General features: G+C 50.9%; 2 protein-coding genes across 2 annotated transcripts; one reads left to right on the forward strand and one right to left on the reverse strand.

Annotated features, from left to right (window-relative positions):
- Positions 1–2,516: 2,516 nt before the first annotated feature.
- On the reverse strand, positions 2,517–40,705 carry LOC309407801 (pinopsin-like; the record flags this gene model as incomplete). Its single annotated transcript, XM_082003445.1, is given in 6 exon segments — positions 2,517–2,611; positions 20,474–20,551; positions 20,554–20,758; positions 23,095–23,328; positions 36,817–37,145; positions 40,079–40,705. Coding segments are annotated over 6 exon segments (1,269 nt in total). The 5' UTR covers positions 40,407–40,705.
- A 24,422-nt stretch (positions 40,706–65,127) lies between these two features.
- Positions 65,128–66,060, forward strand: LOC309407956 (G-protein coupled receptor 35-like; the record flags this gene model as incomplete). Its single annotated transcript, XM_082003642.1, is given in 2 exon segments — positions 65,128–65,754; positions 65,758–66,060. Coding segments are annotated over 2 exon segments (930 nt in total).
- Positions 66,061–70,535: the final 4,475 nt, after the last annotated feature.

Raw genomic sequence — 70,535 nt, forward strand, 5'->3', positions numbered from 1 at the left:
AAGTTCCAGAAATTCAAATCATATGCACCTGAGTCAATACATCTTTCGTCACCATTCCTGGAAGAATAGAGTGGTGGAGCAGTAACTAGATCTGATGAGACACTAGTATATCAACAGTAATGGTGAAAAAAATACAGGCTGGCATTCCTGGGAGAGAAACACAAGCCACCTCAGCCAAATACTCCTTTTTGTTGTCTGCGCATGCACCCAACTAAAGGTGTGGGTACAAGCAAGAGGGCTTCTTACTCTCTGTTGGGGACCATGAAGCCCGACTCTCTTGCCCAGCACTTTGGATGTTTGTTTTCGCTTGTGAATTGTACCAGTCTGGCAGGAAAACGCGTTCACTTGCTCCAGGCGATGATACAAGGCACAGCATAGAAGAATCGGGCTTCATTTTGAGTAGATAATTCATGTGCGCGGCCGTGTATGTATCCTAGCAAACACTCCAGAACTGATAAGGCGCAGGGATGGAAATGCCCTGGTGCATTAGGACGAGAGGAAATGGCCTCAAGTTGTGCCAGGGGAGGTTTAGATTGGATATTAGGAAAAATTTCTTCACCGAGAGGGTGGTCAGGCATTGGAACAGGCTGCCCAGGGAGGTGGTGGAATCACATCTCTGGAAGTGTTTAAAAAACGTGTGGATGTGGCGCTTCAGGACATGGTTTAGGGAACATGGTGGCGCTGGATTAATGGTTGGACTTGATGATCTTGAAGGTCCTTTCCAACCATAGTGGTTCTGTGATTCAGAAGGGAGACGAAGGTGGGAAAGAGCTTGTGGGGGTGTGGACATATTAACTGGTGTCCTGAGAAGCATGGCATCACCTGGAGCTAACGAGCTCACTGGGAAATGCTGGGAGCAATCTGTGACCCAGCTGGCTTCGTGCCTCGCTCCAGATGAGAAGGAGCCACAGACCAGGACTCCTTTTTGAAGACAGAACTTGAGAGGAGGAAGATGTGCCTGTTTCTAGCTTGTTTTTAAAATGCAGATGAAGGAAAACTGGTGAGTGGCCCTTTTTGCTCTGTTCTTGTAAGCGAGTAATAGCGTCTTGTCTTCTTGAGCTTAGTGAGCTGCTTAGTAGCCGTGTCTTGTGAAAGGTGTGGAAGACGAGTGCAATGCGCAAGGCTGACTGGTGACCCCAGGAGCACAAGGGAGGGAGATCTGGTGTCTCCGGGAGTGGGTCATGTACAGCTCATGTCACGCAGAAGTCGTCTGCTGTTCTAGCCTCGGGTGTGGAGGGCTTCTTTCAGGGGGTTGTGCGAGAGGATTGCAAACACAGCACCCTCACGCTATCTCCACTGAAAAAGGGACCTCCGCGTCCGGAGGGTGAGGTGACCCAATAGGGTGTTTGTCTCCACATTTTGTATGAGTTTGGATCCGTGTGTTCGCTTGCCTGAACTTCCCTTGCACCTTCATGGATGATAAAGGGAGAATTTCGTATCGATTGCGTCTTTTGACAGACAAGTCAGACTTGAAGCTTAGCACTGCCATTAACTTGTGTTCCATGTACAATAAACAAAACTAATTTGGAGAGAAAATTTAAGCAGTGGGTGTTTGAAAAAAAACCAAAAAGTCCTCAGTTCCAGGTACGTTCTGGGAGGTTACATGGGTATTGCAAAGGCAGAATGGAAGGTGAACAGGGAAAAACTGACCTCAGAAATGGTTTGGAAAAGTGTGTCTAGTGCAATTTGTTCCAAATAGCTCTCTGAGAGCCAGAGAAGGGAGGAGCGGGGGGAGTCGACTGAAAGTGGTTTGGTTTGGTGTGAGGAACTTCTGGCAGAAACTAGATCTCTTTAAACAGAAACAGATAGTTCCCAAAATGCAGCGAACTTGGCTTGCTTAGCCAGCTCTGAGCATGCTGCTGGTTTTGAAAGTCAGCGTGCATTGAAAGCTCTGCTTCTGGGAACAAAACCGACTTGAAATGTCTTTAGTTCCATCCATGCAAATACCTTGCAGTGCTTTTCCTGCCCGGCCCTGGTGTCCTTTACAAAACCAATAGCAAGGCACTTGCGTGAGCCAACGCCGTTTCAAACCTGGGACAAACCCCTTTTCAAGTAGATGCCGGTGGCTGTTCTGCATGTCAGAAAAAGTTACTATTTTAGCATGAGGATGTGTAGTTCACAGTTTCAAGGAATTCTCAAACCTCCTGTGGGTTTGTGAAGCCCCTGGGGTGGGAAGCAGTTTGCTCTAACAGACCAACAGGAGCTTTCAACATCTCCGTCTGTGCCGGTCGCTCAATAAACGTCGCAGAAGTTATCTCCGCGTCCTCTCGAAGAAGCTGCATTCGGGGGGATTCACAGGGTCCTCTGACGCTTCTCAGCGGCGCGAATAGGCACGCCGAAGGAGGACGGAGGGCACGCCGGCTCCGCTGTGCCAGCGGTCCTCCTCGCCCTGCGTGTGCCCGCCGGCTGCTGCGGACGTGCCTGTCACGTGGCATCGGGCCGATGGAACCAGCCAAGCTTTTGCTCATCCTGCTCCGGAAAAGCTCTCCGGCGTGCATTACCACCCGTGGAGAGCCTCAGTAGCGCTCAGAGGGCCCTTGACGGGCGCTTGCCGCGTACCCCTCTGGTGATGCCGACGTGCCCTCGGCCACTTCAGGTCTATAAACCCAACCTGGCAAAACGGGGAGTATCAGAGTCCCCCTCTGATACCGGAAGACTAAGACGAAATGCAGGGCCCTGGATGGTGAAAATGGCGCTAGCATTTGTAGCACTTATTTCCATTCCCAAAAGAAAATAAAGTCACTAATATGTGTGAAACTAGGCTGTATTTCATTAAAAGCCGGATTCAGGTACATCGAGCAGCATAAAAAGAGGAAAGCCTGAATTGCGTGCTCACCGTGTGGTTTCTATATTACAAAATCAGCGTTATTTATGGTGTCTGAGTGTTACATAAACACTAGTCCTAACAAGTACATGGAGGAGGAACTTACTTAGCTTTCTTCTGCTTGGCTGAGCGTTCCACACCTAGTCAGAAATGTTGAATAACTGCATTACCGCTTAAAATATTTCTCAAAAACGGAGCCAGATCTTTAACTGAGATAAATCGATGAAGTATCCTGCCTTCAAGGAAGCTATAAATGATTTTCATGAACTGAGAATCTGTTTCCCCACTCAGTTGCCTGGTTTTCGCTCGGGCACCTTTGCAGACGTTATCCTATTTGATTCTCTCTTGGTTTACCAAAGATACGTTAAAGGCACACATTTATTAAGAAAATATATGTGAGGGGGCATTTGCACTTGAATTGAGGAAGAAGGCTGGGCAAGAGGTTAAAGCTGGACCTCCTGTGTCTAGGAGAAACTGCAAAGCAATTTGTTGCCAGGGGAATGGAGTTTTCTAGGTAATTTAGAAGGTGCTGTCTTGTCCCAGCTGCCAGTTCAAGGCTATTTGTATGGGCTCCGTGAAGTGGACTCAAGCTGAAGAAATTAAGGGAAATGATGAAGAAAACATCTTTATTTGTTAGGACTGAGATGCTCAAAGCAGTTTTAACAAGAAGGAACTTAATCTTGTTGAAGTAGGACTGTGGTGGCAGATAATTTGAGCCTGACAAGGCTAATTGTGACCGATAGTTCAGAGAAACTCTTTCTTTTAATGATTAAGAGGTCTGATTTGCATAAATAAGATACACAGTCTCTTATCTGTCTTTTTCCTACTTCAAATTCTAGGCACTGTTTGCATAGGAAGATCGGTGAGTAACTTGGACAATGTGATAGCGCTTTGGCGTTCTTGGTTTTGAACAGCGTGAGGTAGTGCTGTGGGTAAGTTGTGTACCCTGGCAGCAGGTCTGGGCTCTGTGTGCTCAGCTGGTCTCCAGCTCTGCAGGTCTACAGTGGCTCCAGAGATGCCAAGCATGCGGAGTGCTTTTTCTGCCTCATGGTTTCAAGATTTTCATAGTCTTGCTTAATAAGCTTTGAAGGTGGAGCTCTCTTTGAGAGAGCTTGAACTGTCTTCGAGCTCACCTCACACATGAGGTGAGCTGTTGCCTCTTGAGCTTCCGTATTGAGCTTGTGTCCAGGTCTGAGCTGTCCCTGTGGCTAGATATAGTGCCTCTTGGTCTGAACCGTTTTGGTTCTGCCACCAAGTGGAGGTGACACAGCTGGGAGTGGCTGTTTCGCATGTCACAGAATCACAGAATCACTAGGTTGGAAAGGACCTTTAAGATCATCAAGTCCAACCATCAATCCAGCACCACCATGTCCCCTAAACCATGTCCTGAAGCACCACATCCACCAGTTTTTTGAACACTTCCAGAGATGGCGACTCCACCACTTTCCTGGGCAGCCTGTTCCAATGCCTGACCACCCTCTCAGTGAAGAAATTTTTCCTAATATCCAATCTAAACCTCCTCCGGCACAACTTGAGGCCATTTCCTCTTGTCCTATCACTAGTTACTTGGGAGAAGAGACCAACACCCTCATCGCCACAACCCCCTTTCAGGTAGTTGTAGAGAGCGATAAGGTCTCCTCTCAGCCTCCTCTTCTCCAGACTGAACAACCCCAGTTCCCTCAGCCGCTCCTCATCAGACTTGTGCTCCAGACCCCTCACCAGCTTCGTTGCCCTTCTCTGGACACACTCCAGCACCTCAACATCCTTCTTATAGTGAGGGGCCCAAAACTGAACACAGGATTCAAGGTGCGGCCTCACCAGTGCCGAGTACAGGGGCACAATCACTTCCCTACTCCTGCTGGCCACACTATTCCTGATACAGGCCAGGATGCTGTTGGCCTTCTAGGCCACCTGGGCACACTGCCGGCTCATGTTCAGCCAGCTGTCAACCAGCACCCCCAGGTCCCTTTCCGCCGGGCTGCTCTCTAGCAACTCCTCCCCAAGCCTGTAGCGTTGCATGGGGTTGTTGTGGCCGAAGTGCAGGACCCTGCACTTGGCCTTATTAAACCTCATACAGTTGGCCTCTGCCCATCGATGCAGCCTGTCCAGATCCCTCTGCAGAGCCCTCCTACCCTCCAGCAGATCAACACTCCCACTCAACTTGGTGTCATCTGCAAACTTACTGAGGGAGCACTCAATTCCCTCATCCAGATCATCAATAAAGATACTGAACAAGACTGGTCCCAGAACCGAGCCCTGGGGAACACCGCTTGTGACCGGCCGCCAGCCGGATTTAACGCCATTCACCACAACTCTCTGGGCTCGGCCATCCAGCCAGTTCCTCACCCAGCGAAGAGTAAACCCGTCTAAGCCACGAGCCGCCAGTTTCTCCAGGAGAATGCTGTGGGAGACGCTGTCAAAGGCTTTACTAAAGTCCAGGTAGACAACATCCACAGCCTTTCCCTCATCCACTAGGCGGGTCACCTGGTCATAGAAGGAGATCAGGTTGGTCAAGCAGGACCTGCCTTTCATGAACCCATGCTGGCTGGGCCTGATCCCTTGGTTGTCCTGCAGGTGCCCTGTGAGCACTCTCAAGACCAACCGCTCCATAATCTTCCCTGGTACAGAGGTCAGGCTGACAGGCCTGTAGTTCCCAGGATCCTCCTTCCGGCCTTTCTTGTAGACGGGCGTCACATTGGCAAGCCTAAATGTCATGATCTGACTGCAGATACTGGTGAGGGATGCCAACAAAAAGCTACAAAATGGGTATGTATTCATAAACAAAGCCTAGGCAGTCATCGTTGGATTGACTTCTCATTGACCCCACCCAGGTTCTGTTGGGACACCGGTTTTGGCTGAGTTTGGCTGGGTGGGTGCTCCGTGCAACCCAGATTACAATGCCAACCTCTGGGTCTCTTTTCTCGTGAATATGAAACTCAAAAACATTCCCTCTGTGCCAGACCAATAAAACTATGTCCTCCCTAGCTGTGTCCTAAAAGGAAGGAAGGGGTTCTCTCCAGATCTCAGTTCTCAAGGTGTGTAAAGCAAACAAGGGCAGAATGAGTGAATGTGGGTGGGTCTGGGGGATGTTAAGGACACCTGCAGCTGGAAGCTGGGCTTTGGTGAGGGTGTGGGCCTCCAGGTTTCATGGCAAAGGCTTCATCCAGCTCTGCATACCAGTCCCTTGCCTCCTGACGTCCTCCTGCCTGTTATGCACCCAAACCAGTGCCCTGAAGGGATTCTCGTTTACTCTGTGTTAATTTTATGGTTTTTATGTAATAATGAAATATAATGAAGGTACTATAATACAGTATTGTCATGTGTGGCAGCGAATGGAAAAAAAATAGCAAATGAGTAACCTTGGTGGTATGTGTGAACAAGGAAGTAGTATGTCAAGAAATGGGCTATTTTCATCGCTCTTTGCCATAAAATGGACAACACAGGAAACAGCTTTAAGTTGAATTCACTTTCAGTTCTTTTATATAGCTATTAATATTATAACAAAGCTTGTGTTGCCGTCTGCTCCCCCCGCCGCTGCTGACCAACCCCTACCACCCAAAGCGTGTGAGCGGCCGTGGGGCGTTTCACGGTCCCGGCGAGCGCCCGGGGACTCGCGCACCGCGGAGGGGCTGCGTTTCGCCCTGCCGCACCTTTCCCTGCTCTGGAAGGTCTCTGGGCGAGTTGGGAAGGGATGGTGAAGGTTGTGAACGTGTTTCTCCTTTATGAAACCTGCGTGTATGCAGCGGTCTAATCCTGTCGCCGTTCGCTATCTGTCCTACCTTATGAGCAGATGGTTTGGCATTTCCGCAGCCTCAGCATTAGGTGGATGCTTTAGCCAGTCATCTTCCAGCGTAAGCAATAAAGCATCTTTGGAAAAGCTGATACACAAATTAATAGCAGCTGAGCTGATACCATCACCTGAAGCCACGCTTTGTTTTCGCAAAGTGTAATTTGCCAGCTGAGGTCTTAAATTCCCCGCTGTGCCCAGCCGTAACTGTGAGTGGGTGGTCACAAGGGAGTTGCTCAGAGGGAAAACAATAAATAAATACAGAAAAGTTCTAAAAGTGGGTCGAGGAAAGTTCAGCCTCATGGTTTGCTGAAGCAGATGAAGCTGAGCTTGTAATGCAGCAAGAAGATCATTAAAGGGCGGGGAGACGGATACGGCTGTAAGTGGTTTTTAAAGTACTGAGAAAGAGGTACGAGCGCCGTACGACAAACACGTTTGGGAGCACGCGCACCGCGCTGCTTGCAGCACAGGGAAACTATGCGCAGGCGGATTTTTTGCATCTCTGGTACAAACAATACGGAGGTGACCAGAGCTGTTCATGCCACGCGCTTTGTTACAAAAGCCCCTTTCTGCCGAACCATCATGAGCGTGATCACACCAAACTCCCCAAAGCTGGTTGGGAACACCTGAGTATCTCGCATGAGGTTCTCGGTTGTGACGAAGTTGTATTTCAGAGCTCTTCTATGGATCGGCAAATATCAGAAATGCTTTATATTCTTCCTCCAAGGAGGGCTGAGACTGCAGGGACGTCTCAATACAAGGTTGAGAACTGCAGTCCTTGTGGAAGTATGAAGAGGCGGTGAAATCGGTCTGACTCAAGAGACACCCATCAGGAGTCATTTATGAGTTTGCTTGCTCAAAGTGTGCTCTGGAGGGTGTGTCCCCCCGCTTGCATGACTTCCTTCAGGTTAAAAATTTGCTCTCTTATTTATTTTCTAATGTACCTTTTGCTTTGATGCATGAAGATACTGATCTGGCAGAACTGACTAAGCAGTTTCCAAGAGCACAGCCCTTAAAAACAGATCTTCCTTTGAAGTCGGGTGTTTGCTCCACCGAGGGCAGTGCTTGGCGCTTGTTCATTTGTCAAACAGTAACAAAAAAATTAACTATTGTCAGGGAAAGTAACAGGGAAATAGCGTATTCCGTGAGAGCGGGAAGAGCTGTGAAATAAGTTTCAGGAAATTTTATAGATGTTCCAAGGAAAACCCAAATCGGAAAACCCCCCATCTTATCAGCCATACATCTAATGGGCAAAGTACTTGACACACAACTTCAGCCCTTGGAGTGCCAGCTGGCAGTCCTGCGTGTCCTCAGGCAGTGAGATTTTGCTGCAGTATCAATATTTTAAGGCCCTTTACCGAAGGGAATGCGCGGGTGCTCACCGCAGGTCCTGTAGCGCTGCAGCAACTGTCTCCACTTGCAAACCGGAATCAGCCCTTGCCTGGCGCAGAAACTGGAGCGGTTCCCCTCGTGTAAGCGATGTGGGGACCACGGGGCACCGGTGGTCCACGAAGAGGCTGCAAGAAGTGATTTTTTTTTTTTTTTTTGTGCCAGTGTGCCGGGTTGCTTCTCCCTTACCCAGGTTTAAGCCATTTAGTGTGATTTAACACTAAATGTGTGATTTTACGTGCGTGTGTATATATATTTATACACACACACACAAACTTGCACAAAGGGAAGAAGCAAAACGCTGCGGAGCAAAGCAGCAGTGTTTTCAGCACGAATGGTGGCGAGGCGCGTTCCTGGCTGCGGGGGAAACGTGAGGGGTCCGAAGCGCCTGGCTATCGTATGCGCTTCCCGCGGCGCACGTTCTCCCGTAATCGTGCAACGCATGGCCAGATCGCGCTTCTGTATCATGCTTGCGATACTCGTTAGTCTGGTGTATATGTTAATTCTGAAGTCTGGGAAAGGTCGTTAATCTGTCCTGGTAGCGGGTCACTGCCTACGTGCTGTCTTCAGACCCACGAGCTGGAGGGCTGTCATGGGCTGAGAGTCTCCGTCCTTTATGGCAGCCTGTTGTCGGCGAATAAGAATTTCTGGTTGTGCCACGTGTAGCCTCCGTTTCTTTTAGGAGAGCATGGAAGTCTCCAGGTACTTTTCTCATGCACGATTGCAGACTCGGTACTTCTAAGAGTATGGCAATATCCGTTAGAGGACAGAGTCCAGGTTGGAATTTGGGTAGTAGAGACATTTGCATGTCCTTCAGACTGTGAGCAGGTGTAATCAGTGGGGATCTTCACACTTAAACTAAAGGACATGTGCAAATGAAAATTAGTTGCTGTCATACGGTTACTTTTTAATGAATTTTGCCTGCCTTAATTGAGATCCCAAGGTCAGTGCTTCCAATCCATTCAGGTTGCCGTAGGTTGGCTGGTGCTTTCACTGCCACTTCGAAGACTGTTTAGTTTTGTAGTATTTGAAGTAATTAAAGTCTCTAGCGTAGTCTAAAACTACCTGTCTAACGTCTGTTATCACAGCTGTTCCTCAGTTTCTCTCTCAAGATTGGTAATTTGATGCTTTTGGATGTCTGGATGGATGGAAGGAACTCCAAAAAGATGCCTAAATATATCAAATGGGATAAAACCACAGCCTCCCCCTCCCCAGCTGCAAGTAGACACTTCCCACAGTGAAAAATAGTATTGAAAAAAATATTTTTAAATTAAAACAGCCTTTGGTATGTGTTAGAAAAACTCGCACAATTGCAACTTTCTCTTTACAAAGCTAAGGAATCAAGTATTTAAAATGAAGAGTCACTTGAACTGTGTGAGAGCCTTGAAAAACTTGGAGCCTGACGGTTTTCTCTTCTGAAGTAATTTAGCATCTCCTCAGAACAGCAGCTGTACTAGTTTGGGGGATTTGCCCATTTGATTGATTTTAGTTCAAATACCAAAGTGATTGCATCCCCGAATACCTCGACGTACGTGGAATCAGCCAAGGGGTGGTGTCGCGCCGGCGGATGCGCTGGACCATGGGCGGTGGGAGGAAGTAACACGCGATGGATTCTTCCACGTTCTCTTGTGGGCGTCCACGTGAGAAGGGGCTGCAGCTGGGAAGGTGCTGCCCCCAGCCCCAGGGAGGTGGGGTGGCTGCTGGGTTAGCTGGGGCAGTGGTCCCGGCTGTGAGGGGGCTCTCAGGGCGGGGAGTTCCCCTCTTCCTTGCTACAAGTGGGAGATACACTGTTGTAGAGGGTCAGGAGTCTCGTGTTCCTGTCTATTTTTAATAAATTAGGAGAAAATTTTCACCACATTAGTATTCATCTCAGCCATTTATATATGTGCACGTGGCTCTCCCCCTCTTGCACTTTTTTTTTTTCCCCCCTAATTATAATTTTCTGACATACTTTCCTCCTGGAAGCCGAAGTTATTAACGTTTATCCTCCCAGGACTGAATGCCTCTGTTCATCTCTGAGTCACTCTTCCAATTACAAATTAATTTATCCAGTATCGCTCTTTGCTGCTATGAGCAGTAATGAGCAACACCCGTCTCAGAGTGAAATTTGCTGAAGGGAAGGAGTAGCGTGTCCGTGGCGTATCTTTGGGGTACGACTTCGTGTGAGAGGTGTGTTGAAACATGCTGGATGTTTGGGAGAGCAGTCAGGGGAAGGGCAATGACTGATGTACCCCCGAGGAGCTTTTCAGTGTGCGCGTGGGACAGACCCTCGCGGGGCGGGGGAACTCCCCAGGGGTTTGGTGCCTGCGTGTCTTCTCCCCCTCGCCTTCCCTCCTGACTCTTGGGATGCCAGCTTTCAAATTGGCCACAGCTTGCTCCCTGCTGACCTCTTCGGGAGGAGATACGGCTTGCCGAAGGCATCTAGTGCTCTAGGTCAGCCACAGACTTGCAGAAGAAATGGCTTGGTACGTGTGTAGCTTGAGATAGCTCTTCCCTGGTTATGGGAAAAATGCATACTTCTCTATTTGTGTTATTCAAAATAGAAAATGCTGTTAAAAGTATTCTGAAAAGGTGGAAAAAATGAAGGCTAAAAAGCTTTAGCTGTTTTTACCACAATGAAATCTGCAGCATCTGTAGCCCGAACCGTGGACTGACTGCCGTGAATACCTGTTGGAGCAAAGGAGCCAGCTGTCCCGAAAAATCCTGCGGGGAAATCATGTGCCTGAAGCATGGGGAAATGGCATTTGCTTTGGGATGGTCTGCCAAGACGGAGAAATCTCATGAGTCAGTAAGTCCGTATCCGAAGGGCATTAGCACAGGGACCGCTGGGCGGTCGGGGTTATCGGTGAAGGGGCGTAAGCTAAAATCCCTTTGGGGTCACCTGAACTGCAGCAAAGATCCTGCTAGAGAGGGATACTGTGGTGGCACGTCAGCCAAAGAGAGAACTGATGTCTGGCCTCGGGGGCTGCTCATTAAAAGCTAATTGTTCAGGAAGCCACAGTGCTGTTTGCCTGGACCCCGGTTACTCTGTAAATAAACCTCTGCCCTGACAGATGGGTCAAACCTGAGCTCCTAATCGATGGGTTTGGGTCCTTTCACCGGGCTGCAGCCGCTCAAGAGAAGCACAGCCTTGCAGAGCGTGTTAGTTTCTGTAACCGCTTCACTCTTCTGATCTATTCCAGCAGGTCTAGATGGATTTCCCCTCTCCCCCATGTCTTCATCATTTCATTCTTATCTGGAACCAAATTCGGAGAAGTACAACGAATGTAAACATCCCCTCCCCTCTCTTTTCTTGGAAATGCAGATCCCTGTTTATCAGACATGTCTACGACCTTCCAGATTAATGAGCAACTTTCTGATGCAGCGTGGGAGTAAACCTCTCCTCCGGTTTGATATCAGATGGAAAGTTCAGTAGATGGAAGCATTTCCCACTGAGAAGGGCTCAGAAATTTGTACAGTGATGAACAGCCTTGACACAGATGTCCACTGTGTGCGGCACAGTACCACGGTGCGGGGTCTTGGCCAGCAATGGGAGTGAAGGGCAAGTGCCATTTAGGCAAATGATATTAAAAAACCAATTTGTAGAAATAAGATTGACTGGAGCTCTTACTGTTGCTTTGATTAATCCATCTTCCTTTGTTCCATCATCTATGAGTATCATCTATGCTTTTTTGCAAAATGGAATTATTTTATGATAAACTACTGTGCTATGTTAGATAATTCTGAAAATAAAGAAGTCTTAGACTGTTAGTCCTCCTAACTGCGTGCTGTCAAACATGCTTATATTTTCCCTAGACCTTATACCTCTCAAAAGAGTATCATAAGATATACCTTACATACGTTCAATAGAATTAACCAGCTAATTGTAGAAGATGTGGGTTTTGTGCTGCATTTGTACAGCTCCAGCTATCAAACGCCATGACGAGAAGACTAATGTGGGCATGATTGCCCTCCTTTCTCAGGCTTTGCCGTAAAAGAAGCACGACTTCCATTTAGTACAGTGAGAGGTGACAGACTTCGACTTGATCAGACAGGAAGACTCTTCCACGAAAAACTAGCTGCACTGAAAGAAGGAGTGGAAAATTATGTGGATAACAAGAATATATTAAGACTTGAATAATTTTATTCCAAACCTTTTTATTCCATTTTGCTTTAGGAAGAAGAGCAACGCTGGGTAAACAGTAATTAAGAAGAAACTTCGTATAGGGATATCTTATGAGGTGATGGCTCGCTATAGGGTTTCTCCTGCCTTTTTCTGCAGTTTAATTAGAGAAGTTCGTTTCCAGATGGAAGCAGCGTTACTGAATGCCTTGCTGCTCTTGAGGAACGTGGCAAGTCAAGCGCAGGGCTCTTAATGCTGTACCTGAGACCGAATCTGTGCACGTTTGGTGGAGAAGTGCAACTGCACGCAGAAAGAGTGGGGTCTCTCTGGAAACTAGGCAAGTGTGGGGCAATCTGGTAGGCATCTTCCGTTCAATTTCAAAGTTTAAATCCAATAGTAATTTTTAGAATAAGCCTTAATAAACAAATCCTTCCTATTTTCTGCTTCATTAAGTGTCAATCAGATGAGGCTATATTTGCCATTAAGATGTAATGTAGTAGATTAACCTTCTGGGTTTATTCCGGTATTTATAACTGAATGTGTTCCCATGTTTGGATTAAACAGCTTTTATCTGCATTTACCACAGTGGACTCTGGCAAGTAGAGCAGCTTTGGCTTGTAATTGTTTTAGCACCACAGTTGCACTTATTTTTAAAGAGAGTGGTTCTTAATGGATTGAGGCAAAGCAACAGCTTTTGTTATATTGGTTAGTCAAATGCTTCTTAAAATCCAGGGAGCCTCTCTAGTAGGAATAGAGCTCCAGTTATATTTCAGTTATTCCTGAGATTGTTAACAAGGGCAGAGAAAATGGAGTCTTTCAGCAGACATCTCTATATTGTCACCAAGCTCCGTATAAGCATTAACGAGATTTAACCTGCCTGACACTTGTTTTTGCAGTGCTTTTGTTGGTCCGTAGACAGTCGCCTACAGCCACCGTTAATTTTCCCCCAAGTGCAGCTCATTTGGAGGTGTTGCAAACGACTAAGCCCTTGTTCTCAACGATCGCATAAGGAGAAATGCTTTAAGACTTTATTTGTTTTTCCCTTCCTATTTTGAGCCTGGGATAGGTTTTCATGGGTGTCTGAAATCCTTCTGTAAGAGTTTGCAGCAGTTTAAAGTCTAATAAGACTGCTTCCTAACTGCCTCCTGGGGTGTTTGGACACAGCTTTAAGAGCAGCCCAAAAGAGTTAAATAGTGCTGGGGATGATTTTACCAGCTCAGGAACAAATGGGCTTATATGGTAAGTCATAAAAGCCTCTTAAAAGACATGATCACCCTTTTGGGAGGAATAACTCAAACCTCAATTTCAAAAAACCCTAAAACTCTCATCTTTATTTGTACTAAAAATAAACCTGTTGTTACAAGACATTTTCTACTTTGGGATTGAAAGGAACATTTTTATTATTTACCAAATTTACAAGTGACTTATCTTGGCTTCTTCTCTTCTGTTTTCCTCTCCCTCATTTGTATTGCAGTCGTAAGATGGCCCCTTCCAGATGAAAACCATGGGTGATGTTGGGCGTTTTTGCAATGGAAGAGACTGGTGTGACCAGGGAGTACCCGCCGTTCCCTGGATCGTGCACGAAGGGGTCACGTGGACCTCGGCACATCATGTCCGCAACTGAGTTGGGCATCTTGTTTTAGCCCAAGCGCGGTGCTGCTGGCGTCTGTGCTACGGCAGGGCGCTGCCAGGCGTGGAGACCCTCGGCTGATGGAAGGGCTCTGTGGGGAGCGGCTGTGGAGAGCTTATTATAGGTCTTACCACGGAAAAAGATTGTGAAACTTTCTGCTGAGGTATTTGAGATCTCAGCGTCTTCCATGCTAATTTTAAACTTTAAGATGATTCTCATAGACTATTTATAGACTGGTTGGCTCTTCAAAGGCCCAGAGGGACTTCTGTAGAGCAGGCCTGAGAACTTCACCCAGGGGAGGTTGGCCAGGAACCCAAGTCTTTCATTTTTTTGCACTCAAATGTACAGCTCACTAAACAGGCTGGATCCTGCGCAGACTTAACGCAGCTTCTTAACTCAGACTGATCATACTGGTGCTGGGGGGACTACTCAAAAGCCTTCAAGTGAAGCTATATATGTGTGTGGGACTGGGGTCAGAGGTACTGAGAAACTCCAGTACCCCAAAATCCTTACCTTTTGAAAACTAGGCTACTGGGTTATTTCCTCAGTGAAGATCTTCTCCAGTGGCGTGCTCCCAAAAAGTTAGGAGGAGGCCACGTGCCTCCTCACAGACCAAGAGCAACTTACTTTGGAGAAGTCATTTTTCGTACCTGACTGACTTACACAATTGTTTCTTCCCTGGTTTCTGCCATGCTGGAAAACTTGCCGCTTGACTGTAGCTGAGGTATTGGAGCGTAAGGGGGAAGAGTTAAGTCCCTCTTCCGCTTGGTAGCGCACACACAGAGGTTTCGTACTGGAAGCGAATGCCTTGGCGTGGCAAGGACGAACATCGATGGGCGGAAATAAATATGAAGAAACAGGCAGTTCTCTCCCTAAGTGCCTTATAGGAAGCCTTATGCAGGAACACCTCAAGTTACCGACTGTACTTGGGTTACGTAGATGTGCAAGATAGGATCTTTTTCCTCTGCGCAGGGGTCACTCCCATTTGATGTGAATGAGTTACCAAACCCAGGCAGCTCCCCAAAGCAAAGGCAGGCAATTGGTCATATAGTGCTTGTATAAATCTATTTCCCGGTCTTACGATGAAACGGGACTGTGTGCACCTCGACTTCAGTCCTCTTCTATCTTTTATTTTACATCTTTCTTTTAATAGGTACTGGAATTCTTGCTCGTTGCTCATCCGGTTTGGGCTGTGTAACTGTGTCAGCTGGTAATTTAGAGCGAATGAAATAGGATCCTCTGTGTTCATCCCTCCCGTGTCTCCTTTGAAAGGGTGTTTTTCTCCTTGGGTCACAGCGACTGCTGCTAGAACTGTTTGTGGCTGGCACTTACTGCATTTTTACCACATTTAGATCGTAGGTGTGAGACTCGAATGAACCCTCATCAGTGGAGCTTTTTTCAACGTCTTTGCCTTCAAAAGCACTCCAGGCTTTTAAATCTCATACCTGGGAGGTATTTTGCCAGGGTTCTTTAGGCGTGAGCAGTTGGCTTTGATTTATTTGATGAAAACATGGTTATCGTGTGCAGCGTTGGCTGCAGGAGGACTGAAAGCCAAGAGAAGTTTCACCTTTCAGCAGCGTCCGATGTGACATGGCAAATGTGCTGCCATTGGGACATAGCAACAGGCGTCCTTTAGGCTGGTTAACATCTTTGGCTTCGTTTCCATTGTTAATTATAGCTGTGGCTTAGGGTATTGCAGGCATGCAGCTGGGTCAAGCTGTCTCCTACAGAAGCCATCAACAAATTCGAGGTGGTGCCTCGCTAAGGCTTTTGAGGTCTGGCACTTCTGCTCAGCCCAGTCCTCTCCGCTCACAGCAGTCCCCCTCCCAGGCACCTTGTTGGTGCTGCTCTGCAGCCTCTCTGGAATAACGAAGCCAAATAAATACGACGGTGCTCACCTCGTGGGAGGCGCAGGAAGGAGCCGGCGAGAGCCGAGGGCTGTGATGCATTTTGCAGATTAAAGAGTGGATGCTCGGGGCCGCATCGAGGCATTGGCGGGGCAGGGACCGACTCCGTTGACAAACCAGTGCTTGCTCTTTGGAGGACTTTTGGCTACGTGAGGGTGTTCAGGAAAGTTGATCAGAATTAACTCTTTGAATTGTTTAACTTGCATTAAACCTTCATGTGGACGTGGATTTCAAATAGTCTCACTTTACTGTAATTTACTTCAGCTCAATTGTATCGTAAAGCGGAGTAAAGACCACTTACTTGGACTTAATGCAGCTTAATGCAGCTTAACCAATTCACTTTAAATCCATACCACTTCATTAACTCCGACTGCTTTCCCTCCTCTGTCTTGGAGCAGGCGGGTCCAGAGCTCCTGTGTCCTGTTGCTTGGCACTTCTCTCCCAAGCCAAAGCAGCTTTTAAGTGAAGGATTTTGATGGCCTAAAATGGCCTCATCTTCACTTTTTCCCCTTCTGGAAATAGCCTTCCTCCCCGCTGAGGAACATACATTGTACGTTGCCACTGAAATCACCATTGTAATTAAGAACTATCTACAAGCCAGCCTCTGCTCCACTTATAATTGGAAAATCCTCTGGGAAGAACTGGAGAAGCTCTCGGTCTCGATCATCGCAGTGACAGATTTCACCGGCGGTCTCACTGCTGCCGCTAACGCGTTCCTCGTACGTGTAAATCACAGCTGGTAATTTACACTTTACGCGAGACACGTTCACACTTATCTGTGCGTTGCCTTCTGGCAAAGTGCATAAAGCTAGTAACGTATTTTAAAGTAAAATTACACGCAAACACTGTGGGTAGAGCAAGAGAGTTTGATGCTGCGTCCGCTCCCCTTCCACGAAAGGGTGATAAAGCTCCTTCCGCAAGGAAACCTGGGGGTGAAAAATAAAAATGCTGTGCAAAAGTCGGCCCCGGGCTGCCAGTAACAGCAGCACTTGCTGATGTTCAGCAGTCGTGAAGACAAGGCTCTGTTTTTCCTGTGGTGAAAAGAAAAGGGGCCACCTCGTATGTTCTCTCTGCTCCGGCTGCCGAAACAGCACCGAAATGCTGCCGAGCCCTTTCCAGGTTGGTTAAGGGGCTGGTTAAGGGGTCGTCCTGCGGCCGTTCGGCTGTCTGCTGCCGAATTTGCTTATCGTTTAGAGAGGCAGAGCCCCGCCAACTTGGGAGCTTTTTCTGGGGGCTGGGTGTTATTTCAGTTGGCAGCTGTGTGACCCGAGAGCGCTGCGGGTTTTTTGGGGGTGACGTTCTCTAGGGCCTGTAGGAGAAAATAGCCGTGTGGCCCATGCAGAAGACAAATAAAATCAGTCACTATAGCAACTGAAGTAAATGTTAATCGTGCTAAGTATGGCTCTCCCCTGGCACTGCGCTATGTGGAAATAACTTGTACGTCAGCTCCTCGCCTTTCTGGGTGCTGTGCTGCCCGTCCTCCCTCGCACGCGACCAGTCGACCCGAATTTCCTTGGGAGTCGCCTCTCCGCACCTCCTGCAGGGCCTCATACCTCTCCCAAGGGGCTTCTGCTTGTTCTGCGTCTGACACGGGACCCGGGTCTTTTACAGCGCAGCTGGTGTTTATGTTTAATTCCAGGCGAGGGAGAGGGCGACTGAGAATAGCTTTGCTTAAAACTGACTTTCAGACGACGGGCCCGAAGCGAGCCCCGGTAGAGCTGGTGAGAAGATCCCCATCTCGGGCACTGTGTTTCTCCCTGACATGGGCCCGGCGCTCAGTCCAGGTATTAAAGGAGAGAACGTTAGAAAACTCTTTCTCCGACACGTCCAGTGTTAAATCCGGCTGGCAGCCGGTCACAAGCGGTGTTCCCCAGGGCTCGGTTCTGGGGCCGGTCTTGTTCAGTATCTCTATTGATGATCTGGATGAGGGGATCGAGTGCTCCCTCAGTAAGTTTGCAGATGACACCAAGTTGGGTGGGAGTGTTGATGTGCTGGAGGGTAGGAGGGCTCTGCAGAGGGATCTGGACAGGCTGGATCGATGGGCAGAGGTCAACTGTATGAGGTTTAATAAGGCCAAGTGCCAGGTCCTGCACTTTGGCCACAACAACCCCATGCAACGCTACAGGCTTGGGGAGGAGTGGCTGGAGAGCCCTAAACCTGATTCTTCGATTTGCATCCAAATACTATGCAAAGTCTCTCTTGGGACGTGGTTTTTTTTTTTTTCAAGGAATCTTGAAGGATTCCTGGTGTGCTTTGTAATCTGAAAAATAACAAAGCACCCTTTTAAAAGCGTGCGCTTGGGAAGAAATAGTTGATGTGGTGTATTCGTTAGCAATAAGTGTGTCCGTCGCTTTGATTTCATCCACTAATATAATCTCAGCAAAAGCCTCACTTCATGGGTTCAGCTTCTGTATTTGAAAATACTTGGTGTTATTCAGGTTATTACTACAACTGTGGCTTAGGAATAAAAAAAAAAAAAGAACGAGCAGGTTGTGCAGTAATGTGTGAATATGTAGAAGGTTTTGGTAATGCCACAAGGAAAAAAATATAACCCACATCACCAGAAGGAAAAGCCAGCTTAGAGTAAAAACTGTAAAAAAATAAAAAATAACTATTTGAAACTATTTTGCATCGTCCTTGGGGGCTGCCTGGGGAATCTGCTGCGCCTGCAGAGGTCTTGCGGCAGTCATTTCTCAGTGCTGCTCTCACTCAAACGCAATGCTTGGTTTTAAGATGTTGGATGGTCTAGTCCAGGGCGAGATGTTTTTACTTCCAGGGGAGAATTACAGGCAAGTACAGCATCCTCGCTCCCGGGCAGCTGCAAGGGGTGACGGCGCTGAACTCCTTAGCGTTTCGCTTATTCCTGAAGGTGATGCATGTACATAAGTGTAAGGAAAGATCCAGCTTGGGCAGTCTGAAACGGATCCAACTCAAGCAGTGATCGGGGAAAGAAAATGGGCATTAACTTTTTCTCCCACATTACTCATTCCCCTCTGCGTTTCCCGGTTCCGGCTGGGCTAATGCCGGGTAGTTAAAGCACTGGGATACCCGTTTGTGACAGCTGCCCTGCTGGTGGTGCGGCCGTACGCCAGCGTGAAGCTCATCTGAAAGATGGCATGTCCCTGCAGTTTGATGGGATTTGAAAAGTAATTCTGCACAGAATGTTGCTATTTCATGTTTTCCTTCCCATTCGAGATGAAGAATGTTGTCAGAATATTGGGACTGTGCTCAGAGTTAAGGAGGGAGAAGGTTGTTTCCCGTTTGTTTGTTTTTAATTCTTCCTCCAGCTGTACTTCTGCAGCTTTCCAGCACTTTATTGTTTGCAGAAGACACCATCTGTCACTTCAGTTCCCAAGGATGGTCCAGGAGGAAGATCCTGTAAAAGGTCCCCGAGCAGCTTCCCTGATGGGGCCACTGAGACTATTCCGGGTAAAAATACGCCGTCCCCTGCTCAGTGCCGCAGGGCTTCAGCTGGGACAAACGAACGCGGCTGCATTGCTCACAGCCTACACCGACCGGCCCTTTCGGCTCCGCAAATACTCGGATAACCCTTTATCTAAAAAGAGCTGGAGTCACTCTAGCTTTTGTCTTAATGCGTGCGCACTGGCGTGTTTCCAGAGGCGAGGGCTTTGCCCTGCTGAGCGCTGCTTATTTGCAGAGTGTGTTTTTCACTGAGTGTTATGAGGAAAATATTCTTTGGTGCAATAACTTTGTAAAGTAATTAATTTAAAACGCTTGGTTTCTCAAGCTTGAGCTGCGATTTCTATACTTTGAAACGTAGCCAATGTATGCGCTTTAAATTTTAGGAGAGCTTGAAGTCTTAGCTGCGGTTCTTCGTAATCTGCTCAGGTTTGTACTGAAAAGTGAAGTGAGACTTTTCAGGTGCCGTACAATCCAAAACAGAGACAATCTGCAAGCTGATAGTTTTTCTAATGGAGAATGACCTGTTTGCTTCTCCCCTTCGCATGTAGATGGTTTCTTGCAGCTATTCTGCAGCAAGGTGCTCTGGATCTCTGTTTTCTTCTTGTTGGGTTTGGGTTTTTTTGTTCGGTTGTTTTTTGGCAGAAAGTCTTTAGAACATGGGGTTGGTTGGTTGTTTTTTTAAAAACCTTTTTCTAGAGGCATCTGTGTGTTTCACTTTTTCTTCCAAAACTCCCATAGAACTCCCAGCATTTGGTTAGGGAAGAGTCTTTGAGAAACAGGGAAATGGCTTATTGGTGAAATGAACTCTGAGGAAGCAGACAGGCAAGTTTTCATTAGAAACAAAGCTGCAAACTGAGGTTATTTGGCAAAACTCTCCCATCTGGACTCACTACAAGAAGGACATTGAGGTGCTGGAGCATGTCCAGAGAAGGGCAACGAAGCTGGTGAGGGGTCTGGAGCACAAGTCTTACGGGGAGCGGCTGAGGGAACTGGGGTTGTTCAGTCTGGAGAAGAGGAGGCTGAGGGGAGACCTTATCGCTCTCTACAACTACCTGAAAGGGGGTTGTGGTGAGGTGGGTGTTGGTCTCTTCTCCCAAGTAACCAGCGATAGGACGAGAGGAAATGGCCTCAAGTTGTGCCGGGGGAGGTTTAGATTGGATATTAGGAAAAATTTCTTCACCGAGAGGCTGGTCAAACATTGGAACAGGCTGCCCAGGGAGGTGGTGGAGTCACCATCTCTGGAAGTGTTCAAAAAACGTGTGGATGTGGCGCTTCAGGACATGGTTTAGGGGACATGGTGGCGTTGGGTTGACGATTGTACTTGATGATCTTGAAGGTCCTTTCCAACCTTAGTGATTCTGTGATTCTGTGAAAATCCCCAAACATGGCAGCAGGCCACGTGCTTGCCTACGGGGGCTCCCCCAAGCCAGTGGCGTTAGCCCGGCAGCCTGGGCCAGGCACTGTAGTGAGCCACCAGCACAGCTCTTTTAGCTTTTGGGGTGTCTTCTGGAGGCGGGTGTGGGTTGCCGGCGGGGTCGGGGCTCTCGGCCGAGGGCTGCCCGGCTGAGGCAGCCGCCGCGGGGCCGGCGTCGCCCTGCACCCGCTGCAGCGCGCGGCAGGACCTGGACGAGAACTTGTTGCTGGAGTTCGCGGCTGCCTTCTTGCACCTCAGGAGCGCCAAAAAGCACCTGTAAAACTATCGCAGACATGTAGAGAACAGCAAGTTAGCAGGAATTTTATTCATACCACTTTTTAATAAGTCAGGCTTCATCTTATGGTTTTTACGTTCTTTTAGGTTCCTGGAATGGTCCCGAAAAAAACATGGATGTAATAATATTTTATATTGGAAGTTGAATTGTTTTCTAGAAGAAGTAAGCCCTGGCGCCAAGCGGGAGCTCTGGCCGAGGGCAGGGCCTCTGCAAGCTAAGGCAGGACCTGGGGAGCAGGAGCTGGGGGAAAGGGGTACCTGCCCTTTTCCTTCACCGGGGAACGTCAAAGAGAGACGAGCAAAACCAAGGAAAATAAAAGCAGTTACTCCGGCCAGTGTTTCATGAACGAGGCAACGTCAGCACCACTGCAGTATTTCAGCACGACAGGGGACAGGTGACGTGCCAAAATCCGGACGGTGGTGTGTATATTTTGGGTCAGTTGCAAGTTTTTATTAATTTTTTTTTTTTGACCAGTTTACATGTTCATTGTCCCTTGACTAAAAAGCAGTAGGGAGGGGAGAGACCCAGAAATGAAATTGTTTCAGACAGGCCTGTAGCAGTCATCCTGTGCTTTCATTTAATACAAATATTAGTGACTATATGGTAATACAGAGAATAGAAAGGACCCTGCTGCATCATGAGTCTCGCCCCGTCCCGGGTGTGGGACTACGGCTGGGACCAGCACACGGTCCTCCCCTCCCCGAGGAGGCGGGGAAGGGCTGGGGCGAAACCAGCCCTGCGCGGGCAGGACGTGAGCTGCCTCCAGCCCGGCGGTGCAGCGGCACGCAGCAGCCTCCCTCTCCCGGGGTCGCGGGCTGCAGTTGACTCTATTTGCCGAAATCCCACGTGTGCTGATGAAGGGAGAGTTTATTTTCTGGTTTGGCCGTTTCTGGGAACCTTTCAAAGTACAGCTAAGTGTACCAAGAAAGTAACCTGCTCCTTGAGCCCTAGGGACTAATTAGCAGCAGCAGGAGGAAAGAAAAACAGATAAAATACCACTGTAAGAGGCACGAAGCGTGAAGGACTTATAGGGCCCATTTTTACTGGATTGGGAAAAAGAAAGGAGAGAAACCTTTGCACAGAGTGGATGACAGAAGAGCGGACAGTTGTCCTCATAAAGCTTCTTCTACTCCTCTGTTTTATCTAATGAGCAATTTTTTTCTACAGAGATTTAGGTCCTGACAGCCTCCCGACTGTACAAGCCAGAATCTAGTATTAGCTCAACAAACATGAGCTAATGCCACGTGTTTCAGGGGATGCAAACTCGGGTCAGCACGGGGGTTTCAGAGCAGTGGAACAGACACAAACTGCCACGGGAGGGTCTGTCTTTGCCCCCGTGCTAGCGTCCGAAGGCTGTGGCATCCTCCTGAGCGGGCAGCGGCATGAGTGAAAACGTGACCCTGAATCTGCACAACGTCTGTAGTCTTCACCTCACCTCACTGAACAGTTTCGGTGTCTTTTTCCCTTTGGAAAAATCAATACATGGTACGTATTTAGGGATGGAGCTGGGCAGGGCCAGAAATTCATGTCTTGCTGGAAGGATATGGAGAATCACCGTTATTCACTTACTGTGCACAATGTTCAAGCCTCTGTCTTGTGTTTTGCCATCTGATGGGGCTAGTCCTGAGTCCAGCCCTCTAGCTGGAAGTACAGCCCCAGCTAGGTCTGCAGCCCCTTGCCTGGTACCCTCCTGCCATCTGGTTTTTGGCCCTTTGCATGGCAGGAGGAGGGAAACACAAGGTGTGAAGCAAGTTGGGCTGTCCCCTGCTCCAGGGTCAGCTCCTCCAGCAGTGTTCTTAGACACATCCTTGGTGGCCATGGGTCCCACCAGCTGTTAGGAGGGGCAGAGTAGGACAGAAGAGTGACTGAAGAGTTGAGTTAAAAGAGTAAATCGGGGAAGAGAGCATTGATGTTGCAAAGAAGAGGCGTTGGGCAATGGGCTGTGCCGGGGCATGGCGTAGGGGAAGCAAAGGCTCATGTCCTTACAAGACTTTGTGTATCTGAATTGACTTCAGACAGTATCTGATGCCTTCACGCTTGCCAGAACGTTGATTTCTTCTCCTCCATGTTTGCTGTTCATCAAATTGTGTAGTGGAAAGGAAGGACCCATCAGTTGCTAGTTGGACACCTGGGAAGTTGGTTATCTAACTTCCGAAAGTCCATACCTGTCAATTAAATTTACTGCTCATAGCCCTTCTTCTGTGCTCCCTTCTCGTATGCTTTTTCAGTGACGTCACAGGTACACTCTTTATTTCCCCTCATTATTTCTTTACTTCTTGCATACACTGAATCTGAATAAGCATAAAGATAACATTTTACTTACCTGTTTGTTCAGAAATATGTAGATGATGGGGTTGTAGACTGTGCTGCTTTTGGCAAGGAGGGATGGGATGATGCTGGCCGCAGGGGTGATGAGACCAGGTTTCCCAAATGTAGCTATAAGCGCCACAGTCGCATACGGCAGCCAGCAAAGGAGAAAGCAAATTACCATCACCACCACCATGATCAGGATGCGCTGCTCCCGCGTCCGACCCATCCCTTTATTGATGCCGCTCACCTGGGTGGGAGAGAGGCACAAATACGCAATGAGCGGTGCTCATACTGGCCGCGGGTGATGACGCGTGGGGGTTCCTGGCGTTGGCCGCACTAGGCGCAGGCTTGGCTGTGTCATCTGAAATGTTGGTGGCTAGAGAAGAGCTGGCCAACGTGGGCAGGGTTTGTATGTCGTGAACCCAAAGCGTGAATGTAACAGTTGGAATCGGATTGGCGGTAGTGCTGTTCGTCTAGAACAGCCTTCTCCAGCCTTCTCTAAATCACAGCGTTTCACATGAGTGTCCTGGGCAGGAGGGAGGAAGGGGGAACCTGCCCCGGTCTGACCGGCCCTGGAGAACAGCTGGGCCCAGCGCTCTGCTTGTCTGAGCCCCACCAGCGGTGATGCACCCAGCCAAGAATGAAAGGCTCCGTACCCAGAGGCCGCTGGGGTGGGACAGGAGACAGGCAAGAACAAGACTTTGAGAGAACTTCTTCCCCTGAATCTATTGGAAAAGTCAGCAGCTGAATTCAGGCTCCTCCTCTGGACTTGGGGCTCACACGTCCTTGTTAAGTAAATCATGCTGTATATAAATACTGATGTTTTAAGCCTCACCCTCGTTTCTTAGTTTTCAGTATGTTTTGAAAATTGGACCTTTTACAGATTGTTTTTACAACGTTTTTGCTGCAGTGAGCATGAGAAACGAACTACTAACTACAAGCAGTTTTATGGGGAATCCAGCGGGATGTGTTTGTATGCTGAAAGTCACCTTGAGACTAATTAAAAAACCAAACCAAAACGGTTCAAAAAGTAGAACATATCTCTAATTGCTTGCTGAGGGAACTCTAATACCGAGTACTTTATAAATATCCTGCTAATGTGCAAATGAAATCTTTTATGACACTTGTCTGTGATTTAAAAGAAAAAGAGTGGTATTTGCCACTAGGCAAATAAAGTTGATAATCAAAATATTTCCATTAGTGAGAGGTGAATATTTCACTTGGAGACACCCACAGGCATCAGGAGCTCAGATTTATTCACAGACGGCTCCGACAGAAAGCTCGCATGCGTCTTCTTATATTTCATGGAGTTGATATGAATTCTGTATGACGTTTTCCCTGTGTTCAGATTTTTTGAAAGCTTGCCCCAACTTCACAAGGTGCTTAGGCTGCGTGATGATGTAGGAGCAGCTGGATTGGGGCAGGGGTGTATGGGGCTAAAAGTGGAAGAGGAGTTGCTTTCGGTGTTACGTGCGCTTGATTTTTAGACTCCTGAGGAGAGGCACTGAAAGGCAGCCGGTTGCCTTTATCCCCACACAAAATCCCAATTTCTTTGTGCTTTGCTGAGAACCTTCTGCCCACCTTCCTATGCCAGGAGACGGCCCGGGCAGGTGGTGGGCGATGGCTTGTGAGCCGCGCACCTTAAGGAAAACCAAAGATCCTTTTTTTTTCTTTCTTTTTTTTTTTTTTTTAATTTCTATTGATTTTAGAGAAGGCTACCCAACAACCCTTTCCTCTTGCTTCAGGTAAGGTCAGAGAAGAGAAATGTTTTCTGGATGTTTTCCCCATCAAAATCAGACTGGTGTGAGGCTAGACGTGAGAGGAGGACGCTGGAGAGATTTTCTATTAACAACCTTTAGCAGAGCTCAGGTCCCAGGGCAGCTGGAGTGGTGCTTGGTCTCTACATCTCTTTCCGAATACCCTGACGCTGTGTGGCACAGCTAAACGGGGAGGAAAAGCTGCTTTTTGTCACTGGGTTGAACACTGACGTGAAGCTAGCGGGGTATTTCTGATGGTACGTGTTCCACCAGCGCAACGCACCCTTCTCAGGCAAACCTACGTCATGTATTACTCTCTTTACTTTTCAAGTATTTTCTCCTTTCCTTAAAAAAAGAAAAGCGCGCAGCTTTCAAACTGGTGCTGCCAGGGAATGGCTTCGCAGGCAAGCAAGGAAAGGTTTTAATTTCCTTGCCAGCAGTAGGAAATTATTATTTTCATCCTACGAGGCCAGAAAGTTTGAATATCCTCCCCCTTCTGTAATTCGCCTTGAAGCATTTTTGCTTTTAATTGCGAGGGTCCCCCAGTCAGTCAAGGAAACCCGAGACCTCAATATTAATATTCAGGGCACATGCGGAAAAACTTTTGCAGAACTGAACAACTCAGCAAACCCTGAAACGTGGCTGGCACACCAGCAGCAGGTGGGGACACAGGTATTCCACACGGCTCCAGGGCTGTGCCGAGGCTTTCACTGTCGGATCCACTTCTGTAGACGGACAGAAGCAAAGAGCTGCGCGAGGCTGACACAGGATGCGGTGGGCTTTTACTTTAATTTTGTCTTAATAACTTCCAGGGAAAGTAAAAGCACAAGGCTGGCCCAGGTAGCTTGCCCGGGTTGTCTCTGGCTTAGGGCTAACAGCAGTGATGCTGCCGCAGGGATCTCGCGCAGGGTTACCCCGGCCGTGCACCGAGCTGGGGTGAAGCGTCCATCACTTCTGGTTTAGTCAAAAATCTAAACCTCAGTCTGCTGCGCAAGAAGTTAAAAAAAAAAAAAAAATTAAAAAATCACTGTTTTAGTGATTAGTACCGAGTTAGCAGGACTGGGGGGTTCATCTCCAGCGCAGCTGGAGGCCCCAGTCTCATCTTGCTCTTACCGTGGTGTTTTCACACGCTGCCCATAGGTGTTAATGTTTCCCACGGCAAACCAAGAAAAAGGTCAGGAGTGGTTGGGAACCTCTGCAGACATCTGCCATGCCCAGTTAAGGTCCTGACCACGTTTCTCCTGGGCTTTGTGCTGCTCTCAGTCCCTGCCGTGGGACGTTGGGGACCGCTGCCGAGCAGCGAAAAGATGGTTCCGCGCCGGGCTGGAGTCGGATCCCACGACAGCTTCCGTGAGCAGAAAGGAAGTTAATGTACTGGCAACGTCCCCGGGCGTTCGTGCTGCACGTAAGCCGTCCTTTTCGCCCCGAGCTTGCCGGAGCCGACGTCGCTGTGCCCTTTCCAGCCATCGGCCGGAGCTTGATCGCAAAGATGCCAAACGCTGAAGGTGCCAATGGAGTATTTAATCCCGTACTTTATATAGGCATTTCTATACGAGCTGCTGGAATATGCGCTCTCTGAAAGCCACCCACGACTCGGGGAGGGGGGGGTTGCTGGATGCAGGAGTTCGTTGCGCTGCCTGTTTGCCTGGGACGTTCTAAACCATGACGTGCCCGTGCTGCGTGTTAACTTCTGCTCTTAGACAGGATCCATGGAGGAGAAGGCCATGAACACAGGAGAAGGACGGTTCCTGTGCTGAGATCTATCACTTAATAGCCAAGTTACTTTGTGTTTTCGACTACAGAGGATCACTGATGGTGATTCAGCCTGCAGAAGTGACTAATTTGCCTCTCTCTTTTTTTTTTTTTTTCCATTGACAGTAATTGGGAACTTACACATCCATCCTCCTAGTGTAGGAGTGGAAATGCTCACAGATACCGCGTTTGTGTGGTGTGGCACTGGGTGTCACAGACAGGCGAAGGACGTGGATGCGAGACTAATGCAACAAACAGTAAGAACAGGTTTAAACAGAGGTCACTGTGGACACAGCAAATTCCTGGTTGATATTGCTGACACATACTCTGCAGAAATAACAGAGTCATCACATTGCTAGGAAAGCACGACGTGCGTTTTCAGCAATGGATGTGGAAATTGCTCGGTGACATCCAGGACCAGAGAGCGCAGCTGAGTATACCCAGGGCCGCCTGGGAGGTTTAGCCACGAAGCTCCCACTGGGATTAATTCCAGAATCCCCAGGTTGATCTGAGAATCTCAGCTGAGCGACTGGCTATGTTTTCTCTTGTTTTTTGTGAAACCACTATGGTATTTAGAGTTTGGAGAATTGACAAGGATGCTGACGGGACTAGGAGGATGATCCTTGAGAAATGGTGGAATAAAGGGAGCTAGAGGGAGAAAAAAACTCAACTGAATTGGGTATGCGATGGCCTGAGCACACCAGCTGAGGCCCCTGGCTCACGTGAGCAAAGCTGCTGTATCTCTCTAAAACGGGCGGCACAGACACCCCTGAGCTGTGGCAGCAGCTGAACCACCTTCGGACATCACTGCCTGTTCATCAAGAAATAGTGCCCGAGTGCGATGAAATCAGATATACCCGGTTATACTCTGCCCTGGTGAATTAATAGCTGCAGTTACTTGAATACATACTGGAGAACTAGACTATAACCTAATAAAGCTGCAATTAAATTGCATCGCCTGTACGTTAAAGGTCAACCCAATTTGTTCTAAAGTGGATGTGAGACTTCCTAATGGTCCCTGCACATCAGCTTATGTCCTACTTTAAAGAACTGATAAATGTAGGTAGTGGGTTTGCAGTAGGTATGTCGGATGCTTCAGGGGAAAACTCTCAGCCCTTTGAAGTGTTACTGTGGTGTCTGTTCTTGATTTGATGCTCATAAGTCAGGTCAGGAGATCTATGGGCATCCACATCAATACATCTGTGCGTTGCTTGGAAAGAGCTATGGGGTGCTTACAATGACGCCGGGTGTACCCTGTGCACAAAGCAGGCTGCCAAGGGAGCCTGGTGAGCGGGGACGGGGGCTCCAGAGACCATGAGACCTCTCGGCATGAGAACAGCCTACCCCTGCAAGCATGGGCTTGCTTAGCCAAAGGCAGAGCAAAAAGAAATGGAAGCCCAGCAGAAAGCTTCAAACAGTAAGTCAACAGAGGCTTACAGAGAGGGAAGAAGTTAGCCTTGGACCCTATTGCTGGGGCTTAATGAGAATTTCCCTGAAACTCTGACACAGTGGGCGGTGATAGAGTGGCCAGTTTAACAGTAGCTCGTGGTCTCTCCCAATAATAAAAAAAGATTTGCTTGGAGAGGAAATACTGGTGTTTATATCAAGGAAAATAAGTGGCTGATGCTACCATCCGGAAACATTGCAATATCAGATTAGATTTTATTTTTAGGGAAGTTTTTTTTCTGGCCCTCCTAACATCTGAGTCTCTGAATTAGGCTTAAAAGCTTCTCACTGCAATCATAAAACTTAGAAACATGTTACCTGCATTCATAATGAAAATATTTTCATATAATCTTTGACTCGGAGCTTAGGCTTTCTTAAAACGCCCATGCATTCAGTGCCTTGTCACGAACGCAAGAGTGAGAAAAGCAAGTTGTCAACTTTGTTATAAAACTTTGTTTTAACGCTTGTCCATGAGCGGAATGCTTTGCTCCTGGCAGACCTTGTGCTTTTACTCCACAAAACAGATTTTACATTGGTGTAGCAGGTTTGAACCCAGCGGGTTGGACCGCAGCACAGCACAGGGAGAGATGGGGAAGAACAAAGCAGGAGACAGGCCTTAAATGACTTTGATGTCAGAGACAAATGAAAGATTCTAGGGGGGCAGGTCAGTGGGAGACAACACAATTAAGAAAGATTAATGAACCCGGATTTAGCAGTCAAGAAGATGAAGAAGCAGTTGTACTTAAGCAGTAAACCATGAAGACTGAGTTGTTCTTTTGCTCTTGAAAAATGTAACCGTCGTGAGATCAGCAGAATCCACAGTAACGGGGGTAAAGGTAGAGGTGGTGGGGGAGATCGCGGCCACCGACCCAACTGAGGGACTACGTGAATGACCCCCCACTCTTTCTAGGAGCATGCGCGATAATTTAAATATGTGTAACCAGTAATAAGCACTGCGGTAATTACTAGCCAATGAATGTAAATTTGAGAGGGTTCTCTATTGTTTTCGCTAATCGTGTAATGGGGTAAACATGTGGCGACTCCTTTGTGTGGTGTGCTGGCTCTGTGGAATACCACCCAGCACCCCTACCTGCGCAAATATCCTTTAAATAAAACACCTCTCCTCTGTGTGTATATTGGCGTGTTGCGCACCGGGTATACGATCCCACTTTTGGGACAACAACTTGAGGCAAAGAGCATGTCACTTGGAAATTTCTGCCTCTCCGATTTCCTAGTGTGCTGCTTACCTGGTCTAGATCTAGTAAATTAGCATCTCGTGAGGCTTAGCAGTATCATCGTCCTGATGACAAAACCCCAAATTCCTTCATCTGAGTCAAAGACAAACCTTTTCTAGTGCCCCTTGCACGATGCCAACTAAGCAAGTTCCCAGCTGGCTGGGCTCGTTGGGGTCCAGGTGTTTCCTATGTGCAAGAGGGTAGCTACTAAACCCCTCTGAGATGTATATATATATAAATATTTGCATACTAGTTCTTTGGGGGTGTGTGAGTCCTTGTAGCAGCTGTGGAATGGAAGAGGTTTATCAGTCCTCTCAAAGTCACAGAAGATGCACCACCACCTTCTGCAGGGACAAGCAGAGCTTCCCCGCTCTGCCTTCGGTGAAACTGGGGGGTCTTCTGGCTCCTGCTGCAGCCCGAGCAAAGCTAAGCTAGCGCTGGGAGCAGGGATGGAAACTGATTTAAAATAGTTGGTATTAGTTTCAGGAGGAAATAATGCAATTATTCTCAAGGCTGGGAAACCTTGGGGGTGCTGCTAGTCTTTGGGGCACTTAACTTTGTAAAGCAGAAAATGTTTACAGTTCGAAGGAAGGATGTCCTTTGGAGTTATTAGTCTGCATAGCACATCTGTCGGTGAGAATGAATACTGAAATACTTCAGCACTACTTAATGTTCACACTGGTTTGGTTCCCCTCCTTCTGCATCTTTCTTTGATGCTTTAATCAGTCATGACTGTGATGATGGCACATTCTTCTCACTGGGAGTGGAGGTTTTCTCAAACATTGTGGGATGTCCAGATACAAAATGAAATACTAGCAGAACAGGAGCCTCAGGATATGTTCACCCCAGGCTGTCCAGAGCGTCCTTGGGGTGTCCAGGCAGCAGGGCCAGTCCTGGCACGCAGCAAAGCCCAGACCTGGAGGCTGCTGCCAGACGTGAGGAAGGGTGTCCTGGTGCCTCCCCTCCACAGCGAACCGGGAGACCCTGTACCGGTCTCCCGAAGAGCACAGGCAATAGCTGTGCTCCTAGAAGGGTATGTTTTAAAAGCGCATGGACTGAATTCAGCGTATGTGGTAACGGCCAAGTACAGCTGTGAGAAGGCAGCTCCGTGCTGATGCACTCCTACGTGGGATCCTTGCAGTTGCGGGATGTCTCAGGGAAGACTCTTGGTCTCCTCTGTGCGGAGCGTTTGCAGTGCTAAGCCTCTTCCCCCAGGGAAGAGGGAGCCCTCTCGGTGAATCCGGAAGGCTGGCGATGCGGTGCTGTGCCTCTTGCACCTTCCGGCACACTCGGGCACGGTATTTGATCATTTGGGGGCGAAACCTGGCTGCTGCCATGGAAAACCCGTGGTGTTTGGGGCAGAGCTGCGTTGTTAGGCTTGAAACGGCTCCGTGCCCGGGGTTAGTGGTTTGCTCTCCTTTCAGTGCCCGGCGGATCCACCCGAAGGGCAAGTGGGAGCCCTTTGGGTGCCGGCTTACTGTGGGGGCAGGGGAGGTCCTCCTGTAAAGGCCAGGCAGAGGATCTCCCTCCGGACTTGCGTTTTTGTGGTATTTTGCTCTGCCACGCCTCGAAGACCAGTCATTAGATCCAGGATTGATGGGTGAGGGGGTGTTCTCCCAAGGCAACTGCAAATGAGAGGTAATTTGCCTTTGCCTCGCTGACCGGGGGGCATTTTAACCAGTGTGTCAAGCACTGCTGCGCGGGATGCTCCTGTGGGGAGATACAGATGGGATTCGCTCATTTGCTGAGCCTCCTCGTTAATTAATGCCTGGTGGGTAGCGAGGATGTGAGCCTGGGCTGGCGCCGTGCTCTTGCGGTAACACAGAAGAGCGTCACGAAGAGCCGGCGGAGGAGGAAAATGTGGTTTCTGGCGCTGGCGGGTGACGGTGCTCTGGGACGGAGGAAAGTGCGGCTCAGACCGCGGGGCACGGCTGCTCCCTGCTGTCCTGCAGCGTGAAAGTGCTGGGCGAAACGGAGCTTCCCTCACCGCGAACGCTTGAACGCTTCACTTCTGAGCTTTTGAAGCACATGCTGAAAAGTGTTTGAGCTGGGGGGGGGGGGAGGCTCACAGCTGCTTTGTTTTCAGATAGAAAAATCCTTAGTGTGCTCATCAGGTAAGCGAGTGCTGTTGGACAAATCTCCACTGCACACAAACACCGTGGCAGAGCACAAGGTATGTCCCCTCCAGCTCTCTGGGGAAGCTGAGGACCCTCGCTGTGCCCTGCTGCCTGAGCAAGTCCTCCAGGGAATGCCAGTACCCGGGGGTGGAAGTGTTGCCCCTTGCTTCAGAGCCACCGCGTGGCCTGTGGCCCTCGTTGTACGCGTGTTTTGCGTTCACGTAGATGTCTGATCTTCCAGTGCTCGTGGTTATTGCTAATGGAAGAGCTCCTCCAGCTCGGAGAGGGAGCACTTACCGCAGGAGAACCTGCAGCAGCGATGAACCAAGTATGGGCAGCTCTAACGATGAACCGAGTATGGGCAGCTCCAACGATGAACCAAGTATGCGCAGCTCTAACGATGAACCAAGTATGGGCAGCTCTAACGATGAACCAAGTATGGGCAGCCCTAATGAGCAAGAGCACCTGCTACCATTTGAGTGGGAAAATATAAAAGCATCCCACGGTTGCGTTTTCACTGGGATTGAAGTCAAATGAAGCAAAGAAAACCAATTCCTTGGTTATTTTGTGCTTGGGTGGATTTTCTTGTTTGCAAAGGTGATTGCTTTCCGCGATCACCTGGGCTGCACTGTTACTGCAGGCTCCCCTGGGTCCCGCTGTCTTAAGAGTGATTTCTCTCATCTGGCATCTGAAGTATTTCAGTACTTGAGCGTTAATGCTTCCTGCCTTTGGGAATGTGTTTGTCTCACATCCCCAGTTCAGTCTCAGTTCGTTCTGGGTAAGCACTGCGGCGGCATTAATAATTGTCTAGATAAATGCTTGAGGACCAGTGTAACTACCCTTTCCCCTTCTGGCCAGTGGAAGGGAATTGCTGGAAAACAGTCCTGTTTTCCCCAGTTTCCTCTGCCCAAAGCTGTACGAAACTATTAGCCCGACGTTAGAAACTGCTGGATGTTGGACTTGCTAATCGATGCAGTGAAATGAATAGGTAACACATCAAATGCCGTGCTGCATTTTTTTTTCCTTTCCGTAACACTTGAGGGACCAGGGGAGGGCGGTGGAAAAGGCGTGCAAGCGCCAGCTGGGGAACAGGAGCTGGGGCTGCAGCCCCGCCGCAGAACCTGGCCTCTGACCGGCTTTGCTGCTTCACTGCGCCGCTCCTTTCCTCCCTGTGAGGAAGGATGCTCAGGCAGGGTGGGACAAGAAGGGGAACTGAAAGTCTGGAAACTGGCCAGATTTGGAGTCTGAGGTGAAAGAGCTGCTAAACCTCCCTTAAACCGTAGGAACTTTGCATCACTGCACTTACGGCAGTTTTATGCTGGCGTAACTCAGCCCAGGGCAGGAGTCTGTGTGGAAAAGCCGAGTGTTGAGCCCATGTATTAATTTCCAAGGATGAACCACAGTCAATAATTTGGAGGCAGGATTTCAGATTCATTTGTCAAGGAGATGACAGAAGAGTGGCCTGTCAGTGAACTAAGGAAAAAAAAAAATCCACGCTCTAACATAGTGATACAAAAGCTGGAATTGATTATATTTGCATTATGACAGCTCATGTGAGAGGACTCTGCCAAGCTTGTCAGAGACTCTCAATAACTACTTTTTAACCTCTGTGCTCAACAAAATCATTTATCTGTTTCTAACAAACATTTTTAAGGTCTCGCGTCCCGACTACAGCTGTCCTGAAAGCCGGTAGCAGAACCGTTGTCTCCTGCAACTTTCATGGATGCAGCGAGGGAACTGCTGCCTCTTTGTCGCTTTCAGTGAGCCGGTTATTTCCGACAGGGATTTCCTACTTGCGATGCAGACCACATTTGACGGGACAGTTCACCCAAGCAGGTATGTACTTGGTGTCTTCACACCCCATGCCTTGGGTTGGGCACGCCGGTGAAGCCCAGGAATGGCCATAAAGATACCTTGCTTCTCCAGGACATCCGAGAGCTCAGGTTGAACCTGATGCTGGCTACGAAGTATTTGCACTAGAAGGAATCCCAGGCTATTGTTTTTGGTAGCCCATGAATTGTTTGCATCACTGGGGTTGTCTTTGAGAGACTTGTCCACGTGCACCGTTTCTGCTGGCTACAGAGGTTTTGAAGCAGTAGCTAGACATGACCGAGCTTTTCAAACCAGCACGGGGATTTGGAGGGAGGACGCATCCAGCTTTCCTGTGCTGCCCAGCTTATGTCCCAGAGGGTTTCCCCAGCCGCGAGCAGCCACCGGCACGCTTCTCCCCGAGACACGCTCTAGCCCTGCTCGGGCTCCTCGGACCTGCGAGGGCACCAGGTTATACCAAGTACGAAGCGGTTGTTGGATTTGCTTTTCAGCTCCTCGCAGCCTGCTCCCGAGCGGCTGCCGGCTGTCTCCCAGGCTCCGTTTCACTTTAGTCATCTTTGACACCTTCTAATTCTACCTGAGCTGAGGGATTACAGCTTCCCTGCTGCGGCACGTAGCGTGGATGAGATCCTGTGTGCTGATCTGAGGCTACATATTCAGCTTTGGGGAAAACAACAGGCTCTGGAGGCTCTGCTAAGAAAACCGAGGCAATTCCAAAGCCTCCTTGCAGCAAAGCCCAGTCAGCAGGGCTCCGCTAGCCGCTCCGCTCCGGGACGGGACCAGCCGCGGGAGGCAAAGCTGGCTCCTGCCACCCCGCCGGGGGCTGCGGTGAAGCCCCCCGTGCGGGAGCCTCGGGAAGGAGAGGCGAACCCTCGCACCAGCTGCCTGCCACCGCACGGCTCCCTCCTGCTCTTGCCGCACGCCAGCCTCCCGCTTCGCCCGCCCTGGGCACGGCGTGAAACGGCGAGGAAAGCAGAACGGCTGCTCAGCAAGGAGATAACAGGAAAGCTCAATGAGTTTGGAAACCTAAATACCCGTCGTGTTCTGGTTTTCAGCGTTTAGTCCGGACGAACTGTAACGTACTGTACACTGTAACATGTTCAAGCTCCTTTGGTATTCATTCGAAATCGCTCAGCGCAAACCCTTCCCTCTGGCCATTGCCTGCCAGCCTGAAATGAGCCTCGGGGGCAAAAACGGGTCCTCTCCTAGTGGTGACGATTTTCATCAGGTTTAAGGACACTGTGAGCCTGAAGCGAGATGGCAGGATCTGTCGGCTGCTCGCAAGCAGCACCGGAGACTCTCAGAACCTGGACTGATTTCCAAGATTTTAAGCATCCCTGCATATCTCCCGTGATGACAATCACGTCAGAAACCGGAGCATGAAAATACAAATGTCAAGCGAAAGAATGTAATTTTTCATGCCTGGCTGAAACCAAACACCCCAATCCCCCACTACAATTTCACTCCTGTAAAGTGGTGCAGACAACCTCGGTTATGGGACGGTATTCACGACAGGAGTTGAAAGCATGATAAAAGGCTTATGGAGCATCACCTATAATTTGGCATCTTCTAAAAGCACAAGCGTCTGTTGTTCAATTCCTTAAACATTTAGCTCGCACGTGAAGCTTATTTTTTTCAGTCTTTTTTTCCTCCCTCTTACACACGCCGGGGTTTTGCTGCTTCTGCACCTCGCTGCCATGAGGGAACTCATCACCCCTGAGGAAGGGTGCAATAGCCCCTTGCACCCCGTTCCCATTCCATGCCTCTGCGGTCACTGGAGGACCAGTTCCTACCACTGAAAGGGTCCCATCACTCGCTGGGTTTGCAGGGGGCTCTGCTAAAGCTGCCGAGTCCTGCTGCTGCCTGAGCTGGCCACAGACTCATGCTCGCCCTGACGGGAGCGTCCAAAGCGGTCCTGGAGACGGGCACCTCTCCGGGGCCTAAAACTCACTTGTTAGGTGATGGGTGCATCAGTGGGAAGAGTATTTAATATGAAAACTTACACCCCTCGATGCTCCCACCTAGGTGCAACCCCAGCAGAAATAAAGGCTCTGTCTGCCGACACATCGGACAGCACGACCTTCTCACGGGGAACAACTCTCCGTCCAGGTTTTCTTGCTGTTTCTCGCCCGTGGAGGAGCTTTGGAGGGGAAGAGCCTCTCCTGCCGGCACTATCTGCTCCAGCCTCGGATATGGTGACTGGTATTGTGACTGGCTTGCAACCAGCAGCACCTCTAAGCCAGTTTTTGTAGCTTCAAAAGATTGGAAAAAAAGAGAGTCCTGTGAGAGCCAGCCCCCGCCTGCGCTCCGGGGACAGGTCTGAGGTGGCGCGGGAGCCGCCGCCGTCGCAGCAAGGGGTGACCAAAGAGGACTGAGCTTCCCATCGGGGGAACGAAAGGTGTTTGTAACCAGACGGCAGGCTGGGAAAGGCCGGGAAGGATTAACTCAAACATCTCTGCGGATTTGGCTTAATTCTGCCCAAAGTCCCAGAGCAATGATAAACTTAAGTTAAATGCTTCCATCTGCAAACGTGGTTTATAGAGTGATTTTCATCTAACTCCCTCATCTTTCAGGCGCTCGCTGCGCGCGCTGGGGCAAAGCCAGATCTCATAGCACTGACGGAGCTTGTGCCCAGCCTGGGGTGGGCTCCGGGGCCAGGCGTGGGGCTGTGCCGGGGGAGATCGGGCGGCCCGGCCTGAGCTGCCTGGTCCTTGCCTTCCCGGTCCTTGCCTTCCCGGTCCTTGCCCGGCCGCAGGCTGGTCCCTGACGGAGGGGCTGCCATGCTCCTGGGTCCCCTCCCAGCGTCGCCGTGCCGCGAGGAGGCGGCGCTGGTGCGTCGCTCCCCGGGACTTGCGGGTAAATGCGGATGCTCTTCACAAGGGAAGAAAAACTTGTGCATCAGCGTTTCCAGCTGCCTGGCAGCGGCAGCCCTGGCTGCGTTCCGCACCGCGCGCTGTACTGGGTGGGTTCGCTCTAGTGAAAGCAAATCTCTCTTATGGATTGGCTTTGTTTTGCGTGCAAGGGGTAAGCTTCGTGCCACAGGAACGCTTTACAAGTTTGTATTTGCTAAACTCCAGCTTCTTGCTTTGCCTGGATCCTGTCAGCAGCTGGATTATATACGACTTTTCTTTCTCGCACCCTTTTTTGCAGGTTTCACGCTCATGCTTTCAGAGAAGAAGCACTGATCTTCCAAAATCACAGGTCCTACGCCCTCCACTGATCGTACAGCCTCTGCACCTGCAGGTGATGCTCACCTCTCCACAGCCTTGCTGCAGATTTAAGTCCTAGGACCAATCTCATCAAGGTAGGTAAGTCCCTCCTAGTTTTAATTAGGGGTAATTGGGAGTATCTCGAGTGGCCTGGCAAGCTTCCCTCATCTGCAAAACTCTCATAGGGACTTCCAGCTGCTCACACTTGAGTGTGACTTTGGAAGCCCTGGTAGAGTGGAGCCCGCCACCGGGACACTCACAGCAGAGCTAGTTTCCAAAGGCTGGCAGCACATCTGACAGCAGAGAAGTTACAAAGGTGGAAAATGGTGGTCACTGGTTTCTGCTTGGTTTGGGGTCACAGTAAAAAGGCAGCTGAGGAATCTACTTACCCGCCTTACGGCGCACAGCAGCTTCCCGTACGAATAAACAATAATGACAAAAGGGATTACAAGGCAAAAGATGAAAAGACATACGATGTAGGACGCGTTATTAGCGTCCTTTGAATGCCAGTTCACAGAGCACGTTGTCCCCGGTCCTTCTGGCCCATAGCTGCTCCAGCCGAAAAGAGGGGGTGCAGTCCAGACCAAGGAGTACGTCCAGGACAGGACGATGCCTGTCCATGTTTTCCTGTAGTTTGTGGGATCGGCCTCTGTTGTTCCCGTCATGGTGCGGTAACGTTCATAAGAAAGCACGGCCAGCGAGATGAGCGAGACGATCCCTGCATCAAAACATACATTTGTATTAGCAGAAATGCCTGAGTTAAGGCTTTGGTCTATGTCCTGGAGCGATGCTTCAGGCTAGAGATGGGGCTGATGGCAACGGCTTTGGAAACCCAGTGGGCAAGGACGGGGCTGGCCGTGTCCCCCTAAAAGCGAGGGCTGCCTGTGCTGCCGAGGGCCTGCGCTCACCCACCAAAAGCTGCGGAGCCTTTCAACGCGCGTCCAGCCAAAGCAGGTCTGTTACAAACGCTGAGTGGTAAGTCAGCACATCCGTCTGCACGTACACACACGTGCGCGCGCGACCTGCAGCAAAATCCTGGTTTCTCTGTATCAGACTTGGCTTTCGGTGCACCTGCAAGACTTAAGCTTTAAAGATCAATAGCTGTATTAGCCCAAAGTTCAGGGCTTACCCAGCTTCACAGGCTTCCTTAAGCATCACTGCTTCTGCTTGAAATAACGACGTCGGCTCTTTGCTTCCTGGGATTTATACTTTCTCCCAGATCTCTTCTCTCCCCCCACCCAGCCCCGCAGGAGAAGTGTGTGAGGAACAATAAATGTCCATGCCCACCCTCTGATCTCTTCTCACAACCTTCCCCACCACTCCCCATATACACGTGAAGGTGTTGAAGCACACGCAGGTAGTGAAGGAAGCAGGAAAAAGCTGCCCCGTCCTCCCCTCTCCCCAGACGTTACTGTCTCCGGGCGCTTCTCGGCTGTTTTCGTGCAGCCGTACGAGTGCTGGAGACTCACACCAAAGCCCCTGACCCTGTGCCGTGCTGGACCGAGAGAACGTGGCATTCTCACCACAAAATGTACGTGAGCAAGGGCAGACACTGTGGAGGGAAAAAAGCGACTTTACTTAGGACATTTGGGGGGTTGGAGAGAAAAGACAGTTCTGTGAAAGTGGGAAGAGGGGGTGTGTTACTGGAGGAACCTGCTTAAATAAAACCCCTGGTGAGAGCCAGGAGAGCTTTCCTTGCAGACCTTCTGTCACTCCCAAGGAAATCACTAGGTCACTATAAGATCTGTGTCTCTCGGTGTTGGACCACCTTCAAAAGAGCATGAGGAACACGGGAGCTTTCTTGCTCGAGTTTGAAAGCTAACTCTATTCCAAGGGCAACAACTGCAGCTCATTAAAGCAGTGCATTTCATATCTAAAGCAGGAGGACATCTTTGACAGTCAGAAAAAATCCGAATGCTCTTTACAGGGCAAGGCACCTCTTCTGAGATGCGGTAGATGAGAGGTGCCCCTCTGCCAGTGCCAAAGCGGAGCCGCCTGAACCCCTCTTGGGGAAGCGCAGCCCCCCGGGTTTTTCATAAGGACCTAATGCTGTGCCGTAACACAGAAATGTAGATTAAACCAGAAATGTAGATTAAACCAGAAATGTAGATTAAAACAATGTCACGCAGCCCGCCGTGCCATCAAGCGCCCTGGTGTGCCCCAGCAGGGCTGCGCAGGGCGCGGGCAGCAGCACAGGTCTCCTGCAGTTGGGGTACTCTCAGCAGACACAAATGGGGCGAGAGAATCACTTAAACCATAGATTTCTTCTGCTGGGCGGGGGAGATGTTGATATTACAGTTTGTAATTTCCCCTCCACACACAGGTCCCAGGCTGCATTTTGGAAGCGATGCTGGCAGGTACAACTGAATGTAGCTGGAGCTGCTGGTTAATGCTGACACGCTCTGGTTAAACTTTCTTTGGCACGTAAAGGTTTTACATACGCAAAGCCGGCTCGCTAACCCTGTGTAACTGTCACCAGGGAGAGGGCTGGCAGCAAACACCTGAACTGCAGCTGCAAGCGTTGTACCTTTAGAGCGGGTGTACGCGGTGCCGAGCGTCTCCTAAAGCAGCGCCGTGCGGCCTGGGCGCGACGCTAAGCTGTTCTCCTCGGGTTGTTCGGGTCTGTTACTGACGGGCAGAGCGAGGACTCTGCTGGTAAAGCTTCCGACCTGTACGAGTGCGAGCTGGGGGCGAGCCCCACTGATGTGTGTCCGTGTCTGGAGTGTTAAAACAGGCTGGGAGATTTTCAGCACTGGGAAGCTTGAAAATAGGAGATATTGTTCGACTTAGCTCAAAGAGACGTTCTGAACGCTGCGGAGCTGGGAGGACGACGCAGGGGCAAGTCTGCGTACCTGCTGTCCCCACGGCCCTCTCGCCGCTGCACAGGTCTCCCTCCTGGGAGACCAGGCGAGGAAGGGGCCGGGTAAAGGCGGAGGGGCACGGCCGATGCCCTTCCCTGCTTCCCACCCTCCCTTGCTCTGCAAACACGTTCGCCTTGCCCAGAGTCACCCCAGTCCCCAGGGCCTGGAGCTCTGCACTGCCCTGCTGCACGCCGGGGTGCTCCCGAGGTCCCCCTGCCCCGGCATCACACCTGCCCCGCATGGCAGCACCCTGGGGCCTCGCCTGCCCCCGCCCCGCTCCCGCTGCCCTCGGGGTGCGCGGCGCTGCCCGTTCCCGCGGCCGGGGCGCGGGCGCAGGTCTGAAAGCCACAAAGCATCACAGAAACCGCGGCTGCGGAGGCGCGGGGCTGCCCGCTCCGCTTTCGTGCTTTAAAGTTCGCGGAGCTCTTCCGCGGCCCCCGGGCGCGCGCACGCCGCAGCCGGAGCGAGGGCTCGCGCGTAACGCTGCCCGGCGCGTCGCGAGCTCCGTCCCGAGGAACCGCAGCGGGAGGCGGGAAGGTTTAACCCCGGTCCCGCGCCTCCCGCGTGCCTGGGGGGGTGGGGGGTGGCTGTGTATGTATGTCCGTCCGTCCGTCCCCGCCATGCCCGGCTCTCCTGCGCGCACACCCTCGGACCCCGCCCGCGCGGGCTGTGCGGCTCCTCGCCCCCCGCTCCCCCGTCCCCTCCCCGCGGCGTGGGGCCGCCTCCTCTCCGTGGGTGCGGACCCCCGCGGCCTCCCCGGGTGCCGGGGAGGGGGGGGGCTCCCACTCACCGCAGAGCGCGTTGGCGAAGCCGTGCCAGGCGCAGGCGGCCCCGGGCGAGCCGCGGCCCCGGGCGGCGGCCAGCCCCAGCGGGGTGCCCAGCGCGCAGACCAGCAGGTCGCTGACGGCGATGTTGAGCAGCAGCAGGTTGATGGGGGAGCGCAGCGCCCGGTAGCGCCAGAAGAGCAGCAGCACCAGCAGGTTGCTGCAGAAGCCCAGGCTGCCCACGGCGCCCAGGCAGACCGCGGCCGCCAGCCGCCCCGAGGGGCTCAGGCACGGCCCCGGGCCGCGGGCACCGGCCGCGGCCCCGCAGCTGGGAGCGGCGGTGGGCACCGGCATCCGCGCCGGGCATTGCAGCCGCCGCCGCCTCTCCGGTCCCAGCGCACCGGCGGGGGGTTCCGCTTCGTTACGCTAATGAGGAAGGCGCGCAGGGCCCGTCAGCAGCCGGCTCCTCCCCGCTCTCGGCCCCGCTCCGCCCCCCGCGCCCAGGGGGCTGAGACCGGGCGCGACCTCATCACAGGTGTGGGTCGGGATTGCGGCTCGGAGGGGGGCCCGAGCCTGGCGCCGAGCGGCCGCTGTGCTGCGAGTCGGGGGAGAGCGTCCTTCAGTGCTCTCCTGTCCTGCGCTGCACCCACAGCACTGCCTGAAGACCCCCGCGGAGGCAGAGATGGGTCTGGGGGGTGTCACTATCAGAGAATCACAGAATCACCAAATCATTAAGGTTGGAAAAGGCCTTCAAGATCATCAAGTCCAACCGTCAACCCAACACCACCATGCCCGCAAAGCCATGTCCCGAGTGCCACGCCTACATGTTTTTTGAACACTTCAGTGACGGCGACTCCGCCACCTCCCCGGGCAGCCTGTTCCAATGCTTGACCACTCTCCCCATAAAGAAATTTTTCCTAATATCCAATCTAAACCTCCCTGGCACAACTTGAGGCCATTTGCTCTCGTTTTATCGCTGGTTACTTGGGAGAAGAGACCAACACTCACCTCACCACAACCCCCTTTCAGGTAGTTGTAGGGAGCGACAAGGTCTAGTCCAGAGAGCTGCTGCAAAACTGAGAGTACCAATAAATTCAGCTCAGAACAAAAGAGCCGGCTGTGTTTAGGCACCGAGTGACATGCAACACAAAACGCACATATCTACAGCACTAAGGGATGTATGTCTCAGCTTGGCCAGATAGAGCCTTTCGGAGTAAAGCTGTGAAGAGCACGGGCTGATCCAGGCACTCCTGTCATTAACAGAAAAGGTAAAGCTTGAATTGCCAACTACCCACGGAATAAACTGTTTCTTATTGAATAAAATCTCTTAAAAGCTATCGGGCACTTCCTACGACACAGCCAGGTTCTGGCCATATCCCGTCCCTTGGAAAGGAGAGCGTTGTCTGGTGCCTTAATGTGCTGTCCTGGGCGCAGGGGGAATCACACCGGTCTACTCCTAAGATTTGCTCTGTGTTTGGAAAAAAAAAAAAAGGCAGACGCGGTCTCATTTCCTGCAGCTTCGTTGCTAGGAGCAATTAGTACTGAAAAGGAGGGCGTGAAAGGTGATTTTTTTTTTTCCCCTCTCCTTTTTTCTCTTTTTATTGGATGTTTATTATGAGGAGGAGACAGTTCAGAGCATCTCTGCTTGTAATGAACTTTCAAGTTATTTTTTAAGAAAGCAAAAATCTGGACTTTGGGAAAGCCAGCTGCCTGTTGCCTTCCCTCCGAGATGCTAAGGGTATGTTGGCTTAAGGATGGACAGGGTCCAGCAGAATGCTGTTGTCTTCTCATCAGTATTTCTGAAGACCAAGAATGTAACTGGGCAGGTAGCACAAGCAGTCAGTTGGATTACCTAAGAGTATGTATTTAGGTAAAAAATAAGAATGGACAGTATGTGATCCTCAAACGTAATGGAAAAGAGAAACCTCTGTGTGTATGATTTTATTGTGCTTATGTGCTTGGGTTGTAAAACTCTAGCTATTTCGTCAGATAGACAAGGCCGAAGTTAAGTCCTGATGAAGGTAAGGTGCTGTCTGTAGCATCGTGGCTGGCTTGTTGGATGCTCCAGAACACTAGATAATCTGCACGGCCTGCGTGGAAACTGTAATATAATTATAAATATTAATAGAAGTAAAAAAAAAAAAAAAATTAATGTAAGTAGCATTCAGGACGAGCGTGTTTCTTAAAGGGAAATTTGATTAGAGATGAAAAGAGGCTGCAGCCTCCGGCGGCAATAAAGCTGAAAGGTTGTTTCCACTGGCTTGAGATGTTTCAGACCATTTCCTGAAAATGTGTCAAATAATCATTTTGATAATACAAAACTTGCTTTGAACTGACCATTTCATTTTACGTGATGTGATTTTCTAGGTGAATATTGTGGAGTAGGAATTTTCACTTCGCTAAAACAAAACCCAACGCGAGAATATACTGGATGTGAAATTGTATTCCGAAAAGTAAATCCGTTAAAAACATCTCTTGAGATTTCGTATTTATTGCTAGGTAATTCCTACCCATTTTTCAGAGGAGGAACAAATTTCACCAGCAGCTGTACAATTTCAGCCAAGCTCCCAGATGATCGAATAAAGAAACGTGCTGCTGTGCAGCACCTTTCCTGCAAATGAGATGCCAGGTCCCTTTGCCGCGTTAAAGAGTAAGTGAAGACGACAGCAAGGGAATGTGAGATTTAGGCAAGGCAGAAAGATAGCAAAGGAGCATTTTGCACTTTGCAGGGGTGGAAAGCTGGGTTGCCTGTGTAGGATCTGTAGCTGAGCATCCTCAGTTGGTCTCATTTTGAGTGGCCAACCTGCATCCCTGGCTATTCTAATTCCCTGATCACATCCCACTGCGGTACATCCTGTGGGATGTATTTTCCTAAATTCTCTTCTTGTCATTGTCTTGGGAACTTAATGGCACAGAAATCTATTTAGGTATGCTCCCTAAGAGCCTGCCGCTTACTGATTTTCAGCTGGATGGAAATATCAAGGTGCTGAAGTTCCTTTGAGGAGCGGGGCTTGGAGTTCGAAGGCAGAAGGAAGGTATTAGAGATGTTAAATGCATTTATCTCGATGACACCTCTTTGGGGATGTGGTCAGGAAGGGTAAATTCTAGTTTAAAAAATTGCAATAGGAACAGTCAAGAGGGAAATGTCATTTGTTCACCAAAAAAACAGCCTCTGCTCCTGGCTTAACAGCAGAGTTTCACCAGCTGAGGCACAGCCAGCGGTCCCTTCCCCGGGAAGGGAGCGGCTGTGCTGGAGGCGACGTGAACGTGGGACAATTCATCCCTTTTCCAGGTCTCCCCTGCTCTGCAGAGACAGTGTAACATGTAATTTTTACAATGCATATTTATATTTTAGAGGGTTTCTGAGCGAGGCTGGAACTGGTACATGGCGAGGAGCAGGGTGCCCTTTGGGCACTGGGGGAGCGGCAGAAGTGCCTGCTGAGAGCGTCAAAAACATTTTCCACCAGTCTTTGCCGGGAGAAAAAAAAGTAAATCCATATGGTCCCGATGGTTTCTCTCTCTGCTTCATCACTGGTCTTCTGCTAGAGATCTTTTCCATCCTTCTTGGTGTGAATAAAGAAAGAATACACTGGTCCTGATACCTTTGTACGTCCCCACCTTCATTTAGGACTAATTGACACGCGACGAGAGCTCTGCTACGCCTGTGGCGTGACGCTCTGTGAGCTTTGCCGGGGGGCTGCGGCGTGGGTGCTGGGGGCACCCCGGGGACACGCTTGCCCCTTCCTCTATGGCGCTTGGCGTACATTTTCGGGGGTAAGGCAGAGGTAAATTTAGGACACGTTTTCCAGCAGAAGCACACCTGATTTCACTTCAGGTCTCTTTTCTATTTTATTTTAAAAAAGCCTATTTTGCTGCCGAGCTGCCGCAGCAGCGGCGAGTCGGGAGGTGGGTTCCAGGGGCTGGGGCTGCAGCCAGCAGCAGGTTTTTTCTTAGTTTTGGTTAAGTTTACCTCTATTTCAGCAATGGCCACAAGATGGCACAGGGACCCTCCTAGGAAGATGCGAATACGCTCACCGGAGAAATGGGTTTTTCGGGTTGTTTGAATCCAGGCTGAGCTAAGGCTGCGTGAAAACGAAATCCAGGCATACGACGTCCATGAGAGCTGGGCTTCAAGCCATTTCTGGGACGTGGCAGCCAGGCGGAGGGTGGCCTGCACCCCGCCTGGCTGCGGCGTGCGGGCGGCAGCCCCGTGCGCGGGGCTGTGGCGACGCCGAGGGGCCGGCGGCAGCTGGGAGAAGGTGTTTTCCAGATCAGCGTCTCGCTCATGGGCTTTCTCCTGTGGCGCCCGGCTTATCCGTAGGGGCGGGTAAATCCTTCATCAGGCTGGGGGATGCCCGTGTTCGTGCGGGCAGGCGGGCGGATGCGGACGGCGTGGTCAGCATCCACGCACCGTCGCCCCGCGGCAGCTCTCGTGGCTGACCATCACGGGTCGGGGAGCGCAGGGCGTGCGGCCACCCGGGGAGCCGAGGGCAGCAGCAAAGGCAATCCCCAGGGGTTCTGCAGCAGGTGGGAGGGCAGGATCCCAGCCACCCAAGGAGATGACATTTGTGTCGGTGGACGCACGAGCGACCGCGCTGCAGCTCAAAACGCGGCACTAGCAGCTGGGCTCTGTGCGGGCAGCTTTGCTCTTGCGCCGCTGTGTTGAATATTGAGTATCCAGCTAGTATCCAAAAACCTGTTTCCTACACAAATGTTTTGATAATGTCTGGAAAGGGGCAGGAATGGGATCCAGCCAAGTCCCGCTGGGTGTCACCGCTCTACGGTTTGCGGTTCCCACTGGTGTGAGTCCTGTAAATGCCTTGTCCTGTCGTGGAAATGCAGCCTGTGTTGTGCCGGCCCTTGGCTGGTATTTGTGGGTCATTAAATAGATAGCGGAGACGTTGAACGGGTTTCACCCAGAGCATGGAAAACCATCGGGGTGATGTGCTGGTCGGCTGTAGGTAGCTGTGCGGGAGCCGGGGCTGTGTGCTGGGACACGGTACCGCATACGGGCAGGGGTCTGGCTGGAGGAAACCCGGAGTAAGCTCTCGCACTGCAGCGTTCAGCTATTTAACACACCACCACGCAGCAAGCCCTGCAGGGATGGTGTGGGATCACGGTTGTGGGCAGTCCCCAAGGGCCACCCCCTCGCCGAGGGACTCCCCACGGCGTTTGGCCCGAGGGGGTGAGGGAGACCTTTGCAACCCCGGTGATTCCCAACAGCCCGGGGCAGCAGCAGCAGCAGCGTCAATGGCAATGAACCCAGCAATGTTGTGGCAAAGAAGTACCTTTGCTCTCCTATTAACGATAAGAGAGGTAATAATCCTCCTGCTGGACTAATTACAGCCAGTGAAAACACGGTAATGAGAATAACTCCCATTGCCAGTATTTGAAGAGTTACAGTTTGCATGAAGAAAGAAGCTTATGTGAACAGCGATATTATTTGGTACATCGCGCTCTCTTGTCCCCTCGATTCTGATCTCAACAAATCGCAGTGTAATTAATTACAGACGATTAAATGCTTCAGGGAAAGGACCGGGAAATTATGTAGGAGCAAAAGTCTGGTTGGTTTTGACTTGAAGTAAACTTGGGTTATCTGTCACAAAGAACGTATTGCCGGCTCCGCTTCCTACCTGACAGCTCTTTCTTGCTCCTGTCGGAAATCAATGTGATTTCCCCAAAGGTTTCGCACTCCGACTGCTTTCTGGGTGTCTCCCTGGCATTGCACGGCGGGATCCGTGTGGATTCGGAGGCAGCTCGCCAGTCCTTTAGGACGTGTGTTGGGAAGGTTGGGGTGCTCTCCTGCCTTGTCCATCCTTGCTTGCAAGACACTGGTAGGGGTCAGAGAACCAGATGCCCGGCTATCTGCTGGGAGGTCGTCACCCGGCCGTGCTGGGGCCCGTAATCGTAATGCCACCAGTATGTCCCTTGCCAGAGCTGCAGATGGTTGTCTGCCAGTAACATGCGCCATAATCTCCCCTCACCATTAATTTATCTTGTCCTGGATGCCTGGACTCTATAATTCCAATTACTGCACAGGATTTCTTGCCCTCCACCGTTTGGGTTTGGCCAAAGGTGGCAATGAAGACGTGTTTTTACTGGCAGATCAGCCTAAGTTCCTCCAAAAGCCGCTCCTCTAACTGCTTGTGTTTGAACATTTGATATGTGTGAAGGAACATTTGATACTATCTGTCTTTTTGCTATTGCAGTCCCTGATAATGTCTCATCTTTATTCCCCGAAATAAAGTCTATTAGCTAATGGGTTTCCTAATGATTCAGTAATTCCCATGTGAACAATTGCTATTCTTCGCTATAAATGAGCAGGCTTAGAACAGACTTTTCTATTTGGTCCTTCTTATTTTTGTTTCAAATTTTGGGTTTATATTTTTTGTTTCGTAAAGTTGTTTTTTTTTTTTCTTTAATTCTTCATAAATCGTCATCTCCTTGTAGGGCTGTTAGCCCCACAGTATCTTAATGGGACTGGGTGAGTTTGAACAGTGGTTATGCTTGCAATGAGTTGGTGTCTTCTCTTTATTTTGGTATAGGACATTATAAGTATTAGTGATTGCCATTTTTGACCTATTTTTTAAGCACCTGAATGATTCCTGTAGGACCCCTTTGGGTTGTCCTGCCAAATGTGTTTTGCCGGTCCTTTGCAGAGAACTTTGTCTCCAAACCTGTTGCTGCTCTGAGTGCAGCCGCTTTGGCCTATTTACCCTTTTCCAGGCAGTAATGAATAGTTTTCAGATTAGAGTGGTTTTAAGTAGAACTCAGACAGCAGCAGCCGTGGGTACTAATGAAGCCTTCAGGAGCCCCGTGAATCAGCAGCCGGTTCCCCCCACGTTATCAGGAACAGTTTGCAGCGTGCGGACAAGTGGCAACAGCCGAAAACATTTACAGGCGGCGGAGATTTAATTAGACGCTGAGGACAAGCTCTGCCTGCGGTCCTGCTGTCCTGGGACCCAGTGACGCTGCACCCAAGGGTGCCTGCGGGACGGCGAGGGGCTGCAAGGTGAAGGGGGGGGCAGGAGGAAGCATCTGTGCCTGCCCTGGAGGTCCCCAGCTGGCGCGGCGCGCGCCGAGCCCTCCTGCTGCCCAGGAGTTTATCTGATCGGAGTTCATCTGATTCCCAGAAATACTCCCCCACTGAAACAAGCACTCGATGCAGGTCCCTGGGCCACCCCTTTTCTTCGCCTGTTGCTGCTTCGATGGTTGTTCTCCGAACAGACCCTGACGCTACAGGAAACCTGTGTGGCTTCCAGTAAGGTCTCTGGTTTGAGGATCGTCCAGAAGAGGAATGAGAAAGTAACAGGCTCTGGCAAGGAAATACTCCGAGCCTGCTCGATTACTCCGAGTTTAGGGAAACCTGCGTACCTTGGCTCCGTGCCGCGGGCTCAGCGCTCGCCGCAAGCCGCGAGCAGCCCGCGTGGCTCAGCCTCCCAGGCGGCAGCGCTTCGGACGCCCCTGCAGAACGTTGCTCTTGGTAGTTAGTAGCAGCGCAGAGCCGCAGTCTGTACTCCTCCCTGGGCTTCCAGCCTCACAAAGACACGGGGTGTCACGGAGGGAGGGCGCAGGGCGCTGTCACCCACGTGGAGCCAGCAGAGCCAAGAGCGAGCGTCCTCCTCCGTGCCGGGCGAGGGGTCCGGGGAGGAAAGTGTGACTCAGGGAGACTGGAAATTAAAACTGACGGCTGTCAAACTGGAGAGAAGGTTTTAATTTAGCACTGAGAGCAATTAGACACCAAAAAGGCAAAAACAGATTCTTCATTGCTTGAGTTCTTAAAGCCGGTATCATCTACGTGAAAGAGGAGCCGGTACAGAAACAAGGTGTTCCCCGTGCAGAAACCTCAATGGGAAACCAGGGAAGGGCTTTGGCTAGTTGGAGTCGCTGGCCTCTTTCCTTGCCAGGCGAAGCCCCCCCGGCACAGCTCGAAGGCTACAGCGGAGCTGTGACATGAAAGGGATCCCCACTGCTGTAAAAAATGTATCCTATAAAATTGGTCGGTGACACATAGGGTTCACAAATGTCACTGCCTCAGATGTTAAAAAACGTTAAAAATCTCACTTGCTCCTTTTTTTTTTCCTTTGTTTGGTTTTTCTATACAGGAGTAGAAAAATCACGGTCCCCCAAATATTCCTGGTCCACCACCAGCCTTCAGAGCCAGAGGTCTGTCCTCTCCCCCCGTGCCCAGGCCAGGACTCCACACAGCAAGGCATTTGCTTGCCGTTAAGCCACAAGCCACGTCTTTGCAGCCACAGCTGCGGATGTTCCGGGACGCAGAAAGCGCCGACACCCCGGTCTCGGGGGGCTGGGAGGCCCCAGCTCGAGCGGCAGGGCTGGGGGCGCAGGCAGACCCCGCGGCACAGGGCGGCCAGGGCAGCTCGCGCCGCGCAGGGGGATTGCTGGCATTTAAGGCAGTTTATTGCATTATTTGCCCTGCGATGGGTCATGGAACAGATTGTCCAAGAAGAAGGTAGATAATAGGCTGTGAAAGCAAAGAAAAAGCTTAATGGCTTTTTCTTCACTTTTTTCCAAGGCCAATTAAGGCTTCTGGAAGTGTGCTAAAAGCCAAAGAGGTCCCTGCACTCCGAGACGTGCGGACGTTGCCAGGAATTATTTTTTTCAGGACTGGGAAAGGGCAAATACTGAGGGAGTCACTCTCTTTCAGCCGTCGGATGCTGCTGGGTGCACACAAAGCTGCCCCGCTCCCACGGCTGCGGGCATCCCCGCTACCATGGGTGTCCCCACTACCGTGGGTGTGCCCGCTACCGTGGGTGCCGGCTCCCAGTGGGGCACTGCGTGGGGCACTGCTGAGAGATAGACAAGGCTGCTTTGACAGGTTACCAGATTATTCACTCACCTCTTTGCACTCACGGCTGCAGAAGCCGGATGAACGTGTTGAGCCTGGTGCCAGCTGCCTCTCTCCTCCGGGAAGGATGCACGCGTGCTGTGGCCACAGCACTAGGCAAAGGTTTAGGGTTGGTGACAAACAACCAGGACGTGCTGGGACACTCCAGCTACACACAGCTGGACCCCAAGGATCATTCTGGACCTGCTGTTTAGCTTTTTTTTTTATCCAGCTGCAAGCATTTAAAATGTCCTCCGGCACATCTGCACTCCCCAGCAGCTCAGTCTAAGCGCCTGACAGTGCGGGAAGGTGAATGTGGCCCTGCAGTAACTCTTCGATTTTTTCAGGACAGCTACTTACAGTCTGTAGGGATCTCATTAAAAGCAGGAATCTTCTCTTTAAAGACTTTTCTTCCAGGGCATGTCGAAACTTTGCAGCCATCAGCGAGCTGTAGGAAGCAGGGGCGCGGGGCCGGGGGGGGGATGCTTGCCCCGGGGCGAGAGGCTGAGCAGTGGCCTGTTGTAGCCAGCCCCCAGCGCTAGCTGGGCAGTGACGCTAGTGCCACCGACACAGCTGCGTCCGCAGCCGGCGCACTGGAGGGGCTGCTGCGCGTGCGGGGAAGCACAGGCAGGTTCCCCGGGGGCTTCCTGGGCGCGTGCGGAGCGGCAGCTTCGGGAGTCGTTCATTCCCGTTGCCGGTGGCTTTACCTTACCCTCCCACGCCCCTTCGCCAGGCTTCACCGGAGGATCCAAGGACCTTGTCCCCGCCCGGCTGGGCTCTGCGGCACTCGCCGCGCGTGGCGTGGCCAGCCTGGGCAGCATGCCACACCTGCAAGGCTGGGCTTCCCGGGGGCTCGGGAATCGCCGGGGTGTGAGGGCAGCAGCGGTAGAGAGGGGGTCTCTGGAAACGTGCTGTTGGCCTGAACGCACCTCTCTGTTACGCTATTTCCTTGAAATTGGGGGGTTAGCGACGTATCCGTCCCTGGGAGTGGCACTTGGGGTGCTGGGAACGGGATCGGTGGAAAAGACTGTGTGTGTTATGGTCTGTAAGCCTCTGTCAGATAAGGTACATTCCAAGTCCTATAACTGTAAAATGTCGAGCAGATAATACCCTTTACCGTACTAGAAATCTGCACTATTGCTGCGTGCCCGGCAGGCTGGGAAATGTAGGAAAATTGTGGTTCACCCACGAAAGCTGTATGTCCCGCTGTGGCTCAGGTGCCATTTTTCTTACGGGTAACCGGCTCCACAGCCTCAGGCCTCCTGCCGAGCCTTCAAGACATGCCACTCACTACTCTGGTAAAGGACCAGTTCAAACCCGTCAAAATAAAAGTGTGAATTTCCCCCGAGCCCGGCGTTACTCACACCTGATATTTGTGGTACCGATGGGAATGTCTGCCAGACAGACCTTAGAATCTCAGATGAGCCAGTTTCCCCTCTTTGGCTGCATTAAAATTAATATGAGCCTCTGTTCCCCCAGACGAATTTAACCTTGGTGTCAGCAAAGCCCTTTAGCTCAAGGTACCAAAGATGAGCTTCAGCAACGGCACAAACCCACCAGACACACTGAAGAGCGTGAGGGCGAGTAGCCCTTCCCATAAGAGAGAATGATAATTGTGGCTTTTGAGTTGTTTGTTTGTTTGTTTGTTTTCTCCACAGAGCTGAAAAGGCTCTCAGCAGCTCTAGGAAAATGCCCGCATTCGCTGGGGTAATCATGTGGCAAACCTGCGGCTTCTGGTTCCGCGCGCTGCGGCAGCCCTCGCCATCGCCGCAGCAGCGCGGAGCTGGGCTTGCTCTCGGGGAAGTCGACTCTTCTCAGCACTGAAACTGCCCTGCCGTTCCCCGCTCGCACGAGCAGATCAGGACGGCCAGGCTTTATTAATTTGTGCGCAACCCCGAGATAGAAGACATCAAGGTTCACACACCATGAGTACCGCGGTGGCCTCGGCAAGGCTGCACGGGTACTAATTCAACACGACACGGGGCTGTACGCTCCGGCATTTCAAACTTTGTAAGTACAGGGTGCTGGCTGCGAAGGACCTACCCTGAGACAGCAGAAAATACAGCCAACGCTCTGCACTAGCTGCCGACGCATTGGGTGGCGCCACCGGCTGCGCTGCCTTGGGCACGCGTACGGCGCCGGGCACGGCTCGCCGGTAGCGCTGCTCGTGCCGTGCTTTGGCTAATGCCGGTGATGCCAGTGAGGCTGTTTTCGGAACTGGGGGTTTTAAACTCCGAGCTGTTTCAGGCAGCAATTACTTTTACTGCGTATGCGTTAGGACCTAAAAATAGCCCCAAGCAGGTTTAGGACATCAGGTGCTCCAGCGCTGGTACGGATGACTGCCTCCCTCCCGGGGGGGCTGGACCTTTCCCTGGAGAGGGGCGTGAGGCCACAGGAGCTGTACGTACCCGAACGTCAAGAGGAAACGTCGCTCGCGCAAGTATCTGCGCACACAAATCAGGCTAATCCAAATTTTGGAGAGGGGACAACCTCTTGCTTTTAAAAACCCTGTCTAAGCTGCAAGTGATGACACAACGTTAAAAACTGACCTTCCAACACCTAGTTCAGACACAGTTTTCCCCTGAATATAACCTTCTGGTGAGCTGCCTTGTTATAGCACGCAACAGGACAAGCAGAAAAATAGTCGCGTTAATTCCCCACAGAGGTACTGCAAAATAGCCTGCGAGAAAAATGGAGATCGATCGCTGTTGAGAGGAAAAGCAACGCAATGCTCAGCAATCAGGAAGGCAAATCAAGCAGAGATTTCCTGTGACATAAGGTTTTCAACGAAATGCATGTCATTGAGTGGAAGGGAAAGGAGGAACTACGACTTTTTGAATAAAGCACGTAAGAAAATCGAGCAACGCGTTTCTTCCCTGTTCAAGCAGAGGAAATGTTTTTGCTTGGATTTACTGGCACCAGGTATTTCTGTATGAGGATCTAGGTCTGTCCAGCTGTTAAAATGTCGCTCTGGGTTTGTGCTAGTGGAGGAGAGAACAAAATGCAGCCGATGTTTGGTGTGAAGTGCATGAATTTGCAAAGGTCAGAGGAAAAAGTGTGCTCAGAATAGCCCTGGAAAAGAGGCCTTCTCCCGGGGTGGTGGTTTCTGTTGGGGAGAGCAGTCCTCCGCTGCCCCGAGGCAGCCCAGAGTCCCCTACCTGTGCATCAACCTTTAGCAATAGCGAAAAGAAGCAATCTTCTGGGAAACCACAGTTTGGCACGGGAAAAAAACCCATGAACGGATGCAGGGGCCGTGGGGCAGCGGGTCGCAGCGGTGCGGGGTGCGAGGGCGGGAGGGCTGGGGGCAGGGTCGGTGCTGGGGGTGCCTGCGCAGCTTTCCCATCCCGCTGTGCCCAGAGCCCCCCGCCATCCTCGCCCTGGTCTAATCGCTGCCGACGGCTCCTTGGCACGGGGCGTGGGATGGCTCACAGAATCAGTAAGGTTGGAAAAGACCTCTAAGATCATCAAGTCCAACCATCAACCCAACACCACCATGCCCACTAAACCGTGACCTGAAGTGCCACGTCTACACATTTTTTGGACACTTGCAGTGATGAAGTGGCTCGCGCTGAAGGAAAGCCTGTCTGCGTGGCTGGTGCCCCTGTGGCGGCGTGCAGAGCCCATGCAGTAAACCTTGCCGTGGTGTCACTGCTGAGGGACATCTCACTGAATATACGCTGCTTTACCTGGCCACGATGGACAGCTATGTGCTCACAGTCACCTAGGATCAACGGCCTTCTTCCTACGGTGACTAAGGGTTATGGGCACATTAGTAGTAACTGTGTTTTAGCAACCCAGAGTTTCAATAAAACAAATTTGTGACTCTGCCAGCTTGTAGCAAGGTAGAAAATTGCTTTAAAAATGTAGTTCCTGGAGAATTATTTACTGTACCTGCAAGTTTTTAAACCTAAGAAACTAGGGTGCAAAAAATAAATATCACAGCTGACTGACTTTGTTGTATGCCTTCTGGCAATACCAGCAGAAAAGGTTGATTTTTCCTTGACGTTTTACTTCAGGGAGGAGAACTACTAGACGAGAAATTTCATCTGGGTGCAAGACACACTGTACTGTGCTCAAGGCCACGGCGAGTAGAGTGACTGCACATCTTAGTTGAAATGCCAAAAAGATACTGATTGAGGGAAGTGCATAAGGCGTGTTTGAGGAGCTGTGCTCTGATGGAAAGAAGCAATTGTCCCAAGTTCCATCGGCAACTTGCAGCGGCACGTGTGTCCTCAGAGGTTCTTGCTGCAGCATGACTCAAGTGTTCATGGGTTTGCTCTCCATAAAGTATTGCATTAGAGGGTGAATTTTGAGAGTGCATTTTACACAGTGCCAACAGAAAATTAGCTCAGAAACTCTAGGTTTCAGGTGGGGATTTCTCAAGAGCGCCTACATGTGCAGCAGTGCTGCTGTCAGCAGCAGATGGAGACTCCCAGCTGTCCCCTCAGCTCCTGCTGACCTCACAGGAGGTCTTTAACTCTCCCAAAACACCAATACTGTGATAAATGAGTATTTTAAACCATTGAAAATATTTAAAACCATTAAAACTAGGGAGACGTAAAGGGGGGACCGAAATAAGAGGCTGTTGAGACTATTACAACAACAAAACTTGGGTAAGTCTAGAAGTCACTTGACTAACACCAAGTAAAACCCTGCCCTGAATATGCAAAAGATGGTGTTGAAGTCCTAAGAAAGTGGTTGTGTTTTTTTTTTTTATGTTGTGTAAGAAACGTATAACTTTAGGACTATAGATTAGATTATGGTTCAAGAGGTATTAGACTGATACTAGATTTTAGTTATCTTGACCAAATACAACCAGAGCTGCTTCAACAGGCCTGGAGTATGTTCCCAGCCTGCTCCTTGTAGAGCCCCAACCCAGGAGTGGTTTAAAACCCAGTCAAGATAATCAAGTAGAGGCAGTTTAAACAAAAGAAGATTAATTAATAAAATGCAGGTGCTTTATTAGATAAAGAGATTGTAGAATATGGAAACTGCTTGCTTTAACTAAGTAAGTTTTTAATAGACCGCCTTGAAGTCTTTCTCAGAATTATGCAAGGCGAAGATTAGTGGAAGAAGCAATAAGGAAGACGATGACCTGAGGACGACCCTGAAACTGAAATAAGAATTGGAACTAGAACAGAAGAATTCAGCTGAGACAGGGGATTGTGGTAGACTGTAGCAAATGATGAAGTTTGGAGAACAGAAAGGTTGAGTGCAAATTTACAAAGACTTTGGGCTTTAGGTAAGGGATTGGGAAAGGTATATAAGCTGTAGAGATGCTTTGGTTATTTGCCATTCACTACGGTAGTTGCCCAGCTCTGAGTTGTTAATAAAGCAAACCTAGATACACCCACGTCTGGTCAATTTGAGATACCCACATCTGGTCAATTCGTTTCCTTGTACAGATTTGGCAGACAGGCGTGGGGTCTGTATCACTTAACATCTGGAAACCTGATCTGTGGTCAGATCTTTGCACGAGGGAGCTGTGGGGAAATTTGCTGCGTTCCTCAGTAGGAAGCTGTGGTGAAAGGCTGTCGCACAGATGAAATGTCACGGAGTGAGGCAGAAAAAGCCCCAGCCACCAGATGAGCTTCGTAGTTAAATGGGTTCTAGCACAACTTTATGTGTTTCTTGGTTTTCCTTTCCTCACGCGCTCCCTGACGCCCGCACCTCGCTGTTCTGGGCAGCCCCACGCTTGGTCAGTGCTGACGAGGGCCGAGGGGGAGAGCAGCCACCACCACTTGATGGTGTCTTTTTGGTCAAATTTCCTGCCTAAGTTTTGGTTCTTCTTTTCTAGAAAACATGGAGGTCTGCAAGCAGGAGGCCCATGAGGAGGTGTATGCTGGCAAAGCTGTGACATTTTCAGGGCTTGGGACAAAAGGCTGTCTGTGGCACAAGGGCAGGGTTTTTTAGGAGAATTCATTACATTGAATTCTCACTGGTGACAAGTAGTTGGATGACACAGAGTAGATGAGTGATTAAGTAAGAGTGAAAACGCCTTGGTGCAAATCAGCGTCTCTTTGCGGGTGTGTTGCTTTCAGCTCTGCTCCTGCACACACGTTTTAACTGTGGGATGCTGAAAGCCAAGGTGTCCAAGCTCAAAATTAAATTCCAGTGGCAGAGCCTAGAGCTGGACTTCCCAAACCACATTTTCCTTGCTTTGTGTCCACACAAGGTGGAAGTATGCCCGTCTCCCAGACCATAAGCTCATCAGCCAGGTTCATATTCTTTGCGCTTCTTTTTATTCTCTGAGCGCAATGTGTCAGCACAGCTCCAGAAAAAGGAAAGGTTGACATTTGTAGGTATGCTTGTATGCTTGCCTGTCCTGAAAAGCAAAGCAAACGAACAGCTCAATCTTTGAATGTAAAAGGCAGTCCTGCAAAGATTCCCAATCAATCCAATCACTGACATGCTACGTTTTCTATAAATGCGCAGACAGATCTATAGCTCACACCACCCAGCAGGCTCAGGGTAGCGTCATTTGCTTTAAAGCTCATTAGTCCAGTTGCACAGTTTAATTAAATTGAATGCTCGGTAGCATACACAGGAAGGAAAAGCCCGTTTGTCATCATTAGCTGGTGTGCCCTCCAGCCCCGGCGCTTTGGAGCTGTGTGATGGTATTGACGGAGCTGGGGTGTCTCTGAGCAGAAACAAGTATTTGGCCACTTAATCCGTGATGAGACATTGACCGTCGTCAGAGCTGGGACTTATAGGTGCTGTAGGTGCTTGTAGTGCTCGTGTGTTGTAACGTTACCCCTCTGTTCATGCAGGAGGGGTAAACAACATGCTTAAGTCTTTCAGCACGGTCCTGTCATGTCCTTGGTTAGCTAGGCGCAGCTCATGCCTCACGTACGGTTTGGAAACCGATGGCGTGCTTCAGGCCCGGCAGGGCTTCACCCCTCGGGTTTTGTAGGGACGCTGGTAGCAGGTCTGGTGCAGGTCACCTGTGGCGTTTGGAGGACCAGGCGGGGATCACCATTCAGTGACTGCTCCGTGCCAGTCTACCCCACTGGCAGGCACGCTGGTGTCCTCCAAATGCTCTTTGCTGGGTTTCCACCTCCCTTTCAGGACAGCCCCGCTGAGGGGGTTCCCTCATTCCTAATTGACATCCCAACTGACATTCCCCACCAGCCCGCTGGGGACACCAGGAGCGGTGGCCGGTGCCCGCGCATCGGCTCCGCAAGCAGGCAGCGCCCTGCGTGATGCTGTGATGCGGCAACTTTACCAGCCGTATCGCTAGCAAGGCTGCCACGCTGTGTGACGCTTCTTCATGCAGTTCAGTGATTTTTTTGCTTCTCTGCTGCCTTCCTGTGCGTGGGTCACCTCTCCAGCAGAACTGTGCATGGGCATCCGGTACACAGTAAAGAAGAGATTAAAATATAACTCCTTGGCACTGATAAGCTCTGCTTAACCTCCTTCTCTAGAGTCAGTTAGCAGTTATTCCTAAAATTTCATTTATTAAACATACCATTAAACTGTAGTCCTATATCTGTTTTCCACTTCAGGAAATGGAAACAGGTCAGATGGAACATTTGCTCACGAATGTTTTTGAGATCTGGGAAAAAACAGCAGCTTTTGGCACAGATGCATTATCTCCTTTCACGAATGATGCGAGATGGATTTGAATCTCATTTGTTACCTCTCCTTTGCTGATTCATTGCTAGTTCTTAAATGATGGGATAATTTTCTTTCTGAAAAATGCATGTTTATGGAAAACTCTTCCTCCCCGTATCTCTGTGAACCCTCGGATTGCTTTTCTGCCTCTGGTCTCCCACAGAATAAGTTTCACAGCTCAGTGATGTATCGGGTGTACTGGGTCTGTACGGCAGGCTGTGGTTGTTTGTCCGCAAAGGCAGGATCGCTGGAGGACACGGGACCCTGATCAGTGACTTTGAAAATGAGAAACTGGCCCCATATCATTTGCTTTTGACTTTTTTCCTGTGCTGTTTCTACCTGTTCCATTCTGTGTGCCTGTGGGCGTGCGGCGCACCGTGCGCTCCAGGTTATCTCACGGCCCTGAGCAGCGCTGTGCTGGAGCCACCAGCCACCTCGGCACCCAAAAAGGCTGTCGGGGTGCTGATTAGCAGGGTACTCAGAAACAAAATGGTTCTTGTATTTACATAAGAGCAAAAGATTTTTTTTCATTTCAAGAGATCAATGATGTGAGTCTATAGCATCAACATTAACGAGGCTGAATAGGCTGGTGTGTAGCCTGAAGAGCACTAATGATCCGTTCCAGTGTGTGTGCAGGTCATACGTAAAATTCATGCAAAGCAGAGGCACCTGTATGATGCATTGCCACGGCATTGTACAAGTGGGGTGTTGCTGCAGCCAGCCCTTGAATAAAGCATGGCTGGCTTTACAAACAATGCTATCCTTGTGTCACCTTTGTTTTCCTCCTCCTTGGACAATGCGAACGTAAATTGTAAATAAATTAAGCTTTGAATGTGGAATTTTAATGAAGGTGAAGACCTTCCCCACCCAAAGTGCTGCATAGCAAAGTGACCTTTCAAACTGATAACGAAGGAATGAGATGTTGATGGTTGAGGGGTGGGAAGTTAAAAAAAACCCCCAAGTTTAAGAGTGTTTTTGCCTTGCTGCCATGGAAAAGGTGGTTCCTTCAAAGGTCACCCAGGCTGTCTGGTGAAGGTTTGCAGCATCCCATGCAGGCGTTCCCCCCGTTTCACACCACAACCAAAACCACATCGTCTAGCCCTGCTTAGTGTACCATATTTTAGCAAAACACTAACAGATGCAATCTGTGTTAGTTTAGCATCCTCCAGCACTGCAATTTGGTAGGAGCCTGGTGAAAAACACCAGGAAAATATACAGGTCACCACTCATCCCTGCCCTGCCTCGCACGGCAGGGCTCACCACCGAGCTCGCACATCACTGCGAGCGTGGGCACCTCTGGCGTGCAGACAGCCAAGGCTGAGAAACACAGGGAGCAGGAGAAACTGAAGCTCTTGTGCCCGTCTTGCCGTGGAGGAGACCTCTTTGGGAGTGGGGGGCAGTGGGCGCAGCCACCTCGGTCAATACAGCACTGCCAGCACGCACCGGGGCAACCTGCTCTCTGCAGCCTGGTTTCGCTTCTCCGGCACTGCCTGAGACAGCAGGACGTGTTCGCACAAGCGTGCCCGTGGCCACCCGGATGTTTCCTGGGATCCATTAGACACATTTCAACACAATAATTTGCTGTGCTGCCAGTCCGGAGTGCTGCCTCAGGAAGGCTTATGTCGGCATCAGAGGCACGCTCGACAGCCTTGAGGCGGACGTGCCCTTACACGAAGGCGTTTGCGTCTGTTTAAGTGACAGCTGGGACTGGAAAGCAAGCTGAGCTGCGATGAAGAGGAGGAGGAAGGATGAGATGAAGCACAGCAGGGCGACAGCACCGCACACGTACGCCGTGGGCACGCCTGATCTGAGCCACCTTCACAACCGCCCGGCACGTTTCACACGGGGGCCCTGCCTCAGCATGGCGCAGGCCATGCTCAGCTCCTTCCACTCCGCTCGTGACACAGCCTGTGTCCCCCCGCCCTGCGCCCTGCCCGTGGGGCCGCCCCGGCAGCGCAGGCAGGCAGCGCGTGGGGCCGAGCTGCCGCCTCGCCCAGCCCCACAGCAGCACCCGATGCTGCGCCTTTGCCCGTCCCCGGCGTCCCGCCGCTACACGACCCCCCCGCCATGGGGTGCGCGGCAGCCGCTCCGCGGGGCACCGGGGCTCGACAGGCCGCGGCTCGCCGGCTCTGCCTGGGTGACAGGTCACCTGTACAGCCATGGCAGGGGATCAGCCTCTCCCCACCGGGCGTGTCTGGCCCCTCGCAGCGGGGCCGTGGGTGCGACGCCACGGCAGCGGGCTCTCGGGAAGGCCCAGCCTGGCTCCCGGGGCTGACAGCTGTGTTTCTGCTGAGCTGGCACTCGTGTGCCTCATCTCGATGCTGTTGCGGACACAAACACGCTTACCAACCAGTCTCCCCTGGAAAGGAAAGCACCGTGCCTCAATGGTTTTCACTGCATCATTTTCGCCACTGCTGCCCCGAACCATCGCCCCCCACAAAGACCCAGGGAAGTATTTGCTCCCTTCCCCACTTAACGTTTCAGAGTTCAAAACCTTGCCTACCGGTTTGGAAGATGGGTGTCCCTGCCTTGCTGCTTCCCCTCAGTCAGTGCATCCACTCTGCAGCTTCGAGGGGCTGCAGCAAGCACACTCAGTGCAGCATTTCTATTTGAAACTGCTCCTGTCCCAGGCACTCTATACAGATTTTTGGACAGAGGCAGATAGAGGTGGAGCTGGCATCTTCCATGGGAAAGTTTAGCCTGCTCCTTTTATTTTCCCTGCCCAAAGTAATTTTGTACTGCTGCTCATCTCCTCCGCTTTTACAGCCAGGTCTGCATGTGAGCTGGCCCTCCTGGTGTGCTCTTCCCTTTAACACTGCTGACTCGACTTACCCAAATGCCACCCCTATCTTCAGGAAGGGCAGGAAGGAGAACCCAGAGAACAGTCAGTCTCACCTTGGTCCCTGGGAAGGAGGTGCATGAAATCCTCCCGGAAATGATTTAAAAGGGCATTAAGGACAAGAAGGTGATGGGATTTACAAAATCATGCCTGACCAACTTGTTAGCCACCTCTGTAGAGATGACTTTGCTTGGTGGATGAAGTGAGAGCAAGTGGCTGTTGTTTATCTCAACTTTAGTGTTGAAAACCTTACTGTCTCCCGTAATACCCGCAGAGACAGACTGATGAGGTATGGGCCAGATAAATGAATGGTGAGGTGGACTGAAAACTGGCTGACCTGCCAAGCTCCAAGGGCTGTCACTAGCAGCATGGAGTCCAGCTGGCAGGCAGTCGCTTCGAGGTCGAGACTGGGGCAAACAAATAATGAAGACACCAAACAATAGCGGCCTGGCGCTAGGACGGAGTGCACCCTCGGCAAGTTTGCAGACCGTATAAAACCAAGGGGACTGGCCGATACACTGCGGGGTGTGCCCCCACTCAGAGGCACCTTGAGAAGCTGGAGAAACGGGCTGACAGGAACCTCATGGGCTTCAACGCAGGGAAGTGCAAAGTCCTGCACCTCAGGACGAACAGCCCCGGTCACCAGTACAGGCTGGGGCTGACCAGCTGGAAGGCAGCTTTGCCGAGAAGGACCTGGGATCCTGGTGGAAACCAAGCTGACCATAAGCCGGCAATGTGCCATTCCAGCCAAGACAAGCAACAGCATCCTGGGCTGCATTAGGATAAGCATTGCCAGCAGGCCAAGGGAGGTGATCCTTCCCCTCTATCTAGCACTGGTGAGACACATCTGGAGTGCTGTGTCCAGTGCTGGGCTCCCCAGTACAAGAAAGACATGGACTTACTGGAGCAGGTTCAGGGAAGGGCCACAAAGATGATTAAGGGACTGGAGCATCTCTCATATGAGGAGAGGCTGACAGATTGTTTGGCCTGCAGAAGAGAAGGCTCACAAGGATCTTATCCGTGTCTATAAACACCCAATGGGAGGAACTAAGAAGACAGAGCTCTTCTCAGCAGTGACAGTGAGAGTACAAGAGACAAAGGGCACAAACTGAAATACAGTAAAGTCCATTTACATGTGAGAAAAAATGTTTACTCTCAAGGAGATTAAACACTGGAACAGGTTGTACAGAGATATCCTTGGAGATCCTCAAAACCAGACAGGACACGGCCCCGGCCGATGGACTCTGAGCAAGGGGTTGGAGTAAACGTCAAGAGGTCCCTTCCAACCTCAACCACTCTGTGAAAAAGGCCATCATCCTGGGCTCTCAGTCAAAAATAACTGACAGCATCAGCCTCTGTTTGGGAAATGCAACGGCAGCTACCCTGGGAAAAGAACTCCCACAGCCTCTCCTTTGTGGCTCTCTTCACTCATGCCTTTCCTGGCCTTAGACACCTGCAGTGACCCTCCAGCCCCTCTTTTGTGCAGCGACCCAAAGAGCCACTGCAGCGTTTCACATCAGCATGCTTCCCTGCCCTCCTCCGCCACGGCACCTCGCAAATGCCAGATGGTATCTGAGGGTCTTATCAGCATGTGGTTCAGAGACATTTTAGGTGGCTCCTACCTTACGCACTGATGATTTGTCCTCCGTGACAGACACACCTGGGGGCTTGGAGGCCTGGTTGCTTCCTGAGGGCTGTGATTGTCACACACATCTCTCCGGGTATAGGGTGGCTGCAAGGTGCGTAAGACTTGCGGTGGAGCAGAGCAAGTGGGTCTTATCTTCAGGATCTTCTGTCAGGTCCTCTCCCATGCCCAGCCTTGCTGGACAGCTGTGCTGCAGACCTTCCTCTGCTTGATGTTACCTGGTGCCTCCCAAGCCAGGGACACCTGGGCCACGTCAGCATCCTGCCATCGCTATGTGCCAGGCTGCCGGGTGCGGCCACCTCCCCACCGAGGACTGTGCATGGCTCAGTTTAGCCCTCAGCTGGAGGGCCCTGCACCTCTAGCTGCACGGGGTGATCTAATACCAGATATCACATCTTCCTGGCCTTGCTTAGCTTGGGTTTCAGCACAGCATTTCAAATCCACAGTTGCTGAGTACCACTGCTAGCTGTTGCACACACCTTTTTAGAAAGTGCTGAATGACGAGGTGCTAGACCTCACTGGAAAGCATTGCCACCGTTTATTTGGTTAGCAGATTCCTGACATTCAATTATTTGGTTAGCGGATTCTTGACATTCAAGACCAAACCGACATGAAATCTCCTCCTACACAGGTGGAGGAGGTGCTATAGAAACCCCCAAGTACCAGCGAGCTGTTGGTGCTGGGCATCTGCCCTGCGCATGCAGCCCATGCCCGTCCTCCAGCCCCGCTCCTCCTGGCTGGGACGCTGGGCTGCGCAGCCCCTACACGCCCTGCATCCGGCAGGGCCGCTGCTGATTTTGTGGCCTTAAACCTGCTGGTAACATCGCTTTGATTCACTCTCGCGCTGTGTGAACTGCTGGTCAGAGTCTGCTGTGGCTGGGAGGAGGCGGAGGAGGCTTAGCCGCCCGGTTTCTGTAGGGCAGCGCAGCCCCTGCAAAGCAGAGGTCCCTGCAGCAGGCTGCGATCCTTGAGCCTTTCGGTTTCTGTTCTTACTCCGAAGTATTCTCTGGGTACTTCACCTGGAAGATCACAGCATATTATTTCCTAACAGCAGCTGGGAACTTGGAAGCTAAATTCATTCCGACATGGGAGTGGTTCCAAAAGACTTTTTTGTCGAAGTGAAGCCTTCCAGGGTATTTCAAAGCAGTTCTGTGGCGAGGGTGACTACATTACTGTTTCCAAGGGATGAAGTGATAGATGAGCCTGACAGAACACAGGTTTCAAACAAGAAAAGAAAAAAGTGCTGTGCCTTAGATCACTGTGTTTGAGAGAGCTGTGAACAACAACAGCGAGGTCAGAGCTGGCAGTTTCCAGATTTCTTCATGCTATTTGGAAACAGAGAGGAAAAGCCCCTCAATTAAGTGCTGTGGCAGGGCCTTCACCTAGGGCCCTTCTGCCACGGAGGCAGTTTGTCTGCTCGCTCTTTCTGGCTGTGCTTCCCTCCCAGGCCAGCTCATTGCCCAGCGCCTGGCCAGCAGTGCCCGTGGTTAGATTAACGCCCCTGTTGAAGCACTGCCCTGGCCAAGTCTATTCGCATACTTGGGCAGCACATTTATTAAACCTTTGCTGACAGCTACCTGTTTCAATTTATAGGAATGTTGGTGAAAATCAGGGCAGTTGCCATGGAGGTGGTGGTGTGAAGGCAGTCGATGCAGCAGGTGCCGTGCTGTACCCCATATTTCCCATCCCCTTTTCCTTCTTCCTCTGCTCAGTTCCAGGTCCCTTCCCTCACGCACCACAGCTCCCATGCCGTCCTTAGTCATTTCACCCACCACATTCACCCGTCACCCCCCTGGTACCTGCTCACTTCTGAGCTCCCCCCACAAGGAGGGAGGAGGATTTTACATGCCAGACCCCACCTCCAGTGCAGCTGCTTCCCCTCGGGCATCCCGCTGGGAAGAACACTGGATGCTTGCCACCATGGTGCTACTGTGACACCCACTGTGCCTTCAGCCTCTGCCTTGCTTCTCTTCCTCCAAGCTCTCAGTTAAGGGTCTAGGAAGAAGCCTGCTACTTCTTGAACTGCTGGAGGAAATTAGCCCAACCCTGGCCTTCCTCCCCGGCCGGTCACCGGCTTCCCTGTTGGGGGACAGCTGCTGACCAGCTCTGCCCAGTCTCTGGTGGGGGGAAAGCAGACACACTCCACAATACTGGTGACCTTGTGTGTCGAGCCCCAGCCTGCCCCTGGTCCTTCAGCAGCAACAAGACGCTGTTTTGCAGCCCTCTCCGTCCTTTCCTCACAGCCGCAGGCTGCTGCCTAGCCCCTCTGATGCTGCAGCCATCTCATCTACTCCACCATGAGCACTCCCAGCAGCCACAGGATATGCTCACTTATCAAATGGCATCTCTTTAAAGACATTTTCTGCTCAGCCATGCCCTATCTGTGCTATGTGGCCTGCTTTAAAGCCCTCTGCTTGTTTCCTTCCTCCTCCCCCAGTCTCTGGGCTGCCTCGTGGCCTGAAGCACTGGTGAGCCCTGATGCTGGGACTGCATGAGAGCCACATCTCCAGCGCCGGAGGTGGTGCTGGCCAGAGCCCTTTCCTGCTGCGCAGCATGCCAGTGTGGTTTGCCTGCGTTGTACTTCAGCACAGAGGCTGCTGCTGGCTTTGCAGACCAGGGACAGTGAAAAGCAACCTGGGCAGCAAGCCTCTGCCGGGAAACCCAGACCTGAGCACGTAAGAATTGGGAGAGAGCTCTACACAGGAGTCACATTAGTGTCCGCTAGTGCCCAAGACACTTACATATGCCCCAGCAATTGAGTTATTTGTGTGTTTATCAGTTACTTCAGAACTGAATTCCGATTTTGTAGGCAGTGCCCTCACCAACTGACCACAGGGTCTGCGTTGCTTAGAGAGGCAAATAACTCCTTAACCAGGCATGTTCAGCCATGGTGTTGCTTCCTACATCTCTGAAAGCTGATTTCATCAGATCCCTTGCCACTTCACTCTCCTGTTGGAGTGGTAAAAAACTTACTTTAAAATAAAAGGTTAAAATCTTTCCAAAATGCATTTAGATGCAAGCAGAAATTCAGGGACATGTACACAGAATCAGCAGTTCAGAGAATTGTTCCGTGTGCATGTCACGTAGCACCACTTTGCACAGGATGGGGTCTGATGAAAGCTGATTTTTATCAGCCCATCCCACTCACACTCTTCACACAACCACCACTCTTGCGAAACATCTAGTAGCCAGTGCGACAGAGGCTCAGTACCTACACTGCTTACAGCTCATGGATTTCCCAGGGTAGCAGGATGCCCGCCTTGAGTAGGAACCATCTAATGCTGCCCTCAATGGCAAGTTACTTGTTTTGCACCAGTGTTTCCTCTTTCAGGTGTGTCTTTCTGCTTTATATCTGCAGACTCATATTCTCTCCTGGAACAAATGGGCTTAAAATCAGGTTAATCTTTCCAGCTGCCATTCCCCTCCCAAGGAGGTGGAGAGCAGCATTTGGGATGCAGGAACTCGGATTCAGCTGTTTTCCTCAGCTTGGAGCAGGAGCTCCAGGTTCGCAAGGCAGCCCAAAGGTTGAGAAACCTTTAGAGCCATGGCACGAGGATGTCTACGAAGGGACATCTGCTATGCCCTTGCAGCCCTTCACCTCCCTAGTCTGTCTCCCAAGCCAGCAGAACTGGTAGAAGAGCTTTTGCTCGTGGGTTGTGCCGGGCTTTAGCTTTGGTTGCTGCAATCCCTGCCTAGCTCAAAACCAAGCTAAGGGTAATTTTCCCTCATTTGCACAGCCTGGCTTAAGGAATTAGTGTTCACATTGTCACAGGCTCCCCCCGCTATCTATAGGGGTTCTTCTAAGGGCTATTCTGCCCCCCTCCCATTCAAGATGCCCCTATTTAATAAAGGCTGTCTGACATGTCCTATTGTAAGTTTACCTTGAGATACCTTTACTCACAAACTGAGTAAACCTAAACAAAGCTTGACAAAGGATGCCTGCCAGTTACAGGCTGACTGAGAAGGCCAGCTTTGCAGACTCAAATTCACATTCATAACAAAGTAAATATTTACTTAATACCCTTTTTTATAGGAGCCATGCATCTATTAAGAGGTAAGAGGAAAGTCTTATCACATCTTTTCCCATTTCAGGTCTCAGAACACCATACAACATCTACACATCAGGACAATGAACATATCCAACAACTGCAGTGTCACAAATTTAGAAGCGCATCACCATGTTTGTCTCATTGAATTCGCTCTGTATAACTTAATTTTCTTTTTTGGAGCGTTTTTTAATGCCCTTGCCCTCTGGGTGTTCTTCTGCAAGATAAAAAAGTGGACAGAAACCAGGATGTATGTAATCAATTTAGTCTTTGCAGACTGCTTCGTCATCTGCACCTTGCCTTCCATGGCTTATTTGCTCTGGAATAAGTCAAGCCGAGATGAACTCTGCCAGTTTATAGAAGCAATGTATTTTACCAACATGGTAGCGAGCATCTACATCGTTTCATTTATCTCCATCGATCGATACATTGCCATAAAGCACCCCTTGAAAGCCAGGACCTTCAGGTCTCCATCAAAGGCTGCCCTTCTCTGTGGGCTTCTGCGGGTCTCCGTGGTAATCGGTGCCACCTTACAGCTTTGGCAGACACACGCCGCGCTCTGCTTTCAGAAGGATACCACCGCGCCCGCTACTCTGAGCCTGCTTTCCATTTTCTTCGTTTTTACTCTTCCATTAGCAGTCCTGACTTTTTGCTCCACAGAAGTAATCAGGAACCTTAAGAGACATCTGAACACAAATTCACCAGAGAACTAATTAATCCACAAAGCTGGTCACATCATTTATGCAAATCTAATTATATTTCTAATATGTTTCCTGCCATCCTACCTTGGGGTACTTGCCACGTTCATAACGGAGAGTGTTGGAGCTACCTGTTTCCAGCTCCAGGTTATGAAGGACTTCTCCTCCATGATGAGATGTATTGCCACGTCCAACTGCTGCCTGGATAGTGTCTGGTACTACTTTGTGACCAGGGAATTCCATGAAGCCCTTCTACTGCCCAAACACAGCATTGAAAAAACAGGTCAAATCCACCCCTTGCAGACACACACTTGCTAAAGGGGGTGGGGGTGGGGGGCAAGGGGAATGAAAAACACCAAACCCCAAAACCCCACAACAACTCTGTAACATCAAGAGAAGATACAACTTCAGCATTACTGAGATAACTATTGTTCTTTCTCTCTAGGGAGATCTTTGTTAGGTTTAGCATTACTAAGTTAATTGCGATTGATACTCTATGTTTCTATTAAACAAGTAAGTTATTTCACAGAGATGTGTAAAAGTGTGTATGTAATCGCTGGTCATTAACATGTCTCCATCCCACCCTCCAGCACCTACTCATTACTCTTACAGGAAGACAGGTGACCCATGTGTGTCTCCCTGTTTTCGTTCATTTTGCAGAAAAAGTCAATTGATCCTTATTGCCAAAATGTACAAAATAATATATCACGTTTTACCTCATTGTGTATTTCAAGTTGTTTGCATTATTAAAATAATTCAGTTTGTTTTTATCATATTCCTTTGGCAGGTTGGGGGTGGTTCAGGCAGTACCAGCATATTGCTAAGTACACAGCTCTACAAAACAGCCTAGACCCTGCTGACTGCCCTTCCCCTTCAGGCCAATGGGTGAGATAGATGCAAAGGAACATTTTTAGGATGAAAGCAAGACTTGTCCACTGCCATAAAGGCACAACGTCCAAGAGATTTCAGAACTGAGTCTTCCTGCCAGCTCCCCTCCTGCTGCACTGCGGAGCCCTGGCACAGACAGCTTAGAGCAGCCATCCCCAAGGGGCTGCTGCTCCCACCCCTGGGGAAGCCCTTTTAACTCTGTCTGGACCTTTGCCACCCATGCGTTGCTATGCCCTGGGTTTATGTTGTGGCACCAGGCTGGCCCCCAGGTTCAGCCTCCCAGCCGCAGCTCAGGGTCAGAGTATCACCCCCCAGCTGAATCCCACAGCTGGACACAGCTGGGTCCAGGTTTCCGCAGCCTGCCCACATTGACACCCCTAATGTTTCCATTAGGGAAATGCATTTGTCCATGAGTCAGCAGCCTAGAAAAGTCAGGGGAGATGGGGAGTGGGTTGACCTGCTACATGTTATTCAAAGGCTCCCTAGGACTGGGATTTTTTCTTTCTAAATACTGAAAAAACTCCAAAATGGCCTCCAAGCTTTGCCCAGGCAATGCTCAGAGTGCTCCACGAGACAGTATGGAGGGGTCTTCCCTGCCCACTTATGCAGTTTCCCCTGTGACCTCCAGCTGCCTTTGGGGAGCCCATGGCTGCTGCTCAGTCTGCTGTTGTCACCTTCAGGACCACAACCTCAGGAGACATGAATTAATGGGACAAATCCTGAGGGAGTCGGAGTCTGGCTCCTGTCAGCTGCTTCACATAGATGGGACTGCAACTGCTGCAGCCAACAGAGAGCAAAAGCCATCCAAATGACTACAAAATACTACGGGGGCATGTTCTTCACCATGTTTCTAAAGGACCTGTTTCTAACAGTCCTGTAGCGTGCTCACTGCCACACCGGTATCTCTCGCCCATGCCTGCTTGGCAGCGACTGTCATTACCAGCTCGGGCTTTCCAGTGATGCTGACAAGCAGCGTTAGATGACCTGGCTGCTTCACAGAGGACAAGCAGGCCCATAACAGAATCACAGAATCTCTAAGGTTGGAAAGGACCTTCAAGATCATCAAGTCCAACCGTTAAACCAACACCACCATGTCCCCTAAACCATGTCCGAAAGCGCCACATCCACACGTTTTTTGAACACTTCCGGAGATGGCGACTCCACCACCTCCCTGGGCAGCTTGTTCCAATGCTTGACCACCCTCTCAGTGAAGAAATTTTTCCCAATATCCAATCTAAACCTCCCCTGGCGCAACTTGAGGCCATTTCCTCTTGTCCTGTCACTGGTTACTTGGGAGAAGAGGCCAACACCCTCGTCGCCACAACCCCCTTTCAGGTAGTTGTAGAGAGCGATAAGGTCTCCCCTCAGCCTCCTCTTCTCCAGACTAAACTATCCCAGTTCCCGCAGCCTCTCCTCATAAGGCTTGTGCTCCAGCCCCCTCACCAGCTTCGTTGCCCTTCTCTGGACACGCTCCAGCACCTCAGCATCCTTCTTGTAGTGAGGGGCCCAAAACTGAACACAGGATTCAAGGTGCGGCCTCACCAGTGCCGAGTACAGGGGCACAATCACTTCCCTACTCCTGCTGGCCACACTGTTCCTGATACAGGCCAGGATGCTGTTGGCCTTCTTGGCCACCTGGGCACACTGCCGGCTCATGTTCAGCCGGCTGTCAACCAGCACCCCCAGGTCCTTTTCCGCCGGGCAGCCCTCCAGCCACTCCTCCCCAAGCCTGTAGCGTTGCATGGGGTTGTTGTGGCTGAAGTGCAGGACCTGGCACTTGGCCTTATTAAACCTCACACAGTTGACCTCTGCCCATCGATCCAGCCTGTCCAGATCCCTCTGCAGAGCCCTCCTACCCTCCAGCAGATCAACACACCCACCCAGCTTGGTGTCATCTGCACACTTACTGAGGGAAGTAATGTCTTCACCTTCAATAATGTCTGTCACCTTCCTTGTAAAGACACCGAAGAGAAGCACGCTGTGTCCCCTTGCCCTCGGCTCACTGTCACGGGGTGCACCAGCACCGACGTGCCCCCTCGGAAAGGCCATGGCCCCGGCACTGCTGCCTGCCTGGGGCATGCTCTGCGACCGTGCTGGAGCCCGCACAGGCTGCTGTGCTCCCTGGGGGACCTTTCGCTGCCAGAAGGGCAATTTGCAACCGTTATGGGTTTTATTTCAGAAATTACTTGTTTTCTCATGTCTGAAAATATTAAATTTTAATGGCTAGTTTGTGTGAGGTGAGTGGGGGGAGCATAGACTGGGTGGGAAAAAATGACAGTGAAGCATTGAGCTGATGTGAGTAGAACAACAGAGGGCACCAGATACTCGACCGTCCCAAAAAGAAGGTGATAAATGAAGCACTTTTGGGGAAGGAGTTCATTGCTGTGGTTCCGCGCTCCCGAGCTGTCGACAGCAGGGTCCCGGGCAGCTGTGCCCTGCACGGGGCAGCACCCTGACCGGGCAGCCGCAGCCCCGACAGATCTCCGCCCCTGCCAGGACGCCCACACCTACCCTGCAACCTTTCCGAGGACTAAACCCACCTGACGGCCCCACAAGAAGCAGGTAACGTCCTTTAATTCTTCCCACACTGGTGCATGGCAGCGTGCTCTGCTCAGTGCTTTGGGGTGTGCTTTCTCACCTCTTAACTGAAGCGCTCGCCCGGGCCGCCTGCTGCTGAACACGTGGGTCCATCCTCAGCGGTACACAAGGAGCCTCCGTTTCCTCCTGCTTTCATGGCTGTTATGCCTCGCTGTTTTGCAGCCCCACGTGTCATTTGCGGGGGGTCTTCATCACTCGCTGCGGTTTCACACCAGTGCTTCTTACCGTGCTGCTTCTGCGAGCGTGGAGACGCCCAGCTCCAGGCACGCTGCGGCACCGGCCCCTGGGAACCGCTGCCGGCTCTGCGCTGACGTGGGGGATTCCATGGGGCTGGGATGCCCAGCCCGGCCTGGAGGGCTCAGCTGCTCCTCGGGGCAGTGCTACACGTGCAGAGTGTGGCTTTTTCACTGCGGGATGGCCTCGGAAGGCTGGCGGGGAATGGCTGCAGGGTAGGTGGTACCACAGTGCAGCCAAGGACCCGTCAGGCTGAAAGCCCAAGACAGCCAGGACGCCAGCTGTATGTTATTTCCTCCATAAATTACACACTAAAAATGACTGCATCCCTGTGGTTCAGTAATGCCGTACAGGTCCTGGTGCTCGGGCAGGTGCTGCGCCTTCCTCCGTGGCTGTCACATCCATCTCCCACTCTCGGACACTAAGTACAGTTCACTTAGTTCATGCCATCGGACATTTTTCACTACAGTTTAGATGTTGATGCTGAAAAGCTGCTGAATTATAAGGCAGTGTATTTATAAGAGATTGCAGGAATCTGGGCGTTTTCCTTTCCTGCCTCACTGTAAACACTTCCTTTAGGGGCTGCAGCCTAAGTCTGATTCATCCCCCGCAGCCTCCTTGCTGGCAGCTGATGGCCTAAAATACTAACATGAATACCAGGAGATAGTCTGAGTTCTTGGATTTGTGTTTTCTGCTCTAGCAACATTCTGGCTTCCTATCTGTGAAAGTTGAGCTCAGACACGTGTGCTCACTTTCCCTTCTCTCTTCGGAGACCTGCGATCTGCTGGGGCTGGTGGCAGCTACGCTGAGCTGCTCCTGCCCAGCGTCCCGCAGCGGCTCTGCGCTCGGGAGCAGCCGGCCCGCAGCCGGCACCCAGCGCCCGGCCTGCGGCAGCGTTCCCGCTGCCCCCGGGAGCAAAGCCACCTGAGCTACCTTAGGGCTGGAAGGGCTCCAGTCCTGCGGAGGTTCGCGGGCCTGGCGAGGCCCAGAGCAAACCCACGGGGTGGCTTCAGCAGCAAAGCGAGGGCCTTGGCGGGCAGAGGGGGAGCGCCGCTCGGCTCCGCTTCTGGCTC

This window comes from Phaethon aethereus (genome assembly GCF_964289735.1).
Source record: "Phaethon aethereus genome assembly, chromosome: 9".
NCBI classification, from domain to species: domain Eukaryota; kingdom Metazoa; phylum Chordata; class Aves; order Phaethontiformes; family Phaethontidae; genus Phaethon; species Phaethon aethereus.